The sequence below is a fragment of the Neltuma alba genome, unplaced genomic scaffold (assembly GCF_004799145.2).
Source record: "Neltuma alba isolate B1F8T4 unplaced genomic scaffold, ASM479914v2 tig00012343_pilon, whole genome shotgun sequence".
In the NCBI taxonomy this organism is placed as follows: Eukaryota; Viridiplantae; Streptophyta; class Magnoliopsida; order Fabales; family Fabaceae; genus Neltuma; species Neltuma alba.
Window position 1 is genome coordinate 602,911 of NW_021636852.1, and position 71,379 is coordinate 674,289.

At 35.3% G+C, this 71,379-nt stretch overlaps 8 protein-coding genes and 4 pseudogenes across 11 annotated transcripts; 2 read left to right on the plus strand and 10 right to left on the minus strand.

Annotated features, from left to right (window-relative positions):
* Positions 1-9,006: 9,006 nt before the first annotated feature.
* Positions 9,007-13,230, minus strand: LOC114726180 (zinc finger BED domain-containing protein RICESLEEPER 2-like). Of its 3 annotated transcripts, none has more exons than XM_028912746.1 (3): positions 12,885-13,230; positions 12,713-12,768; positions 9,007-11,166 (listed from the first exon to the last, which is right to left on the minus strand). In XM_028912746.1, the coding sequence occupies exon 3, from the start codon at positions 10,455-10,457 to the stop codon at positions 9,192-9,194; it is 1,266 nt and encodes a 421-aa protein (XP_028768579.1). In that variant the 5' UTR covers positions 10,458-11,166; positions 12,713-12,768; positions 12,885-13,230; the 3' UTR covers positions 9,007-9,191. The 3 variants fall into 3 exon arrangements, with proteins under 3 accessions (XP_028768579.1, XP_028768580.1, XP_028768578.1); XM_028912747.1 differs by having other exon boundaries at positions 9,007-9,219; positions 9,323-11,166; positions 12,713-13,230; XM_028912745.1 differs by having other exon boundaries at positions 12,713-13,230.
* A 5,537-nt stretch (positions 13,231-18,767) lies between these two features.
* LOC114726164 (carboxylesterase 1-like) lies at positions 18,768-19,751 on the minus strand. Its single transcript, XM_028912730.1, has one exon. The coding sequence runs from the start codon at positions 19,749-19,751 to the stop codon at positions 18,768-18,770; it is 984 nt and encodes a 327-aa protein (XP_028768563.1).
* An 11-nt stretch (positions 19,752-19,762) lies between these two features.
* On the plus strand, positions 19,763-23,807 carry LOC114726165 (probable carboxylesterase 120; annotated as a pseudogene).
* A 1,324-nt stretch (positions 23,808-25,131) lies between these two features.
* On the minus strand, positions 25,132-26,468 carry LOC114726182 (carboxylesterase 1-like). Its single transcript, XM_028912750.1, has 2 exons — positions 25,438-26,468; positions 25,132-25,207 (listed from the first exon to the last, which is right to left on the minus strand). The coding sequence occupies exons 1-2, from the start codon at positions 26,424-26,426 to the stop codon at positions 25,180-25,182; spliced, it is 1,017 nt and encodes a 338-aa protein (XP_028768583.1). The 5' UTR covers positions 26,427-26,468; the 3' UTR covers positions 25,132-25,179.
* A 515-nt stretch (positions 26,469-26,983) lies between these two features.
* LOC114726167 (carboxylesterase 1-like) lies at positions 26,984-27,808 on the plus strand (annotated as a pseudogene).
* Positions 27,809-31,521: 3,713 nt separating this feature from the next.
* LOC114726145 (carboxylesterase 1-like) lies at positions 31,522-32,763 on the minus strand (annotated as a pseudogene).
* Positions 32,764-45,885: 13,122 nt separating this feature from the next.
* On the minus strand, positions 45,886-47,429 carry LOC114726142 (carboxylesterase 1-like). Of its 2 annotated transcripts, none has more exons than XM_028912709.1 (2): positions 46,314-47,429; positions 45,886-46,050 (listed from the first exon to the last, which is right to left on the minus strand). In XM_028912709.1, the coding sequence occupies exon 1, from the start codon at positions 47,417-47,419 to the stop codon at positions 46,352-46,354; it is 1,068 nt and encodes a 355-aa protein (XP_028768542.1). In that variant the 5' UTR covers positions 47,420-47,429; the 3' UTR covers positions 45,886-46,050; positions 46,314-46,351. The 2 variants fall into 2 exon arrangements, with proteins under 2 accessions (XP_028768542.1, XP_028768543.1); XM_028912710.1 differs by having other exon boundaries at positions 45,886-46,046; positions 46,310-47,429.
* LOC114726143 (carboxylesterase 1-like) lies at positions 47,374-48,747 on the minus strand. Its single transcript, XM_028912711.1, has one exon. The coding sequence runs from the start codon at positions 48,518-48,520 to the stop codon at positions 47,468-47,470; it is 1,053 nt and encodes a 350-aa protein (XP_028768544.1). The 5' UTR covers positions 48,521-48,747; the 3' UTR covers positions 47,374-47,467.
* Positions 48,748-50,028: 1,281 nt separating this feature from the next.
* LOC114726144 (carboxylesterase 1-like) lies at positions 50,029-51,266 on the minus strand (annotated as a pseudogene).
* A 3,431-nt stretch (positions 51,267-54,697) lies between these two features.
* LOC114726168 (carboxylesterase 1-like) lies at positions 54,698-55,842 on the minus strand. Its single transcript, XM_028912731.1, has one exon. The coding sequence runs from the start codon at positions 55,840-55,842 to the stop codon at positions 54,817-54,819; it is 1,026 nt and encodes a 341-aa protein (XP_028768564.1). The 3' UTR covers positions 54,698-54,816.
* A 4,485-nt stretch (positions 55,843-60,327) lies between these two features.
* Positions 60,328-61,792, minus strand: LOC114726169 (carboxylesterase 1-like). The gene is made up of 2 exons (XM_028912732.1): positions 61,739-61,792; positions 60,328-61,374 (listed from the first exon to the last, which is right to left on the minus strand). Exons 1-2 carry the CDS (start codon positions 61,790-61,792, stop codon positions 60,328-60,330), a joined length of 1,101 nt encoding a protein of 366 aa, XP_028768565.1.
* Positions 61,793-66,313: 4,521 nt separating this feature from the next.
* LOC114726170 (probable carboxylesterase 120) lies at positions 66,314-67,345 on the minus strand. Its single transcript, XM_028912734.1, has one exon. It carries the CDS (start codon positions 67,298-67,300, stop codon positions 66,314-66,316), a length of 987 nt encoding a protein of 328 aa, XP_028768567.1. The 5' UTR covers positions 67,301-67,345.
* Positions 67,346-71,379: the final 4,034 nt, after the last annotated feature.

Genomic DNA, 71,379 nt, shown 5'->3' on the forward strand with positions numbered 1-71,379 from the left:
TATCCACCTATTCTTCGTAAGGTATCTATCCACCTGTTATAATCTGATAGAGTACTTCATTGTCTTTATGCTAATCGAATTGTAGGAACTCTTGACTTTATTTCCCAAATGGCCAAATTAACCTAACCAGCAGGAATCCATGTATAATCCCATCAGAAAAATCAATGTCAGGCAATATTTGCTTTGTTTAGGTGCAGATGGCTTATGGAGAGGGTGCAATATCTTACACCCACAGACAATATTTTATTTGAGTAGTACATTGAAAACATAATTCTTATCCAAGTATAAGTTCAAATATGATCGTAATGTCATTTTAGAAAGATAACTATTGCTTGGAAATTTTCCTATAGGTTCATTTATATTCTATTCTTCCAGGAGTACATCAACGACATTGTAATGATGGAAAAAACAACACGGGTCACATGTCCCTTTTCTAAGACTACAAATGAGTTCATATGCAGTTAATAAAACTCCAATAATGCAGAAATGAATATAAGGGTCTCATTTAACAAGCATAATATTCCTCCGATCCTTAATATAAAAGCTAATTACGAAGTTAATATTGGTCCTATATATAAAACATATTTCATTTGTTTATCAAATTTTTCTCATATTAACCCAATTGATGTTCTCCCAATAATAATTAAGTAGGAGAGGGAGGGAGAAAATTAAGGAGAATGCTTAAGGGGTTTTAGAAAAAATATATTATATTAACTAATTTAAGTTAACATTTTTAATTTATTCAGATTAATTAACTAAGTCTTATATTAAGCAAAATAACAGAGCTTGCCTTAATCTTCCGATGAAGAAATGAAGTGTTTGATAACTCCGATGAGTCGTCAAGCCACAGAAGCATCAGCGAACTCAACGCCATTAGAGCCATCTTCATCAAAATCGGTCACCACCTTCACTCCTTTCTCCTCCATTAATGTTGCCAACTCTCTTCCTCTGTCAACCAGTGGGTCCCCTCCATACCCACTCACCGTCACCTTCCACCCCACTTCCTTTATCTTCTCCATCTTCTCCGGCCCATCCCCGGCCGTCAGATTACCGTACTCATGATCGGAGTTCGCACCCACCGGCAATGACAGGGTTCCTCGCTAGACTCACTTCTGAGTCCGTCCTCTGGGTCCCACCCAAGAAGGGTTGACTCAATATCAGCTCTTTGATCTGCACCGGCTCAAGATCCTGACCTTTATCTGCTACACGTAGCTAGGCCTGCATGGTAAGCAATTAATTGGAGTAGTCAACGAATCCTCGTAACCAATCATCGGCGTTGACGACGATTTGAAGAAGCTGGTAAGCATCAAGGGGTTCTGATTCAGTTGTTATAATGGTAATAGAGCATGAGTTTGTGCTTATTTTGCGCTTTGGCTGAAGATGAACTGCTTTTATTGTAGCAACCTAATTCTTCTGCCCGTTTAAGAGAATTGTATCCTCTGAAACAAGGGAGAATTGCAACATAATTACTAAAATATTCTAATAATAACAAAACAGTTTGTAATAACAAGTTTTAAAGTAATAAATGACAACTACTCACTTATTATTGAAACTTATCGGTATTTTTTTTTGGAACCTCGTTATAATTCTCCTTTAAAACTATTCAAAGTAATGCCTTATGGTTATGGGGCAGCCTCAATATTGGCTTTGACTTATTATCAACATATACTAAAGGACGAATATGTGCGCGTGTGGGAAATTTAATTAACTTGCAAAGGAATAAAACTGTTTTTTCCTCTGTTTTTTTTTGGTCAGCGATGGTTTTGTTCTAATTATCATTTTGGCAGCTTTTGCTATCGCGGTGATGAAATGAATTGGTAGGGGAATTAATTAGTGATATTTTATTTTACTTTCAAAATTAAGAACTGGCACGTACCATCATGTACAAAATAATATCGACCAAACGAACATAACATTAAGCACAAATAAACAGCACCCCACCAAGAACATGGCAGGCACAAAATTATGAAACATATAACACTGCAAGTGCATGGGCTTTGTCTAATAATAAAGAATAAATATTGTTTTCTTAATAATTTGGGACCAACAACTCATTTGAGCATCAATTTTATACTTTCGCTTAATTTGAATAAGACACAATTTAAAATAAGAGTGATCGAGGTATGGTTTAAAGTCAGTCAAAATACTGAATCTGGTATTTCAACAATCACAATTGTCAGAAAAGCATGTAATTAAGTGTGCCCAAAATTAGCTTGTTAATCTGAAGTGTTATAGGATAAGTGTCTTCCAAATCACTTACACACACCTCTCTTAATTGAAAAATGTCATTCCTAACCTAACTATATATCTAAGAGGCAATAAAACTTTATGGGCCAATAGGTATATTCCTACTCTAATGTTAAATTAGAATAATTTATAATGTCATGCTACACAATTCAATGGATGAATCAAGGTTTCTTTTGGCTCCTTTTTCTTTACATGGTCAAATTGTAGCGCTAGCTCTTAAAACTGGTCTAAAATGACTATGTTCTAACCTTAAAGTCTCTCTGAAATTTGAAATTCTGAGTTTTACTAAAATTAACGTTTTACTGCAGTAAAGCTTCCGTTGTAATAAAGGTGCTCTGATCACTTTTTCCTTTCCAATTCTACTTTATAAACTAGGGCTTTTGTAGGGCCACCCTATACGTAAAAATAGGTTTTTTTAGTGAACACTTGAGTCCAGGAATACTTGCTTTCTTTGTCTAGCTTGTTGGCTTAAGATGCATCCAGCACCTTGAAGTGCTTTTTCGAGTGCAACCAGCACTATAAAGTATTTTGTGATTCATCCAGTATCTTAAAATATTTTTTTCAGGTATATTTAGCTCCGTGAAGTATTTTTTAGTACATCCAGCATCCTGAAAAATTTTCTCAGGTGTGCATTCAGCATCATGAAGTATTTTTTAATACATCCAGCACTTTACAGTATTTTTTTAGGTGCACCAAGCACCTACAAATATTTTTTGGTACATCCAGCACCAAGGTAAAAAAAAAATACTTCAAGACGCTGGTTGTATCTAAAAGATACCTTGGGTTATTGGGTGTACCACATAATACTTCAATGATGAGGACCTTTGTTGTTCGCCTTAGGGTTCTCAATCAAAAATAAATCCAACTTATGTAGTATAGTGCAAACTCGGATCGTTTCATTTTTGGGAGCCTTTATTAAATACCTAAACTAGACTAAATGCCATGCAATGCAATGAAAGGGGGTTTGGTTTTTTAAGATTTAAATGAATGGTGACTAAACTAAATGCAGTGAAAACAAATTTAAGCTACTATATTTTTGGTATTTTTGGATAATGATGATGGAATGGAAATGAATGATAGGAAATCTCTTGAGAATGGTTTTGATGGCAATTATAGTTTACTTAAGATATTGGGAGTTTCACAAATCCATTAGGTTTTCTTAATAACAACCTCAATAACTTATTGAGTCCAATGTTTAAATCAATGAACTTTATTAATGAAAATATTGTTAAGCTCCCCTAATGTGCAATTTGAGAATGATTAATGCAATTGGTTCAATATAACCCACAATTGTTAAGCTCCCCTAATGGGCAATTTAAGAATGATTAATACAATTGGTTCAATGTAACCCACAATCAACTCAGTATTAAAACACAACCATGCAAGATGAGAGAGAATCAAGAGAGTTACAAAGAAGCATATATATAACCACATATATTTAAGCATAGAATTCTATATTAATCAATCCAACTACAAATGTAATCATTAACCAATAATTATAATAACAATCCCAAGTTGCGAACTAAGAATTTACAACTCCTAGACCTAGAAAGTTATAAATCATAGCTAAAAATTAAAAACTGAAACTAAACTCCCCTTTGAAGTCTGGAAACTCATGCCGCTCCACCATTCTTCAAGAGTTGATAAACCCTAGCCCTCCATAGCTTCAAGAAAAGCTCCAACTGAAGTAAATCCATCAGCCATGGCAACTGGGAGTAGAAGGAAAATGAGATGGAGTGAAGGAAAGGTGAAGGAAATGGATGGGGAAGAAGATGAAGGTGGAGAGGCAAGAAGATAAGAGAATAGAGGTGTTGGAGATGATAGAATGGAGTGATTCTTTGAAAATAGGGTTTCTTAGGGTTAATATGGGTCGGATCATATGATTAGAGGCTCCATTTTCGTGTTCTGATCTGGATCTGGCATTGCTGATATGAGGCTTTTGCCAATTCACTGCGGCAAAGGCATAACTTCGCCGTGGCAAAGCATTCCCGAGAGGAGCTTCACCTAATCTTGTGATTTCGTCGCGGCGAAACTGTAAGTTGGCCATGGCAAACTCTGCCTAAGAGATCACTGGTTGTTAGTGTTGATACTCTGATCTTGTGTTGTGTCATCCTTTGGTCCTTGATCTTGGCTCCAATTCCTAAGTTTCCTGCAATGAAAAGCAATACTTTGAAGCATCAATTGTCCTAGAAATCAATTGAATACAATTAATAACCAATTATGATAATTTTATCCTAAAAAAGAAACTAACTCAAAGCAAGGACTCTTAATCTACATTAAGCACAATTATCATCAAAGGAGCCAAAATCTATGATAAAAACCCTTAAAATGATATGAAATAACATAGAACAATTAGATTCAATCATCAAGGTACTGGATGTATCTTAGAAAATACTTCAAGATGTTACACCTTAACCACCCTAACTTGTTTTATGTTTTGACAAGTCTTTTTGAAAAGGAATATATCTCTAATGGGATAGAGGCATTTATGTATAGGGGTGTTCATGAAGCCCAGTTGCTTGTTATGCCCGTCCAAGTCCGCAAAAAAATGCCCAACCCGCCCTAAATTAAAAAAAAATGGCCCAAAAGAATTATTGGGGATGTTCAAGTTGGGCAAATTGTTGGGCAGGGCTGGGCATCAGGCACGGTATGCTGCCCTGCCCATTTGGCCCTGCCCGTAAAAATGTATATAATTTTATTTGTATATATTTTATTTGCCTCATCTATTTCCTGAATCAAACGCATTGTTGCATCAATATTTAGTGTTCATTATACTTATTTATTTTTGAATGGTTTTCAGAGTTAGAAACTAAAAAAAACAATTAAGTTTAATAACATACAAACAACATTTTTTTGTCATAGTTCACTCCCTCTAGCTACTAAAAAAGGTAGTTTCATAGTATATTAATTAGTAATAACAAAATTAAGGCCAAGTTGTCATTTTAATATAAAATTACATTAGATTATTTAGCGTGACATAAATAATTAGTTAATTAGTATAGTATATTGACTTGTTGGACATGAAAGCCCGTCCTACCCAGCTCGCATTTGCCCAGCCCAAACTTAATAGGGCTTTTCATGGGCAGGACCGGGTAACGGGCTACATTTTCCAGCCCGTTCATTCTTTGGGCTAGGCATCAAGCAAAGGTCCTGCCCTACCCAATCCTACCCATGTGCAGTCCTGGTATGTATTCTATCCTCCTTGCATGGCCAAATCGAGGAGCACTCCTAGACAGTTAATTGTGTCTTCCCGCCAAGGCAATAATCTTGCTCATGAAAGAGTAACTTTCTCACACAAAGTTTTCTTTTTCTTTTCTTTTTTTTTTTTTGCTATGCCTCTCCTGAAGTTTGCTTCTATTACATATGTGATGGGTTTTTCACTTTGTTCTTCATCCTATATATTATTTGGCTCTTTTTCTTTATCATTTTCTTACTGCAAGTGTTAAAGGTATGTGTCCCAATTTGTGCTCACTCATTCCAATGACATGTTATTTATCTTGCTTCAACCATTTAAATCTCCTTCAAGGTGAAATATTGCGCTGCTCACTGTTAATTTCATTCCTATATATACTTGCTGCTTGCTATTTTGAATACCATCGTTGAGTCCTTTCTTTACTTGTGAGACATCTTGGATTTTCCACCGTAACCTCAACAAAATTCTTTTTTTATATAAATGAATGAACAAAAATGTTCTTTTTATGTTGTGTGAGGCTTTTAGAACCTTCACACAATTAAATGATTGTTATTCCATCTGAGTTTATGAGAGTTCTCAAAGGAAGTGTAATATGAGTTTCAAAATAAAATGTTTTTTTAAAGCAGTATGAGATTTTGCAGGCTCGAATGATTATTCTTTTATATGATATTATGGGAATCTCCATAGGAAGTTTAGTAAAAAAATTTCTTTCAAATAAGAATAAAGAAATTGTTTTCATAAACTAAAAAAGACAAACCCAGAAAAAAAAAATTTTCTTAAAAGATACCAACCAATTAACACACTTTTTTACTCTAAAACTATATGGGTTTTGATCCCTCTAAAAAGTAGGTAAGTTTTAGGTTTTATTCTAAGTCAAGTTCAATTTTGTAAACAATTTTTTTCTTTTTATATTTCTCTTTTTTTAAAATAAAAAAGTGTTTCTTTCTTTTATTTATTTTTTGGGTAATTAAAATATTTTTTTAAAAGGCCATATTATTTTTAAAGTCAATTTAGGGTAACATTTTCTTGGACGGGTGTTGTGAGGTGCCCAATACATTTTTCATACACAATTGACTCTGTTTTCATAGAATGTCTTTTATAAAAGGTTTTGAAAATTAACCTCTTAAAATTTTTGTGGTGGCTCTTTCTTTTATTTCTTTTTATCGAAAGACGGGGATTTAGGTGCCACAGCTATTATCATCTACAAAATAATACTCCTCCGGTCCTTAATATAAGACCCATTTAACTAATTTGATTAGATTAAGGAAGTTAGGTAAATTAGTTAATTATAAGAAAAGTGACACATTTTTTCTAAAACACCATAATCATCTTTCTTAATACCTCCTCTCTCTCTTTTACTTGATTATGGTTGGGGGAGTATCCATAGGGGCAATTTAGAGAATATTAAAAAATATGAGAAATAGGTCTTATATTTGGGACCAAAACCAACTCAAGAATTGGGTCCTATATTAAGGACCGGAGGAGTATAATTTTCTATAGCAAAACAAATAAAATAATTTTTGTCACTAATAGTCTATATCGTTGCTAAATTTCCTCTTTCTTCTCGAGCTAGACATACGTTTGGAATATACTCCAACGAATTTCAAATAATATTAAGCATGAAACTACATTAGATTAGCAAATTCATTTGGAATCAATTATCTATTGTACCGCAACTTCAACTGAGAACGAGTGGGGAAACTCAAGCTCTAGTTTTATCAGTTCATCTTATTTTCACACTACGGTTCCAGTTATGGTGGTCTCACCAACTAGCCTCTAAAAAATGATTCAGGAAATTTATTTCTTTTGGAAGCCTACTGCAGTAAACAAAATGCTCCGTACTGTTCTTGAAAAATGCTATCGTTTACTAGTCTATTTGAACAAATGCTACTTTCTTTCCATGAATTTGCTAAATCTTGATTCGTTATATTTGGTCTAATTCAACTTTGATATGGTGAGTGAAGTGTCCTTTAACATTAACATCATTCACTCCATCAATCAGACTCTGATCTTTGGTATGGATTTGGAATCGCTTTCAATATAAATTTAGGTTAGCTTAAAATATATATTGGCCAGCTTGATGCTACACCACAAATATATCTTCATTCTATAGGAAAAGAAAAGGGATCCATCCGTCATATTCCGTGTTGATCTTAATACCGTAGTAAAAAACAATCAGATCGAACCAACTAGTTCAACCAGAAAGTGAATCGGCCAACGATCTGATTTGATTTGAAAATTAATTGGTCATGAATTGAACTGGTATCAAACCAAGGCGAACCAGTAAAAACCGATATAACCGGTTTGAGTGATTATGTTACTATTAGTCTTATTTTTTCTTATTTAGTTCCTAATATCTCAATCAATATAAATTTAAATGACTTTTAATAATAATTTGGGAAAATTCCAGAAAAGGTCCCTCGAATATATGAAATCCCAGATTGGGTCCTGGAATTTCCAAAATGACAGAAAGGGTCAGTGACCCAATCTGTCATTTGGCAAATCAAGAGGAATTGACAATTTTGCCCTCATTTGTATTCATTCACTACAATGATTTAAGAAATCACTATAAGGGTTTAAGCATTACCTAGATTCATATAGCGAATAACTACTCGTTTTTTCATATTCAGGTGTCTTGTTATTAACTACAACTAATTTTGTAATCACTAGAACAATGTAAGTATTACCTAGATTCGTGTAGAGAATAACTATTCACTTTTTCATAGTCAGGGACCTTATTATTAACTACAACTAATCTTGTAATTATTAACTACAACTAATATTGTAATCACTAGAACAGTGTAAGCGTTACCTAGATTTGTGTAGAGAATAACTATTCACTTAGTCAGGGGCAAAATTGTCAATTGGTCTTAATTTCACAAATGACAGATTGGGTCATTGACCCTTTCTGTCATTTTGGAAATTCCAGGACCCAATCTGGGATTTCATATATTCGAGGGACCTTTTCTGGAATTTTCCCTAATAATTTTGGTATCAATAATTATTAATTTTAGCTATTAAGAAATTATAAAGATCAAAATTCTCAATATTGTTGTACTTTGTTATTGCTACAATCAAACTATTGTTATTTTTTTTATATTTTTTTATTAGTTATTATTAATGATGTTGTCTTTTGTTATTTTTAATTATATTATATTATTTTAATATGACCGGTTTGATCCTAAATTGATCCCAATTTGACCCATTAACTCTTGAATCACTACCTTAACCGGTCTATCTTTCATTCCTTGCTTAGTGCACATTAATGTGGCCTAAAGGTATCTGTCAAGACGTCCTTCCAAATTTCACATATTGCATGGGTAAAAGTTCAAAAGTTAGACACGGGAGAAGATTCACGACGGTTTGTCCTGCAACTTCACGTAATGGGATCGGAACAGCCTCGCCTGATAAATAATATGGGCTGACTTTTTGAGCCCATGTCTCATCCTCTCCCGAATAGAACAGGGACAGATTCGGGGATGGTTCGTCCGGCAACTTCAAATAAAACAACATAACCCGGTTCATGGGAGGACCATGATGATTTCTAAAACAACACAAGCCTGTATTGCAACCCAATTTCCCGATTAAGTTCACGAGTACATAATTATAAAACAATACCACCACAACAAAACCCAATTCATCCAGATATCAAGTCCAAATCAAAATAACCAAGACGCAATTCGTTCAATCAAAGTGACAAGCAACATTACTTAAAAATTCAACATCTACTAGTTCTTCGGTTCTTCATTCTTCATCTGACACATAAGCTTCTAATTCTTCTGCAGGAAACAAAGCGAAAAGAACAATTATTACTATTGAATAGATAAACTTGAACCGGAAAAAAAAAAAAAAGAATCAAATAAAACAAATAATAGGTATTACCATCTACCACATTCTCAGTGTCATTGAAGTTATTAATATCAAATCCTTTTAGTTTTGATGTCAATGGAGATAACCAATTTTTTACACAAATCAGTGCCTCAACCATTTTTGGGGATAGGGATCTTTTGAATTCATCAATGACACGACCTCCCATACTAAATGCAGATTCTGAAGACACAGTGGAGATAGGCATGGCCAAAACATCACGTGCAATCAATGAAAGAACTTTGTACCTAGCAGCATTCAGTTTCCACCATGCCAAAATATCAAAATTAGGGTCATGTGCTTCAGCTAACTCAATTTTAAGATACTTTTCCACCTCTGCATACTTATTTGTGTGATTCTTGGTCTCAATTTCAGCAAGAAACCTTTCCATTGGAGTCACATAACCAAACAAAGTTAAACGACTACTTTCACTTGTTACTTGCGTTTGACTGTGACTTTGAATCTGAGACGCATCAAGACAACTTGAATAATGATCATACAAACGGTACAAAACATCTAAGACTTTACTTGACAAGGCTCCACGTTGTGCAGCATCAAGACACATATCCTTGAAAGCAAACTCCAAATATTTCATTTTAAACCGAGGGTCAAGTACTACTGCTATCAGCAACAAAGGATTAAGGTCTTCCAACTTCCCCCAATACTCATTGAACTTGCTTTGCATCCTCTTGGCCATGTTACCCATCAAAGAATTGTGATCATTTGCACTTTCATTTAGATTATCAAGCACATCAACCATATGTTGGAAACACACATTTGAGGTCACGGAAAGTGATCCTGAAAATTGCAAAGTGGAGCTGTAGAATACCTCCAAAAAGCTAACAAAATCTTTTGCATCTTTCCAATCCACAGTACTAGGAGGACCAATTAATTTTTCCTCTAAGAAACTATTTATGTAATCCTCATCTTCTTGCTCCATCCTTTCAAAACCACTGCTAAATTTAATGGCATTCTCCAACATCATGTAAGTTGAATTCCACCTAGTTGAGCAATCCATGCTTAGCAGACTCTTTGAATCAATTTTCATTTGCTCCACAAGCTCTTTGAATTTACAAAACCTTATCGGCGAAGATCTAACACATTTAATGGCATTCCAAATGCTTTCAATGCACTTGTGCATATCCTTCATACCATCGCAAACAATCAAGTTCGAAAAATCTACAAAACACCGCAAGTGCAAAAAGTCCCCATCACATACCAGACCATTCCATTGTTTCAAAACCTTATTCAAAGATGTTATTGCAGCATTGTTCCAAGAAGCATTATCAATTGTGATAGTAAATACATTATCAATGCTCCAAGACGATAAGCATTTCTCAATTTCTTTTGCAATTGTATCACCTCTATGGTTCTCAACTACACAGAAATTCAAGATTCGCTTCTAATATGCCCAATCCTCCTCAATCCAGTGCGCAGTGAGGCACACATAGTTGGAATCTTGGTTGGATATCCAAGTCTCTATAGTAAGGGAAACACGAACCTTCAATTTTTTAAAATACCTATTCAAATTTCTTGCTTCTTCAAAATACAACTTCAAGCAATCCCTAATAACCATCGCTCTTGAGGGGATTTGAAAGTAAGGCTGTAACTCTCTCTTAGATTTCTAAAACCCTCACTTTCCACAATTTGAAAAGGAATTTCATCCAATATCAAAAATTTTGCAAGTGCTTTTCGGCACGGTTCTTGATTAAATGAATGGTAGGTTTCGCTGGACCCTTGTTGAGAACCTGACAACAGTGATTGTGTCAAGTCGTTAGCTCTGGCCAGATTCTCAGTTTCAGGATCTCCTTCAGTTGTCCGAATGTTTTCTTGAGGAGTATGCGTAGTAGTCATCTTTCCTGACAATGTGAACAGCACTTCGATACCAAATGATCAAAATCAGAATTAAAAACCATCATGAAAAAATATTTTTTGTGTGGAATAAAGGAATAAACAGATGAATAACAACAATCAACCCATCATGCACAAGTGATAGAATACAAAACCGATGTCTAATGTTACAATTGAAAACAGGGTGTGAAACCCTCCCATGTAATACTCCTCTTTCCTGCTAAATTATCTTCAGCAAAACTTTCACTCTTAAATTGGGAAAATTTTGTCTCTATTTGTCTTCTCAGTTGGTGTTTCTCCTCTTCTAGTAGGTTATGATTCTTTTTCCTCTTGAATTTTTTTCCACTACAACAATCCTTTTAAACGAGTGCATGATTGTAACGATACTCTACCATTGATTTGGTGTTGAATTTCATATTCTGATTGTACCCTGTTTCTTTTTTTCCTCATTACACCGTATCCTTTGCATTACTGTAATTTTTGTACCATCACAACTCAGCACTCCCTCCTTTTTTCTTGCATTCCCGTAGATCCATCTTATATTTTGTTAGGACCCCTTTTAGAGACCTAGGAAGATACATGAAACGGGAAAATTATTTTTTGGTTGGGCAGAAGTTTGACTTGCTATTTTGAAGAAAGAAGTAGAGAGTAAAGTAGCTATAGGACTGCTATAGTCAAAGTCTATGAGTTGGGGGCTGTGAAAGTCATTTTAGGTCTATAAATCTTCCTTTTTGGTTGAGCAAGGGGGCAGGGAAGAATTTTGAGAAGTGTGGCTAACGCCTTTGGTGGGAGAGAGCCAAGCCTCTCAAAAGATTGGTATCCTGTGTGTTGTATCTTGTGAGAGTTGTGTCTGAGTGTATTGTATCTTTTGTTTGCCATATATTGTGTTGTAATCATCTTTTATGCAGTAAAAGTATTATTAATATTAAGTATCCCCATTCTGTGTTGTATATTTTTTGTTTTTACTCTGTTTATAAGCTTCTTTAGGAGAGGGTTCTATCAAATTTATTAATTTCTTCGTCTTTATCGCAAAGTATTATGATCATGTTTATGATCTGAATTACGTGATGTGTTCATTTTTTATTGTCTTAAACTCCCAAAATTTTCATTAATTTTCTACGTTGTTAAATTAATAAAGCAATGGTATAATAAGGTTTGATCATAGGGTTTCAGTCTTTAATCCAAGGTTCTGACTTATCGCTATGTAGAAAGGAAACAAAATTTCTATAGTTTTATTCTGATAGACTGCATAATCTATCTACACTCCATTCATTTGCAAGAATGACAAAGGATCAACTAAGTTTATATCGTTATTTTGGACCTCATCTGTATCCTTGAGTTATTGATGCATTATTTATACAACGGGTTTTATGAGCTAGGCACTCTGACAGGTTGAATATTGTAATATCCAAGTTCAACGTCGAGAAGGCATAACGTGATGCATATTAATTAAATGAAGTATATCAGATCACTAAATACCAGTTTCGCACCAGAACTTGAAAAATATCAACAACGGGGATGAGAAGAAAGAGCAAATTAAAGATAGTGACTTACCCAAATGCCCCAAATGAATAAAGACGAGAGCTTTAGAGAAAATCAAAGCATGATGGCTTCATAGCTGCAATGGGGTAAGTTGATACAAAGTTGCAGGTGGAAAGAATAATCGATTAAAAACAAATTGCATATGTAAATAGGATAAAAAAGAATGGTACTTCACCAAAATTACAAGTGGGAAGGAATTTCAGGCCGTTCAGCACTACTCTGCTCACTACCAGTCTCCCAGAGCACTAAAGCAGAGACGGTATGGGTTCGGGCGGCGGCGGGGTGAGATAAATGGCTTGGCCAGTCGGTGAGAGAGCAACGCCGGTGACTGTGAAAGGGCAGAGGCGAGAGACAGAGCACGATGAGCAAGAACCAGTAAGAGAGGAACACCGGTGAATGTGAAAGGCGAGAGGCGAGGCAGAGCGCGATGAGCTAGCGGCGAGATTAATCTGCTAAAGCTTAGAAGTCTAAAACCTAAAAGGTAACTAAGGAAGTAAGCATACCGGGACGGGACAGCGCAGTGACATCGTCGTCCCGTCCCGGCCGTCATCTACCATGGTTGCCTTGCGCGGGAGGATACGGTGGTGGCGCCTCGCTGGTGAGTGCTGATGACCATTCCAATTTAATTTAATTAATTTTGTCAATATTTATAAATTAATTATCTAATTATCGTCGTGAGAATAGTTTTTGTCAACGGTTCACTTCCAGGTGTTAGTTTTAGATATTGTTGCAATGCTATTAAACCCTGATTTAGACTTTTAATCTTTCTTATTCAAGTTTTGGAGTTTCATGAAACTTGGTGTTGGGCTTTTGTGTGCTATTCTTTTTTGTTAAGGATAAATAATTATTTATCACTCATAAATAGTACAATATAAATTTATTGTATATCAATATTGATATTGATTTTTTTTTTGGCCAAGTGTATGAATATTGATGTTGATATTGGAAACAAACCAACAAAAGGTGGCCTGGTATATTGGTAAATATAGACTAAGGGAAAACAATTAAGGGTTGGACAAGAAATCAATACATTTTTAAAAAATAAAATAGAGAAAAAAACTGAATATATGAAATGATTCAATATATTGATGTGCTTTAATTTTGAATTCAAATATTTTTTGGTGGTAAAACGCAAATCAGCACAAGCAAGCAAGAAATCATGATCACTGGTGAAAGAACATTTTTTTAATTTTATTCTATTGCATTTTTTGTTTGAAATTCAAACTTCTCTAAATTACTCACAACATTCCCTTCACCGTCAAAACTAACGATTTGTTCATTTCTCATTCCCAAAACTCTTACAAGTTAAGTTGTGAAACTCATTTTAATTTTACTCTTCCGATGTCTAATATAAGACCCATTTAACTAATTTGATTAGATTAAAAAAGTTAGGTAAGTTAGTTAATTATAAGAAAAGTGACATAGGAAAAATACCATAATCATCTTTTTTAATACCTCATCTCCTTTTTCTACTTAATTATGGTTGAGGGAGTATCCATAGGGGTAATTTAGAGAAAATTGATAAATATAATAAATGGATCTTATATTTAGGACTAAAACCAACTTAAGAATTTGATCTTATATTAAGGATCGGAGGCATATTATTCAAAAGTTATAGATGTGAGGAGATTGGTCCAAATAGGCCTTTTACGTTGGCACCAACCAGCTGGCTCATTTAAAATTAATCCAACACATAAATATAATAACATTAATAACAATTGGGATTTAAATTATTTTTCAATTCATGGTACCACCATTGAAGTACTGAAACTGTTTTTTGCACGTTGAGTTATTGGTTTGCGTCCCCAAGAACACAGACGCTAGCTATCATCTTCAACGTGATGTTGGGGACTCTCGTTTAACTCTCAATGAAACTCTTACACCAATTCCTCTTCACAGTTTATATGGTGTTAAAGAGTTAGTTTTTTTTTTTTTTTTTAACTCTTTCCCTAAACTCAATACGTGTTGATTATTCATTTTTCATTTTGTTGGTTTTTTTTTTTTTGCTAGGTAGAGCTAGATATTTTTTTTATGGAAAGTAATCCTATTTAAAACACTATTAGGTATTAAAGTCCCATTTGATATGAAATATTAAAAATTAAAAATTGAGATTGAGAAAATATCTTAAAATAGTGTTTAGCATGAAAGATCACTTATTACATGGATTTGATTAATTCCATATAACAAACAATTTCTCATACTAAATACTATTTTAATAATTTTTCTCAACTGCAATCTTAATCTTTATCCCTAATTTTTAATACCTTGTACCATACGGGACTTAAATATAAGTACACTGAGAATTCCAACCTTCACTGTTGGACACTTGCCGAAACTTGGATTTAATAAGAAGTTTCAATGCGTTTCGTTAGTTATTATGTCCCCTTTATTTTTTTCTTAGTTACACTACTTTGATTGATTTGAACAAGAAAAAATAGTGAAAAAAAAATTAAGAATTGAAAAGTTGTGTACAGAACTCGTTTACAAAAATTATTGTTATTTGCTTATCAATTAGAAAAAGTTGTAAATAAAGACCCCCTAATATATAAAATAGCAATCAGGGACCCTGAATTTAGAAATTGTTCACAAGGACCCGGTCCCAATTTGTAATTATGAAATCATGATCAAATTACCAAAATACCCCTCTTTAATTTTTTTTATTTTATAAAAAAACACCACTGCCTCTCCGGAATCCGACCGTCGGCGCCAGAGCTTCGACAGCCGGAATCTAGCCGTCGGTCGGTTCCGGTCATTGCCGGCGGCCTTTTTGTTTTTTTTTTGCAACTGTTTTTTTTTTTAAATAAGGGGGAAGTGAGGTTGGGGGGATTTGATCCCCCAACCTAATGCTTCCCAAAATTAGGAATGACCATCGAGCCAACAAATTTTTGCTAACATTATAATACAAAAAAAAATAAGTTAACTCATTTACTCTTGTTCCAGGTGATAACAACAATACATTTAGAAATAACAAGTTCTGATTGTAAAATAACACGTCTGGAATGAAAATTTAACAATATGTTTTTTTTATAACAACAAATTTTGTTGTAGGTGATAACAACAATACATTTGAAAATAACAAGTTCTGATTATAAAATAATAAGTCTGAGATTAAAATTTAACAACACGTTTTTTTTTATAACAACACACTTTATTTTAGGTGATAACAACAATACATTTGGAAATAACAAGTTCTGATTATAAAATAATAAGTCTAGAATTAAAATTTAACAACACGTTGTTTTAGAAAATTATTTATATTATGATTTTGGAAAATAAATTATTTATAACTTATAAAAATATTTTTAATATATTTATTTTTTCTAAAAAATACTTTTTAATCTATATATCTATACAACTCATTATAAGTTAAACTACTTCTTAGAAATTATGAAGCATTTATAATTAAGTATTTTTAATCTATAAATCATAGTATAAATTTTTATATTATTTCATTCTTTAAATATTAAAATTTATTATTAAGTATTTAAATATTATAGTATAATTTATTATTTCATTCTTTAAATATTAAAAATAGTTTTTATATTTAAAGAATAAAATAGTATTTTTAATTATAAATTAGAGATAAATTTCATTTATAAATTTAAGCAATCAAAAAGTATTTTTAATCTACAATAAATTGTACTATTTATAATTTATAAGAAGTAGTTTGATTTATAATGAGTTGTATAGATATATAGATTAAAAAAATTTTAAAAAAATTAAAAAAGTGTGTTGTCATTTGCCCTAAATTTTATTTATAAATTTGAACAATAAAAAGTATTTTTAATCTATAATAAATTACACTTCAAGTTCTTATTATAAATTGGAGATAAAAATTATTTTTTTGCAAATTAAATAGATTAAAAATGCTTTTTATAAGTTATAAATAATTTATTTTTCAAAAGTATAAAATAATTAATTGTTATAAAAAAAACGTGTTGTTAAATTTTAATTCTAGATTTCTTATTTTATAATCAGAACTTGTTATTTTCAAATGTATTGTTGTTATCACTTGGAATAAAATGTGTTGTTATATAAAAAAAAGGTGCTGTTAAATTTTAATTCCAAACTAGTTATTTTATAATCAGAACTTGTTATTTCCAAATGTATTGTTATCACCTGAAACAAAGTGTGTTGTTATTAAAAAAACGTGTCGTTAAATTTTAATCCCAGACTTGTTATTTTATAATCAGAACTTGTTGTTTTCAAATGTATTGTTGTTATCACCTGCAACAAAATTTGTTGTTATAAAAAAAACATATTGTTAAATTTTCATTCCAGACGTATTATTTTACAATCAGAACTTGTTATTTTAAATGTATTGTTATTATCACCTGAACAAGAGTAAATAAGTTAACTTATTTCTTTTTGTATTATAATGTTAGAAAAAATTTGTTTGTTCGATGGTCATTCTTAATTTTGGGAAGCATTAGGTTGGGGGATCAAATCCCCCCAACCTCACTTCCCCCCTATTTAAAAAAAAAACAGTTGCAAAAAAAAAAAAACAAAGGAAGGCCGTCGGCAATGGCCGGAACTGGCCGCCAGCATCGGAGCTCCAGCGGCTGGCAGTCGGGGTGCCGGAGCTCCGGCCGCCGAAGCTCCGGCGCCGACGGTCGGATTTCAGAGAGGCAGTGGTGTTCTTTTTAAAAAAAAAAAAAATTAAAGAGAGGTATTTTGGTAATTTGACTATGATTTCATAATTACAAATTGGGACCGGGTCCTTGTGAGTAATTTCTCAAATTCAGGGGCCTGATTGCCATTTTATATATTGGGGTCTTTATTTGCAATTTTTCCTATCAATTATGGTTAAAACCAATATTAATATTGTAATGGGTCTTTATTGATAATTTTTCTTTTTTTAATGCCTTTTTTTGTTATTTTTCCCTTGGACAATGCTAAAATTTACCTATTGTAACGAGAACAAAAGATTTGAAACTTAATGAAATGAATTTACCTTTGGATTTGTACCTCCTGCTTTAAAAATACACTTCTTTCCTCCCTATTTACTATTTTCATACAAGAACAAATATAGATAAAGGAGAAAGCAAAATATACCTACTCTGTCAGATTTTTTGCTTTTTGTAGCGTGGTCGCCTTGAATTAATGCCGTCCTATTTTAAACCTAACCACCTCCATTTAATACTCTCACCTGAAAGAAATATTATTATAAACAAAAAATAATTATATCTTCAAATTCGAAATATGACATGTAATTAGGGAGAAAATAGAAACTCAGATTAATTAAGACAAGTAAATAATAATAATAAACGCTGACACTTTTTTTTTTGTTTAGCCGAATATTATGATATTTTAGTCAAGCTAAAAGTCAGAAACTATTTTGAAGTATTTGATGGAAACCAAATTATAGTTTCAAAAATATTTTTACAGTTTATAAAAAAATATATAAAAATTTGTCTCGTTTTACGAAAAAGTACTTTTTAAAAGTGATTTTAAAGGTTATCAAATATCTTTTTACAAATAAGAAACCAAAAAACCAACAAAGAGTGTAACCAAACATACAGAGAAACAAACATTTACACGGCAGTACTATTACCTATTAGAAATCTCACCATTACAAATGTAAAGTGACTCGATCAGTCGATCAGCTGATTCCTTTCCTGATAATAGTTAAGAAAATATATATTCGCATTTTTTTTTGCCAACAATATATATTCACATACCTTCTTACAAAAAAAATATCTTCAAATTACCAGCGACAAAAGAAGTCTATCATGTGATTAAGTTATATAGAGCTCGCACAAAAAAAAGAAGAGGAGGAAGAAGAAAGAATAAGCTATGTATAATTTGGAACTCCCATCCACATTAATTAACAGCTTACAAAGTAGATTGTAAGGAATTATTATTTATCGTCTCAATTTTAAACATCAATTACATGACCAGATTTTTTTTTTCTTCTTAAAATATAAAAATATTGAGAAAGATGTTATTTTTATTTATATCGGCATATCATAGCGCGTCTTAAAAGTTAAAACATAAACTTGACTCCAATTTCAAAGATGAACAGATTAAAATCCCAAAAAAATTGCAAAATGGTCAGTAACTGTGATCAACCATGCTTCTTTGATGAAGAAATAAAGTGTTTGAGAGCTTCAATGAATCGCAGAGCCACTGAAGGATCCTCGAACTCTATCCCATGACAGCCTTCCTTCTCAAAATCAGTCACCACCTTCACTCCCTTCTTCTCCATTAATGTCGCCAAATCTCTTCCTCCGTCAACCAGTGGGTCCCCTCCATTCCCACTCACCATCACCATCCATCCCTCTTCTCTTATCTTCTCCATCTTCCCCGGCCAATCCCCGCCCATCGGATTACTGTACTCATGATCACGGTTTGCTCCCACAGGCAAAGCTAACTCCCACAACATGTCAATCACACACAATGGAATCACAGGATTCTTCTCCAGCCTCATTTCTGATTCTGTCCTTTGGATCCCACCGAAGAAGGGTTGGCGCAATATCAGTCCTCTGATCTTCATCGGCTCCAGATCGCCGCTCACTTCCTCAACTACACGCAGGCCTGCGTGGTAGGCGATTGCACCCCCTGCACTGTTCCCCATCACGTAACAATTGGAATAGTCAACGAACTCTCGTAACCAATCATCTGGGCTGGTTGTGATCCAGTGAAGCGCCTCCACGGCATCGTCATAAGCAGCCGGAAGCCGGTGCTCCGGAGCAAGGCGGTACTCCGCAGAGGCAACCACGGCTTCGACGTCGTTTGCCATTCTCGAACAGAAGTCGTGGAAAACAGTGGAAGCAGCGCTGTAAAGGATGAATCCACTTCCATGGAAGAAAATGATGAGAGGGAACTTGTTGGAGGGTTGATTATTCAGTGCTTTGCGAGGTAGGAATAATCGGAGCCAGGTGTTTGATTGGTTTATGGTGAGATCTTTGGTGAGAACAGAGATGGGAAGGTTGGGATCCGAAGTGGGAGATGTTCGTGGATCATGAAGAGGGCGAGTGAGAGTTCCATCAGGATTAAGGCTGATTTGGAGGAACTGATATGGATCAAGGCATTGATCAGATTCTGACATGGGAGCGAGAGATGGTGTACGATTGGGATTTCTCTTTTTCTGTTAATTTGGATGAAGATGAAGATAAGCTGGTTCCGTTTAATATATAGAGGTAGCCTAGTGCTTTTCAACATGATTACTTTTACACCAAGTTAACGATAAGGACTTGATTCCATTGCTTTTTTGTTTTTAAAGCAATTCTAGATTCTAGATATTGACTTTATAGGACTGCGACCGCTCTTAGAAGTGTTCAATTTGTTCTGTCCTGTTTAAGGTGAATTTGGGACAGGATGGGACCAAAAAAATTTTGAGACAGGATAAATACAGAATAGGACGGGATCATCCCGTCCCGGAATATTTTTTTAAAAAAATTATTTATTAATAATTATTATTAAATTATTTATTTTACTTATTAATAATACTCCTCCGGTCCTTAATATAAGACTAATTTAACTAATTTGATTATATTAAGGAAGTTAGGTAAGTTAGTTAATTATAAGAAATATGACACATTTTTCCCAAAACACCACAATCATCTTTCTTAATACCTCATCTCCCTCTTTTACTTGATTATGGCTGAAAGAGTATCTATAGGGGTAATTTAGAGAAAACTGATAAATATAATAAATGGGTCTTATATTTAGGACCAAAACCAAATCAAGAATTGGGTCCTATATTAAGGACCGGAGGAATAATGATTATTTTTATAGTGATTTTTAGTTCTTAAGCTGTTTTATTATCTCAACAAAATTTCATTCCTTCATAAAATAATTCATAAAGCCATTTATATATTTTTTTTATGGTATTTCTTTTTACAGTATTATTTTTATATTTTTTTATATTATATAATTGATCTTTCTATATAATATTTTTTTATAATGTTTTCTTCTTTAGAAGCCCAATAAAAAATAAGCATTATAACACAAAAACATTCATACAAAAAATTATAATGTTTTTTTTTTAAAAAAAAGAGAAAACGGGATGTCCCGGTCCCCTCGAACACAGGACAAAAATCCCGTGCCATCCCTATTTACCGGAATGGGCCTGTCCTTGTCTCATTCACATCTTGTGAACAGTCCTAGCCTCCACTACCACAGTTATTATTGATTACGCAATAAATCAACTCATTAATATAAAAAAATGCTATCTCATATTTTAAATATAAAAGCTAAACATCTCAATTCAATTTATTGTCTCTCAAATTTATAGTTTTTTCTTCAATGTCTTTTTATTGATAGCACGTATAAATATAGTAAAGGGATTTCTATCAAAAAGCAGCTACAATGTACATGATTCGAAACAATGTTATGAAAAAATCAAGATACATTTGTTACATATAACTAAATTTTCTTAATATATATCTAAAAAATTAATTTAACTAATGGAATGCGTCACAAATTAACTTGCACAACCTATAAGCTGACGCAAAATTATATACGCCTTTGAATTTGTGGGTTCTTGTTGACGGTAGAACCTGATTATAAGATAGCAAATTTTGACATGAATTTGAATTATGAATATTGGTTTGTTATATTTAAAGCTGTACCAACAAATCTGTTTCCATTACCCTTACCTTTGAAAAATTTCTTCCAGCGCGTCACATTCATGCTCTTGTGGTATCAAGTATATGAGCAGAATATTTATTATGAAAATCTCAACCTGAGATAGAATAGAGCTTAATATAAACAGGTATAGTAAGTTGAAAGACATATAAACCTATAGCTTTCAAGTTTCAGGTTAATATATATAACCAATTATATGTTTCTAGCACATGCCGCTTTAATTTCTTCCCGTTAAGCGAACACAAAACAATTAAGGACATGTTTGGACCTCAAAAATTATATGGGCATGTGTGAACCTCAATTTGGGGGCTTTCGCGGCTTTTTTGGTATTTGGGTGGGGCTAAAAGCCCAACTACTTCTGGCTAAAATAAGAATGCATTTCAACGCTAAGGAGAGTTGCTTATGGAGCATTTAGCGAGGCAATTTACTGTTAGGCTTGCACTAATGCTCATTCAAAACACACCTACCCACATCTACCCTTCACTTTTTCCCCTACTCTTCTCCCTTCACTTATTATAATTAGTTATGTGATTTTATTTATCTTAATTACAGACCAAATGAAATTTAATTTATATTTATGTTTGTCCATTTATATATTTAATTATCTACAATGTGTTTTCAAATTTTTTTTGGTAACAAGTATTTTTATTTTATAATTTCACAAAAAAACTATGTTTATTTTATTATAATAATTTTAGGTTTTTTTTAACTATTTTCACATTAAAAACACATAATATCAAACATTAGTATTCAATAAAGTCCATGTTTTTTTTAGTCATTTTGTAACTAAACTTACTTTTTTATTCATCATCCAAACAAGCTTTAGTTTTTCCAACTAAGTTTTTATAAGTACTAATCTAAACATAAATCACATTATATTAACTGACTTTTATTCTAACTTTAGTTTATAAAAGTTAGTTTTGCTGCCACTATTTCAAATACACCATAAATAAACCGCTGGGATATCATCAATTTGATATGAATATCTATGAAATTAAATCATATTTTTTGAATCCTAGAAGAGTTAAATCATTCTCTAGTACTAGCTCTGGTTCTTAATATAAAAACTAGTTAGAAAATATATTTTATCTTAAATATAAGTCCTCAATCAACTGTCTCTTAAATTTATAATGTTTTCTCTAAAATACCCTCATTGATATTTGTTAAGGGTTTCATCAAGTGATGGTTTTAATGCACATAATTAAAGAAGATAGTTTAGAAAAATGAATACACATTTGTTACAATTAACAACTTAACTAATTTATTTAATTTTCTCAAATTTATTATCTAATTCTTATATTAAGAATTAGAAGTAATAGTATCTATATAACGGCCAAAGCCACCGCAATATACAATTCGTCTTAATGACTCGTGATGTTGACAATAATACCCATATAAACACGAGATTGAAGGCAATCCTATTAGAAAATAGAAGCAAGTAGGTAGATGGATTTGGGTAATAAGTGTCTTCATTTCATGCAAAGAAATTATAGCAATCCCAGACTCGAACTCTATACATCTCCATATCAGAATCTGCAGAATCCATTGATCCTTACCAGTTTCTCCACATCGTCCTCAATCCTAATGGCACTCTATCTCGGTTGTCCGCGGAGCCCCGTACATCTCCCACATCTGATGCCAACCTTCTTATATGTCTTGTTCTTTCCAAGGATATCACCATTAACCAATCAAACAACACCTGGGTTCGAATATTCCTGCCTCGCAAAGCACTGGATAATCATCTCCCCAACAAGAACAAGTTTCGTCTTATTGTTTACTTCCATGCTGGTGGTTTCATCTCTTACAATGCAGCTTCTACTGTTGTCCACAACTTCTGTTCGAGGATGGCAAACGACATCCAAGCTGTGGTTGCCTCCGTGGAGTACCGCCTTGCTCCGGAGCACCGGCTTCCAGCGGCTTATGACGATGCCGTGGAGGCGCTTCACTGGATCAAAACCAGACCTAACGATTGGTTAAGAGAGTTCGTTGACTATTCTAGTTGTTACATAATGGGGCATATAGCGCAGGGGCTACAATTGCCTACCACGCAGGATTGCGTGTAGCCGAAAAAGGTCGGGATCTTGAGCCGATGGAGATCAAAGGTCTGATATTGCGTCACCCATTTTTTAGTGGAACTCAGAGGACGGGGTCAGAAGTGAGGCTAGAGAAGAACCCAGTTTATCCAGTATGTGTGATGGACCCGATGTGGGAGCTGGCGTTGCCTGTGGGAGCGAACCGCGATCACGAGGACTGCAATCCGACTGCCGGAGATGGGCCGGAGGAGATGGAGAAGATAAGGAAGGTGGGGTGGAAGGTGGTGGTGAGTGGGAATGAGGGGGACCCACTGGTTGACAGAGGAAGAGAATTGGCGACATTAATGGAGAGGAAGGGAGTGAAAGTGGTGACTGATTTTGATGATGAAGGTGGTCATGGGGTTGATTTCTTTGGGGATGGTTCGAAGGCTACGCGACTCACTGGGCTTCTAAAAGATTTCATTTCATCGTACGAGGTTTAAAGGCATTCTGTAACTACGTTATTCGCAATATATATGGTACTACTTCCGGTTCTTAATATAACACCATGTTTGACTTTTATTTTGATCCTAAATATAAGACTCCAATTCACTTTGTCTCTCATATTTATATTTTTTTTTTCAAAGTAGTCCTTCTAATAATAATAGTTCTAGTTAATACACTTGATTAGTAAGAATATTTTAGGAAAGACAACACCTATTTAGGACAAATAACTAACTCAACTTACTTCCTTAATCTCCTCAAATTAGTTAACTGACTCTTATAACTAATACCGGAGGTAGTATCATGATGTAATGAATGTGATATACCTGAAGAGAGAGAAATTTGATATGGCGTATCCAACGGAATCAGTATGGAGAAGCACCCGGATTTAATTTCTTTTTATCTTTATTTATTCCAAAAAAATTATTTTAACATATATAGAATATAAAATAGAAATAATCTCTTAACTATCGTTCTTTCAAAAAATATTTTTCTATTTAAAAATAATTAATTAAATATTTTAAATTTAGACCGTTTAAATTAGATATAAATGATCCAGATCTAATAAGTTTAAAATGCTCATCAAGATCTATCTAACTACTTTCTTATTGACCTTCTAATAGTAGTTTGTTTAATAGCTGAAGAATCGTGGCTTCACAAGGAAGATAGTTTGATTTTTCTAAATTTGCTTCAAATTTTGGAAAGTTTAAACTCCAGCTGAGCATCGTTGGGGCAAAAAAAAAAAAAAAACACTCTAGTTCAGTATAGTAAAATTTCACATAGTTTAAACTTATGACATGATTCTCATCAAATTTTAACCATTTAAATTTATTATAAGCAGCCAAGATCCAATATTTAATATTTTTATTTAAAAAATATTTTTTAATAGGTACATAATTCAAAATAAATGTAATATCTTAACTTAAAGTTTTTTTTAAAAAATAATTTTTTATTTAAAAATTACTAGTTAAAAATTTTAAATCTAGACCATGCATTGAGCTTGGGATCAGGTGGGCCTGGAAACAATATAAAGAGGTACGCAGGAGCGCATCTACAAGCTAGAAATATGCTTTAAAATGGTGCGGCAATCTAGTTGAGATTAGTACATTCACTAGTTGTGTGTTATAGTCAAATCGCCTTGTTGAATAGATTGCAATTAGAATTAATTATTCTTAACTGTCTTCTAAATGTTTTGAATAAAGAAAAAGGGAAAAATGATGGGATAGTATAAACTCGTTGAATATATATATATAAAGATCAGGTTACAAATAATTTGGCACTAAAATATTCTTTAGTCGCCTCATTGCTTACAACACACATAAATAGAATATAGGACGTTTCAACAACCCACCACATTATTTTGTCATGTAATCATCTCAAGACTTGCCTTCCTCCTTCCCTGCAATATAATAATGGGGTTTTATTAATTTATATTCATAACACGACATCATCATACGCAGCGTCAAAAAACATAAACTTGATTCCAATCCCGAAAAAGGAGGAGATTGAAATCAAAACAACTTAACAAGGAGAACCATGAAGCTTAGCTTCAGCCTAGCTTCAACCCACAACACCACACACACAGATATAACTCTACACACAGGAACATATACAGAGATTGGTGATCACCCCCACTTATTGGATGAAGAAATGAAGCGTTTGAGGACTCGATTGAGTCGCGAAGCCACTGAGGGATCCACGAACTCTACGCCATGAGTTCCTTGTTCAACAAAATCAGTCACCACCTTCACTCCCTTCTTCTTCATCATCTTCACCACTTCTCTGCCTCTGTCAACCAGTGGGTCCTCCCCATTCCCACTCACCATCACTCTCCACCCCGCCACCCTTATCTTCTCCATCTTCTCCGGTCCACGCGGCGCCGTCGGATTACAGTACTCGTGATCACGGTTTGCTCCTACTGGCAGAGCTAGCTCCCACAACAGGTCACACGCACACATCGGAAGTACTGGATTCTTCTCTAGTCTCATTTCCGACTCCGTCCTTTGGGTCCCGCCGAAGCCGGGTTGATGCAATATCAGCCCTTTGATCTTCATCGGCTCCAAATCATCCTGACCTTTCTCAGCCACACGTAGGCCTGCATGGTAAGCGATTGTAGCCCCTGCGCTATTCCCCATCAAGTAGCAATTGGAATAGTCAACGAACTGTCTCAACCAGCCGTCAGGGCAGGTTTTGATCCAGTGAAGCGCCTCCACGGCATCTTCGTAAGCGGCCGGCAACCGGTGCTCCGGAGCAAGGCGGTAATTTACGGAGGCTACCACCGCTTCGATGTCAGTTGCCATCTTTGAACAAAAGTCATGGACAACGGTGGAAGCTGCGCTGTAGCAGATGAAACCACCTCCATGGAAGTAAACGATAAGAGGAAGCTTCTTGTTGTTGGAGGGATGATGATTGAATAATTTGCGAGGCACAAATAATCGAACCCAGGTGTTGTTCGATTGGTTAATGATGAAATCCTTGGTCAGAACTGCGATGGGAAGGTTGGGATCAGATGTGGCTGGTGTGTGTGGATCTTCAAGGGAGAGAGTGACAGTACCTTCAGGATTGAGTACAATTTGGAGAAGCTGGTAAGGATCAGGCGGTTCAGAAGATTTTGACATGATGAGAGAGTAAAGTCGAGGCTTTTTGAATTATTGATTTGTTACAAAATGATTTTCCACATTGCAGAAAATGAATCCGGACATATCGATTCCGTGAGAGCAAATTAAATTACAAACATAGTCAAGATCGTACGTATTAAACAAATTATATACCTAGTCATCATGTTATATAATACTACCTGTACTAATTATAATAAATAGGTATTACCTTTCTTAAAATATCCTTGCTAATCAAGTGTATTGGCTACAACTACCATTATGAGAAAGACTAACTTTAAAAAAATATATACAAATATGAGAGACAAAGTAGATTGGGATCTTGTATTTAAGATCAAAATAAAAGTCAAACGAGGTCTTATATTAAGGACAGGAGGTAGTATGCATTCAAGCAATTTAAAAAGAGATTGAATTTAGTTAATGACGTAATTTAATTCCATTTAACTGCAGAATTACGTAGACACATATGGTATGAATTATTTTAGTCAATAGTTTTGATTAACCACATACAACTTGCTTATTAAGCCCTCGATGAAGAAATCAAATGTCTGATCAGTCCAATGAGTCGTGAAGCTTTAGATGGATCGCCTATCAACTCTAAGGATATCACCATTAACCAATCAAACAACACCTGGGTTCGAATATTCCTGCCTCGCTAAGCTCTGGATAATCATCTCCCCAAAAAGAACAAGTTGCCACTTATCGTTTACTTCCATGCTGGTGGTTTCATCTCTTACAGTGCAGCTTCTCTTGTTGTCCACAACTTCTGTTCGAGGATGGCAAACGACATTGAAGCCGTGGTCGCCTCCGTGGAGTACCGCCTTGCTCCAGAGCACTGGCTTCCAGTGGCTTATGACGATGCGGTGGAGGCCCTTCACTGGATCAAAACCAGCCAAAAATAATGGGGCATAGCGCAGGGGCTACAATCGCCTATCACGGAGGACTGCGTGTAGCCGAAAAAGGTCGGGATCTTGAGCCGATGGAGATCAAAGGTCTGATATTGCGTCAACCATTTTTTAGTGAAACTCAGAGGACGGAGTCAGAAGTGAGGCTAGAGAAGAACCCTGTTTATCTAGTATGTGTGATGGACTTGATGTGGGAGCTGGCTTTGCCGGCAACCGCGATCACGAGTACTGTAATCCAACTGCCGGGGATGGGCCGGAGGAGATGGAGAAGATAAGGAAGGTGGTGGTGAGTGGGAATGAGGGGGACCCACTGGTTGACAGGGGAAGAGAGTTGACGACATTAATGGAGGAGAAGGGGGTGAAGGTGGTGACTGATTTGAGAAGGAAGTCTCTCATGGGGTTGATTTCTTTGGTGATGGTTCGAAAGCTACGCGACTCATTGGGCTTCTTAAACATTTCATTTCATCGTACGAGGTTTAAAAGCATTGTGTAACTACGCTATTCGCAATATGGTATCATCATGAAATGAATGTGACATACTTGAAGAGAGATGAATGTGACATGGTTTACGAAGCTGTTTTGTCATTGACCTTCTAATAGTAGTTTCTTTAATGGGTGAAGAACAGGAACCGGTTTCGATGCTTATCATTTTGATGAATATTATAAACTTGTTAGATTTGGATTATTTATATCTCATTTAGATAGTTTGAATTTTATTTCATTTTTATTTTTATTTGTTTAAAATAATTATTTTAATATGGATAGAATCTAAAATAGAGATAATCTTTCAACTACAATTCTTTTAAAAAATATTTTTATTTAAAAACAATTAATTAAAGATTTTAAATCTATACTGTTTAAATTAGATATAGACCGTTTAAATTTGATGAGCTTAAAGTGCTCATCAAGGTAATGAGCTCTGAAACTGAGTTGGAAGAATTGAGGTTTCACAAGGAATAGAATTCAATTTTCTAAATTTGCTTCAAATTTTGGAAAGTTTAAATTCTAGTCGAGTATAGGAAAATTGGAAAACAGTTTCAGTGCTTCTTGTGATTATGAGTACCACGATACTAATCAAGTTTTAACCATTCAAATTTAATATAGACAGATGAGATTTTATATTTAATATTTTTTTAAAGAATGTTTTTCTTTAATAGGTACATAATCCAAAATAAATGTAATCTCTTAACTGTAAGTTTTTTAAAAAATAATTTGTTATTTAAAAATCACTAGTTAAAACTTTTAATTCTAAACCATTAAAACTATATTGGATAGTTTAGATTTCAACACAGCAATGAGCATCATGATGTTCATCATTAGGATTAGCAATGTAACTGATTTCATTTCAGTAAAATTAAGGCTTCCTTCTTAGTGGAAAAAAAGTAAGAGAGAACCATTTTGCAGGTACCTAAACTTTCTTTCAATTTTTAATATGGCACTTATAACTTTTTGGTTTTTGTAAAAATCCTTTAAGTGTCTTTTGTTATCTCTGTTAACCCCTATACTTCACAAAACACAATCAAGGGCCAACAGAGGAATTAACGTTGTTCAAATGAAATTTCTTCATCAACTTCAGTGACAAAGGAGGGCTTCCGTGGTAGAAGGGTTCAATTTACAATGTGATTTGGAGAGGTGTTGACGGAATTAAAACCTTATACAAACGGATTTTCTTCAACAGATTTGATCTCCGTAGTAGAGAGAGGTTAAAATCCAATTTCTTCATCAAAACTGAACTTCAGCAAGAGATGAGTGTTGAACAATCGAGGGGTTTGATTTGCAAAGCAACTTGGAGGAGAGGGCTTTGACAGAATCATAACCTTTTGGAAAGGGATTTTCTTCGACGGATTTTATCTCTACCATAAAGGGAGGATGGGTTCTCTGTTTTCACCTTCTACTATCCCGATTGATCGTGTGATTTGCTTCTCCCTTTGATGAGAAAGTGATTTAGATTGGATAGGTGAGATTTGTAATTTGTATGCAATTTGATTCTACAGTTAGTTGATTTTGCTTGAAGTTTTTGTCTTTTAAACTTTAGTTTGTCAGCTTCATAATTCCAGTTGTATGTGTATATTTATATGTGAAAAGGTGATTGAAATACGTACAAAGTAGCTACCCTTGATTTTAAGAATCATATTATTCAACATGTCCTCTTTAAAGTGCTACTCCAAATTAGTTCTGGCCGTTGCAAGTTTCATTGCTTAATGCAACTTTTATTTTTTCTTAACTGAAAGCAAATTGTAGATATTGAAAAATAGATTAATAGCTTCTAATTAGATTACAATGCGTTGCCCTCACAAATTACTAGTGGCGCTATCTTGGTTGCGTAGGAACAAAAGAGACGATGCTCTTTCTTCGTTCGTGCTTCTAGGTTTGCGTCTTTTAATTTTTTCCTTCATTATTTTCTTCTTTAACGCCGTTTATCTATCTGTTGAGTGTGTTTTGTAAAGTATAGGGGTTAACGGAGATAATAGAAAATACTTAAAGGATTTTTAAAAAAAGACAAAAAAAAGGGAATAGGTATTAAAGTAAAAAAGGAGAATTACAATCAAATCCCAATAAAAAGAAATAATTACTAAAAAATTCTAATAACAACCTATAATAACAATAATAACAAGTTCTATAATAAAAAATGATAACTTTTGTGATTTTTTTTTTGTTCTTTTAGAACTCATTGTAATTCGCTCAATTAAAGATTGAAGAAAAGTTTAGGTAGTTGTAAAATGATTTTCCCAAAAAAAAAAAACAATGCTAGCATTGGGCTTGGGACCTCGTGGGCCTGGAAGCAATATAAAGAAGTACTCAGGGGCCCATCTATAAGCTAGAATTATGCTTCAAAATGGTGCGGCAATCTCGTTGAGACTAGTTACACTCCCTAGTCCTTTTGACCAGAGGACATTCACTAGTTGTGCTATAGTCAAATCCCCTTGTTGAATAGATTGCAATTAAAATTAATTATTCTTAATTACCTTCTAAATATTTAAATAAAGACAGAGGGGAAAATGATGGGATAGAAAAAGGGGGAAAATTTGTTGCATATATAAAGAGCAGGATGGAAATAATTTGGCATTAAAATATTCTTTTAGTCGCCTCATTGCTTACAACACACACATAAATAGAATATAGGACGTTTCAACCACCTACCATATTATTTTGTCGTGTAATCATCAAGACTTGCCTTCCTCCTTCCTTCGATGCAATAATGGGAATTTTTTAATTTATATTCATGACACGACATCACCATGCGTAGCGTCAAAAAACATAAACTTGATTCCAATCCCCGAGAACGTGGAGATTGAAATCAAAACAAGTTAACAAGGAGAACCATGAAGCTTAGCTTCAGCTAGGGGTGTGCATGAGGCCCGCATGCCCAATAAGCCCGCCCGAGCCCGCAAGAAAAATGCCCAGCCCAACCCAGTAAAAAGCTGCCCAAGCAAAAATGGGCATCTTCGGGCCGGGCTGATTCACGGGCAGGGCAGGGCCGCGAGCAGGGTATGCTGCCCTGCCCATTTGGCCCTGCCCGAAAAAATATATAATTATATATATAAGATAATATTATTTCAAGCAATTATCTCTTTTATTTTAGCTAAAAAAAAGGTAAAATTAGAAAAAATGAAAGGAACATAAAAATTATAATTATATAAAAGAGCTAAATATCAAAATATAAGATTCAATATGCTAAATTACTCCAAGTCAAATGTTCTTCTTTTTCTCTTACATCCAATTTTTTAAAACAAAAAAAAATAAAACCACCTTTCAAATTTTGTGCTTTCACATGATTATAAGAATCCACCAACTATATGGATAAACTAAGAAATTGAAATACTGATTTAGCTTAATTATTAAATATTCTAATTATTAAATATATTTTTTTTACCTTCCATAAGAAATCAAAAGCTAAAGAATAAGACTACATAGGCCTTATATATATATATGAGTGATAGACTCATTCGTGATAATTTTTTTCCTCTCATTTGTCTCAAAACATGATAATTGATTTGTTTTTTTACATATGACATAGGGCATTGTGTCATTACGCTGGGCAGAAAAGCCCACCCTTGCCCTGCCCAAAATGGTTAGGGCTTCTACTGGGCAGGGCCGGGCAACGGGCTACAAAACGCAGCCCGCTCATCTTTCGGGCTGGGCATCGGGCAAGGGGCTTGCCCTGCCCAGCCCTGCCCATGTGCAGCCCTAGCTTCAGCCTAGCTTCAACACACAACGCCACGCACACACACAAATATAACTCTACCTATACAAGAAATGAAGATGGTGATCGATCAACCCCCCTTCTTGGATGAAGAAATGAAGCGTTTGAGGACTCCAATGAGTCGCGAAGCCACGGAGGGATCCACGAACTCTACGCCATGAGTTCCTTCTTCAACAAAATCAGTCACCACATTCACTCCCTTCTTCTTCATCATCTTCACCACTTCTCTGCCTCTGTCAACCAGTGGGTCCTCCCCATTCCCACTCACCATCACTCTCCACCCCGCCACCCTATCTTCTCCATCTTCTCCGGTCCACGCGCGCCGTCGGATTACAGTACTCGTGATCACGGTTTGCTCCTACTGGCAGAGCTAGCTCCCACAACAGGTCACTCGCACACATCGGAAATACTGGGTTCTTCTCTAGTCTCATTTCCGACTCCGTCCTTTGGGTCCCGCCGAAGCCGGGTTGATGCAATATCAGCCCTTTGATCTTTATCGGCTTCAGATCGTCCTGACCTTTCTCAGCTACACGTAGGCCTGCATGGTACGCGATTGTAGCCCCTGCGCAATTCCCCATCAAGTGGCAATTGGAATAGTCAACGAACTGCCTCAACCAGCCGTCAGGGCAGGTTTTGATCCAGTGAAGCGCCTCCACGGCATCTTCGTAAGCGGCCGGCAACCGGTGCTCCGGAGCAAGGCGGTAATTTACGGAGGCGACCACAGCTTCGATGTCAGTTGCCATCTTTGAACAAAAGTCATGGACAACGGTGGAAGCTGCGCTGTAATAGATGAAACCACCTCCATGGAAGTAAACGATAAGAGGAAGCTTCTTGTTGTTGGAGGGATGATGATTGAATAATTTGCGAGGCACAAATAATCGAACCCAGGTGTTGTTCGATTGGTTAATGATGAAATCCTTGGTCAGAACTGCGATGGGAAGGTTGGGATCAGAAGTGGCTGGTGTGTGTGGATCTTCAAGGGATAGAGTGACAATACCTTCAGGATTGAGTACAATTTGGAGAAGCTGGTGAGGATCAGGCGGTTCAGAAGATTTTGACATGATGAGAGAGTAAAGTCGAGGCTTTTTGAGTTACTGATTTGTTACAAAATGACTTTCCACATTGCAGAAAATGAATCAGGAAATATCGATTCCGTGAGAGCAAATTAAATGATAAACGTAGTCAAGGTCATACGTATTAAACATATTATATACCTAGTCATGTTATATAACACGCATACAAGCAATTTAAAAAGAGATTGTGTTTACTTGACCTAATTTAATTCCATTTAGCTGCAGAATTACATAGACATAAATGGTATGAATTATTTTAATCAGTAGTTTTGATTAACCACATACAACTTGCTTATTAAGCCGTCGATGAAGAAATAAAATGTCTGATCAGCCCAATAAGTCGTGAGGCTTTAGAGGGATCACCCATCAACACAACCCCATGAGTACCCTCTTCATCAAAATCAGTTACCACCTTCATGCCTTTCTCTTCCATTATAATAATGTGGCCAACTCTCTTCCTCTATCAACCAGTGGGTCTCCTCCATTCCCACTCACCATCACCCTCCATCCCACCTCCCTTGTGTTCTCCATCTTCTCCTACCAAACCCGGCGGTCGGATCACAATACTCGTGATCACAGTTTGCTCCCACCAGCAACGCACACTAGAAAAGTAGTACGGTAATTTAATTTTCTTAATTTCTTTAAATTAATTAACCAAATCATATATTAAGAACAAAAAGAAAGTAATATGCTGATAAATGCCAAGATTAACATTGGAGCCTCCTTGCATATTGTCATTAATTAGGTCAAATTATATATGTTAGTATACATGGCTGCCACAGCTCAAAAAAAGTTGTCGCGCTGGCCCAATGTTGTGAGCAAAGGAGAACAATAAAATAGGGAATATTGCTCTTCCAAGTTACTCAACTATCAGCTTCGCTAGTCAAATGATTTAATTAATAAGTGACTTGTGGCATCAGCAAGTTGTTGGTTAAGATGATAAGCAGTCTTATTTTCACAAGGAGAATAATAAAAATTCAAATTTTAGAAAGCACACTTATTAAGAGGCCTTTGACCTTAATGCTCTTGGCCAAACAGAGATTAATCTCAAGTCCAAAGTGACTTAGAAATATGCTAACTTATACAAAAATAATAATAATAATAATAATAAGTAACTTGTGACTCTACCTTATTCATAACAGTCACCCAAAAACTTTAGACCCCGACCTACGACGGCCCACTAATATTTTATAACATAGTCATACAATTAGGTTCAAATACCCACTAGAAGGAGTGCTCATATTTAGTATCTGAGTGTCTTGAATAAGATTGCCTCTAATAGAAAGATACCTATACTTGGAGGAAAAAATATTGCTAGTCATTTTATATTAGAATTCAAAGTTTTATAGTACAATATAATAGAAAGCCTCTGATATATAAACAGATCCGGATTACTGCCCATCTCTAGCTGAGAGACATTAGCTTATAAATAAAATGAGAGATATTTTGGTATTTTAATTCGAGCTATGAAAGGGGGTAGTTTTGTGTTTTTTATGATTTTTTAAAAAAATAATATTAAAACTGTACCTGAAATATCAAAATCGTACCTCCATGAGATTTAGGGCAAATTTTTATAAAGTTAAAATAATGATTTTAACTGGGGAAGTAAGAGGTGATTAGGAAAATTTTTTGGGAAAATAATATATTTTTATTTATTTTAATAAGCTAATTAGATAAAATTAACTTACCAAAATAAATATTTTCAACATATGAACATATTTACCTCAAATTTTTCTCCCAATTATAATTTCTTTTTTTAAGAAAAATATTTTAAACAATCTTGCCCTTAGATTGTCATATTAAAAATCTAATAGTCCTCAGTCCTATCATTAGATATAGGGAGAATTGTAATGAAGTCCCAAGGAAGGAAAAGAATTACAAAACAAGTTTCAAAAGTTGTCATTTTTCACTATAAAACTTGTCATTACAAGCTGCTCAGGTTGTTATTAGGACTTTTTAGTAATTATTTCTCTTGCTTGGTACTTAATTGTAATCCTCCCTTAGATATACACCCAGCCCATCTTGAAATAGATCGGAGTTCCCTCATAAACAAACAAAATGATCTCATGAAATGCATTTTTCCCATTGCAATTCCTAGAAACTTGTTTAAAATTAATTTTATTTATCAAATGACAATATTACCCTTACAATTTTTTTTTTTAAAAAAAAAACCTCTCTCCACCACCAGTCCTAACTTTCCTACCCACTAGCGATCAAAGCTTCAGCTATTGGAGAATTATTATTGATAGGAACGATCTTGGAGTTAATGACTACTTCCAAAACTAACAGCTTTAATTATATAAAGATGATAACAAAATCTTGGGCGATGACAACTAGTATTTTGAGTAGTTTGGTTTGAATTTTAAGTATTAGCTAAATGGCAAGGCCTCTTGTTCCTTTTCAAGTGGGGAGTACCTTGTCATGGCACTTGAAAAACTATAGTCCTTGTGGCAGAACCTTTAGGGGATGTTTGGATTTCTATTTAGACCTGTAAAAGTTCATGGCAATGTGTAACACTGAGGTTTGGGGCTTATTTGGGTTTTGTTGGTACCAGCTTCTAGGACAAAATGGTAGTGTGTTTTTTTTTTTTGGATGGAAAGGAATTGTATTAACAAAATGTATAGAACCAAAGTAGTCAGCTAGGCATTTGCATCAATTAGTTTACGTACATCACTAGCTTGAGTAATATGGTTAACCAGAGTACAAACGGTGTCCCTGAATCATTCATGAAAATATTTTTATTTATGTTGTCCCAAAGCTTCTAGATGAGAGTTCCAAAAATCAATCTCTAGTGTATGCCCATGCATCTTGGATTTAGGTTCCAGAGGAACCATTTCTTAAGTGGCCTTGTGTAGAAGGTTTGAGTCTGGGATGGTGTTAACAATTTTGACCAGTAGGAGGTCGTAAAAAAGGAAATTACTTTGGATGTGGCCTAAGTCTTCTGTACCAGTAAGGCAGAGTTCACAAGTTCCTTCAGTTGTTGTCATGCCTCTCTGTATATGCTTGTCATTGGTTAGGAGTTTATTCGTAATAGCTAGCCAAAGAAAAGCCCTTACTCTTTGTAATCCAAGCCATTTCCAGTGACTGCTTTGCTCAATCAAGTTAAGGGGAAGTGAGTCGTGATAGGCAAAAGCTACTATGAAATGTCCTGAAGGTGTTAAGTCCCAATAGCAAAAATTGGGCCCCTCATTAGCAGTTTGGGGTACTGTCACTGCAATTTGGATATTTACATTTGGAGGAAGGAGGTGTTGAAATCTCTCCCAGTGCCAATATCCTGAAACATCAACATAGTCATAAAGCTTTTGTTGACATTCCTCTTTAGATATCTTGGTGTAAGAGAGGAGTCTTAATGGTCACATATCACCTATCCAAGTATCAGACCAAAAAATCAGATTATTTGACCATCCCAAGGCTTCCATCTTAGGTGTAATTCAGCTTCATCCCAGACCTTGGCTATGCTTCTCCATGTATGGGATGTTGTTCTCATGTTGAACTTGTAATTAGTTTTGCTAGACCAATTGTATTTGGCTTTAACAACCTGGACCCGGAGTTGGTTCAGAGCGTTAACAAGATGGAAGGCCAACTTGGTGAGGAAGGCCATTTTGTCCCTGCAATCTTTTGATTCCTCCTCCACCATACGATAGCGGTTGACATATATTTGCCTATTTAACTAGGCTTGGTCTATGGTGATTAGCCTCGGATCCCTAAATAAAATTTCCAGTCAATTTCTCCATGGCTCGGTGGTAAGCGGCTAGAAGCATGGAGGTTTGCATCGGGTAAAAGGTCATATAACTAAGGACAAATTTGGCCAAGGTGATCTATCTAGCAAGTGAAAACGATTTGGCCTTCCAATTTGATAATTTCCCCTGGACTCTCTCAATGATATAGTTATAAGTATCCCTTAAAAAATAACAGAACACCAAGGTATTTGCCTAGCTGGTTAGTCTTTTAGAAGTTTAGGATTGGACAAATATGGTCTGCTTCACATCTAGTAACATTTTTAGAGAAATGAATTCTAGTCTTTCTTTGGCTTACCACCAGTCCAAAAGCCTCACAAAATTCACCTAGTGTTTTTTGGATTAATTGTAGTTGCGAGGGATTCATAGTGCCAAAAAGGATGAGATCATCTGCAAAGAAGAGGTGTGATAGCTTCGGTCCCCTTTTCCTAATTGGATTGTTTCCCATTTATTACTTTATACCTCATTGGTAATGGCTTTACATAAGACAAAAAGATATGGGGAGATAGGGTCACCTTGGCGAATATCCACTTTAATTGCCAACCATCCTTTCTTCCCATATTTTTGCTTCATTAAGTGGATAGCCTCTTGAACAATAATGATATTATCAATGATTTTACGCCCCTTGATAAAGCTGGACTGATAGGGTGGGATAAGGTGAGACATAAGGGGCTTCAGTCGTATTGCAAGGATTTTAGTGATTAGCTTGTAAGCTACAAAGCATAAATTGATTGGCTTGAATTCTTTAACAGCAGTGGAAGGTCAATTTTGGGGATAAGGGTAATAAGAGTGTTATTCAAGTTACCCCAAGGTTTCCACCATTGAAAAAATCATGGATCATTTTGTGAAGAGATTGCCCCACTATTTTCCATTGGCTTTGGTAGAAAAGGGCATGTAAGCCATCATGTCCTGAGGACTTGAAATTGCCCTGTACATGATTTCTGCAGCCAAAGGAGCTCCTCCTGAAGGCAAACTTCCTCATATTCAGTCTAAAGCTTCCGATTAAGAGTAAGTAGAGAAGAAGAGGAAGGACTATCTTTAAGGGCTTGCTACACACCAATTAGGTGTGCTACTAGCTTTCGCTTTCTAGTGCCGATATGCCCAAACTAATCTTTGTTCCATATTTTTGCTCCATCAGTGAAGTTTAAGATGTTCTTAGAGAGGGATTTTTTTGGTTTCCAGACTTCTTGCACAAGGCTCTGGAATTAAGGGTGAGTAAGCCAAGCTACAAGGAATCAAAATGGGGGTGGTGTATGTGGAGTAGTGTTGACTTCCACAGAGATCTTCAAAGGTTGATGATCTGACTGGATCTTCGGGAGCTGCCGGACTAAAGTATTGGACAAATTTTGGGGCCATAAAGGATTGATTAGGGCTCTGTCCAATCAGGTGAAACGAGGCCTTGTAAAGCCTAAATCAATGAAGCAGCAAGCTTAGATGAATTGTTGGAAAAGCGAGCAACCACCTCTACTTGTCCCATTATTGGACTGTCTCTCTTGGGCTTTCAACATAGCATTAAATTTAGCCACTAGCATCCACAATTCTTGGATAAAGGCATTATGATTTTTAAGGTCAGACCATAACTTGGCGTGGATAGTGGAAGAAGGACTGCCATAGATGGTAGTGAGGAGAAAGAAGGTGTTACCATTCATAAGCCTCACTCGAGTATGAATAAACTACCAATGATTTTGGATGATTTCAACTTTAAGATTATCAGACCAAAGCAACCAAATGCCTCCTGAGAATCCACAAGCTTTGACTCAATGAGATTTACACATACAAATCCTCTTGATGACTTTATCTGCTGGAAATCTCAAAATTCGTGGTTCGAAAAGAATCACTAGGTTGGGCTTATGCTCCTTTATATGAGATTTTAAAATAGAGTGGAACCTACTCTTGGCTGTACCCTGACAATTCCATACGAGAGTAATCATAAAGGAAAAGGCTAGTGCCTCTCAAGTCAAGGGGCTTGGGAAGGAGGTTTTCTTTATTATTTTTTGGGCCTTTATTGGCTTTAGGGTTAGGCTTGGACGAACGGTGGTTTTGGGGCTAGTTATGGGCTTTAAAGCAAGTTTAGGATTTAGAAGGGTTACTGTGGAATGCCTATGGGGTCAAGTGTGGAGTTCGAGGATGTAGAGGTGCGATATGCTTTTAACGTAAAGATTGTGTCTTTGGGTCAGTCAAGTTTAGGGGCTAGCTTTTTCTGAGGTTTGGTCTATTAGTTAGGCTTCTTCTTGGTGTGTTTTAGTGTCTTGGCCACAGGGTTATCACATAGTAGGGTGTGGGTTAGTACAAAACTAAGAGGAGTAAAGGGGCTGTCAACTTTCATTTTGGCGTCGCTAGTTCTACTCTGAATGTCATCAACCACAATCTCTTCCTTCCTGAGCAAGTTGAACCTCGAACCACTTCTATCGTGTGCAAGGTAGCTGTTGTCTGACACCTTTTTCTGCTTCTTAGTAAGCCTCCTGCCTAAGGGTAGCACTATCATCCAAGCCCTATAAGGGTTTATCTTGTTGACTATGTTTGTTGTGGGTGCACACACCGTCGACTCTTGGGGGTCCCACTCTTGGAGGATGACAGCTCCCCTGAGCCTTGGTTCATCTGCCTCAAGGGACAGGATTTAGTAAGATGTCTGTATCTTCTACAATGATAACATATGACTGGCAAGCCCTCAAATTCAATCAATAATGCTTTGCCATCTATCGTGATTTTGGATGTAAGGGGACTAGAGAGATCAAGGATGATGGCCATATGAGCAAACTTCCCCCTTTCTCCCATTTCTGTGTTGTAGTCGACCTTAGTAACTTATCCAAGGACTCTTTCAATAGCTCTGATAACATTTTTCTTGTAGTATTTGGTTGGGGCCAGGGATGCGGATCCATGCAACAACTTAGGATACACTATGGTTGAGTAGAGAGAACTTAGGATTCCAAGGGTATACTGTAAGGTAGTGCTCTACAATCATCTATGACCCTTCTGAAAGTATTCTGCAGTAATTTTGCTCATTGGAAAAGTTGGAAATGAAGCGTCCTCCTTCTAGGTCAGATAACCTGAATGGACTCGTGAACCGCCATAGGTATAACAAGTGAGTTCTCAGCTTGCGGTATCCAATAGGGCGGCCAAGGAGTTTGAGTACCACTACACACTTAATGCTTTCATCCAGTAACCTATGTGCACGGGCAAGAAATTTATGGTAGGGAAGATCCTATTTTTGTTGACCATAACATCTCCTTCTTGCAAGAGGATTTCTTCTTCCTCTAGAGCATCCTTATCCTTATTCAAGAGCTTGTCGCGAAAGGAGACAGCCATAGTGGGAGGAGCAGAGGCGGCAACATCTGGCTCCTTAGCTCTGGGGTTTGTCTGGGTATGAGTCTCCTTGTAAGCATCATCTTCCATAGCTTCAGTATCTCCTTCAAGGGGAGATTCTCTATGTAGTAGCATATCTTCATCCCCTTCTTTTGAGTGAGAGGGTCGCAGCTTCACTTTCTTGGTAGAATGATTGTTGTAGAGGTACAGAGGAGTTTCCTTGTTCTTAGAGAGCGAGAGGTCCAAAGAGCGTTCTATAAATGGCAGTGTGTTTTAATGCTAAGGAAAGTGAATTTTGAGCATTTAATAAAGTAATTCACTATTAAGGAGAGCATTCACAATGGTCATTCAAAATACCACTTACCAAATTTGTCCTTCACTTTTTCTCCTCACTCTTCTCCCTCTTCTCCCCCGCTTTTCTCCCTCACATTTGACACAAACTCTTCGCCCTTTCTCTTCTTTTGTTAGTTGGGTGGTCTACCAATTGTCCAACCTACTCGTATTGTTGTTCACTGTTGAATGCGCTAGAAATTAGCCAGAGGTGAGGTTTGGTGTGCTAGAGATCAATATGGTTTTCTCTCTTTCTCTTTTTCATCATTAGTGGCCTAGTTTTGCCAGTTATCCAACCCAGCTCGCACCATCATTCTTGGCTGTTGCATGCACTGGATGCTAGTCAGAGGTGTTGTGCTTCATCATTGTTCATCTATCTGGTTTGTTGTGTTGAACCATAGGTGTTGTACTTTGCGTAGATCTGGGCATTCTCTACTCAATTTCATTTATGCCTCACTTGATTTCACTATTGTAGCAAACACTCACAGTAAAGTCTTCTGATCTGGTTGGCAAACACACGATTTATATAGATATTTGTTTTTCAAAAATTCTGCATCCATGCTGTTTCCCTTATCCTTCTCAATTTTTCTTTTTCTCTATTCCTTTGAAATCTAGATCACCTAAGGTCTTAAGAACTGTATGTTACTAATAAAAGTTTTAAATCATTCAGCATCATATGTGAATGAAATTGGAAGTCATATTCATTTTTCTTTTTATACGATATGTAAGTGAGCAAGAAAAATCTACAAGTAGGATAGAAACTTGTCTGAGAGGGCAATTTTCCTCTGTTCATTATTGTAATTCTATTGTCTTGCATCATTATTTAGTCGGCATAAAACTTAAGTTGCACTCAATCAAGCTATGTGGGCTAACATTTTCAAAATCGTAAGTCTTTATTTTCTGATCTGTCTTGGCTTTTACAAATTTACATCTCATTACGTTATGTGTGCTTCAGACTGCTTCTCACATGTAGCGGAAGCATGATAACTCAGGGCTTCGAATCTAGTTCCTCTTCCCAAAATTTCTTTTTCCTCTCATAAAGCTTTAGGGTATGTTTGGATCTCCGTTTTGAGATCCAAACGTGCCTTGGAAAATGGAATAAGTCAGTTGGGGTTTTTTGAAAATAAATTGATTGTTTGGATAGATAGCTTTTACATCTGACTTCTAAAAAAAAGCGGCTTATTCTTCAACGCTATGGGAAGTAGCTTTTCACCGTTGCAAAATATAACATACCGTCAAATAAGCATTTAATGAGTATTCTCTCACCTATCTGCACCGAGCTCAAGCCTCTCTTCAAACCAAAACAGAGAACCCGTGCGTAGCATTCGGCCGTGTTCACCTCCGTCGCTCTCGCGCACTCTCCATTTGTAGCTCTCGCCGGCGTCTCCTCTGTCCATCGGTCTCGGTCTCGGCTGCGTCTCCATCCGTCGATCTCTCTGGCGTCTCTGTTCGTGCTTCAGACCAGAAATAATGACAGGTAGATGAACCTTGAAACTGCCTCTTTGATTCACTTGGAAGCTAACGTTGTTCAGGTACGAGCTTTGGCAATCTGAGCCTCATGCTTATTTCCTCTTATACTGTGATGGTTTCTCCTAAATCCTCGTGGCTGCTTTAGCCGTCGAGAATGCTAGTCTAGCTAATGCTCTTCTAGCCAAAGAGAAATCCATTGGAGACCTGCTAAATCGTAAACGTCAGATTGATGAAGAATACAGTACCCTAGTTGATAGATTAGATTCCACAATGAAGGAAAATGCTTTCCTCAAATATGAATTTCACATGCTTGAGAAGGAACTTGAGATCGAAAAGAAGAGATGGAATATAGTCGTCAGTATGCAGAAGCTTCTCATAAACAATATCAAGAAACCATTCAGAAAGTCTCCAAGCAGTGTTTCTAATTATCCTCTTCACTGGGACTAGGCCCATGATTTGTGTTTAAAATAATACTTGCCTCCCATGACAATCAATTATTCTGTTTGAATGTGATGATTGATTGATTTTAGTATGACGTGCTTTTCGCTTTATAGACTAGCATCTTTGACGATTGGGTTTGGAGATTATTATTCTCCCGAGTGAGAGTCATTTGACTTTGTAAATATCGCTGGTGTACATACAAGTTGTATTAAAGATAATTGAGACTAAACTTGGGAACAGGTTACGCATTTCTCTATAGCATTTTCAGGACTGATGAGTTACACACACAATAATTTGCTGTAAATATGCACAGAAGTTCCTTCTGCAGAAAGCACACAAGTAGTTACTGAATTGCTTTACTTGGTAGCACACACATATTTCTTCATCATCTCACCTTTTCCACAAATATCTGGTCTACGGAAACAATTAACATGAACTTGAGAGAACTCTCAACAAAGAAACGCAGCCCTTGAATATTAATTGCTTTAGACTGGAACTAGACGATTGAAGCAATTATTGGACAATCCAAAAAATTGTCATCCCATCACTTTTTTCTGATAACAAGATAAACGGTGGATTTTTCCTTTAATAAGACAAACAGTTGAATTTTTTGTTAGTTAATTATGTAATTTTATTTACTCTAATTAGAGACGAAATGAATTTTAATTTATGTTCATGTTTGTTCATTATATATATTTAATTAATTATCTAAAATGTGTTTTTAAATTTTTCTCGGTAACAAATATTTTTATTTTATAATCTCACAAATAAACTATTTTTATTTTATCATAATAATTTTAGATTTTTTTTAATAATTATCACATTAAAAATATCAAACACTATTATTCAATAAAGTATATGTCCTTTTCAGTCATTTTACAACTGAACTAACTTTTTTATTCATCCAAACAACTTTTAACTTTTCCAACTGACTTTTAAAAGTACCTATCCAAACATACCATAACTGATTTTTACTCTAACTTTAGTTACAAAAGTCAGTTGGATTAGAAGTCAGTTTTGCCCAACGTCAATCCAAACATACCCTTAATCCGAGAAAGGTAGGCTCTCTTTTCAGCTAATATTTTAGAGTTTCATGTCTGCTGGAGTGTGTAATAATTGTTCTATAATGGAACTAAACATATCTGGGAAGTCATTTGTGTCTTCAAAGAGTGCGTACATGAACATTTAATGGCTTATGTAACGTTTTATGCATTGGACTGCATTTATCAGTATTACATTGGATGCTGTACATTTCTTATTTGTCCTTTTGCTCTATATTAAGAATCCTTATCTTGTTTTCATAAACACTCCTTTGTTTAGTTCATACTTTGTGGGTAACCTTTCTTTTCATTTACAAAAAGAAGCAATATAACAATTATTACTGGGAAAAAAATAAGAGGGTTTTAGTGGGATTTTGCTTCAGTGATATTTTGCCCCTTATACTGCTTGATTCTGAACTAAACAGGGCTCTAGTACATTATAATTTGCTGTTCATTCCTGAAGTGTCGTATTGCGTTCACGATACTCTTTTTTCATTGACTCAATGACTTGGTTCATAGACTCTCAAAAGAATAGTTTGTTTCTGACCCGTCTCCTTTGTCTTTCAATAATACAAGCCTTGTTAAAAACTTAAAATTGCATCAGTGATGTGCTTCTTTGTTATTTCCCTCTCATCATTGCGAAGGCAGCTTTCTATGGTTGACAATGGCACGTGACTAGTTTAAGTTTCTTAACTACAAACCGAAATAATTATTATTTAATTTTCTGCTTATGAGATATACAAGCTGAATATAATATTTGTTTCATATTATAAAATTTATGAATACTTGAACTTCTGTTAAACCTTTCGTCCCGTTCAATCTGTAGAGTAAAGCTTCTTTAATACTACCTCCGATCTCAATTATAGGACCCTATTTATAGTCAACAAATAAGGTCCTATAATTAGAATGGAAGGTAGTATTTATTTAAGTCCATTGAAATGACATTGATATGTAATTTGCAATATTATGCAAAACTTGAAATGTTAGTTATATTTTCGCCATTAATACTTTAAAAATTCATATACTATGTTCAATGATTATATGCGGACACACACATACGTGTGTATATGTGAGCATGCATGTTTAGAGAAACTTAAATTTTTAGATCAAATAATAGCTTTTTATTGAAAAAAAAATGAAACTAAGATCTAAGAGAGAGAGAGAGGCTGTTGAAATTACGGCTATTTATAAACTTCATTATGTGATTTTGTCTGTGTGTGAATATAGATATTTGTTAATTTTTGAACTATAAATACTAAACTGTTGGGAATATAGTTCTGTGTGTCTCATAAACTTTGCTTTTGAGTTTGATATATATGTAATTTCACGTAGAATTGTAAGTAACAATAAAGACAAAGCACATTGGGATGTGAGTATCATAGGAGTTTTTCTAATGGGTTTACCAATCATCCATGAACTTCCCCCATCCACCTCAATGTATATTTCTTTAAATTTCAAATCAATTATTTTTAAATCACTTTTCAACTGTGTTATTTTCACATCAACGTAATAAATTATAATGTCTTAGGTAAATATTATTTGGTTGATGCTGGTTATTCAACACCAATAGGATACTTTGGCTTGTACAAACGTGAACACTATCACCTTCCAGACTTTAGTCATCAACTAAGATTTGGAAATGAGAATGAGGCGTTTATAATTGTTATCATTCAAGTTTGAGATGCTCTATTAAAAGAACTTATGGAGTTTGGAAGAATAGGTTAGTAATGTTAAGATACTCCTCCGGTCCTAATTATAAGACCCAATTGACTTATTTGAGGAGATTAAGGAAGTAAGTTAAGTTGGTTATTTATAATAAATAAGTGTTGTCATTCCTAAAATATCCTTGCTAATTAAGTATATTGGCTAAAACTATCATTATTAGAAGGATTATCTTGGAAAAAAATGCATAAATATAAGAGATAAAATGGATTGGGGTCCTATAATTAGGACCAAATAAAAAGTCAAATGGGGTCTTATAATAAGGACCGGAGGAGTATGTCCAAATTCAAGTTTTAAACATAAGTTTGCATAATTTGTAAATAATGGTTGTGCATAGTTTTACCAGGCAAAATTCTCCAACTAATGATCACTTTATATAAGTTGAACATGGAAGTGTAATACATGAAAATAATAATTATGTAGCTGGTAAGGTGTCCTCGTCAAGTTTAATATCTATCACATAAATGAATTGTGTTCATGACTCAATCGGAAACTAAACTATACAAAACTTACGATCTAATTAGTTATGTAATTTCATTTACTTCAAAAATAAACATATTAATGAATTTTAATTTATATTCGTGTTTATCCATTATGTATATTTAATTATCTAGAATGTATTTTCATAAATTTTTCACTAATAAATATTTTTATTTTATAATTTCACCCAAAACACTATTTTTATCTTATTATAATAATTTTAGGTGTTTTTTTAAACTATTATCACATTAAAAATATATAATATCAAATACTACTATTCAATAAAATTTATATATTTTTTTAGTTATTTTATAACTAAACTTATTTGTCTATCAATCATTTAAACAAATTTTAACTTTTTAAACTGATTTTTTTATAAATACCAATCTATATATAAATCACATTATACTAACAGAGTTTTACTCCACTCGTATCTATAAAAATCAAATAAAATAAAAAAGTAGTTTTGTTATCACTAATCTAAACACACCTTTAAGGGTTTGACATCGTGCAAGGAGGACAAAAAAGTATCCTCGTTGCTGTCAGTTTCAACAAATGGGAAGCTCCGCTTGCCTTGCCAAAACCTTCAACTAAAAAAAATAATCGGAACAAAGAAAGCATAAATCTTTAGCTCAATTAATGAAAAAGTTAGCTATTTGTACGGGTGATTGGGTATTACTATTAAAAATATCCTTAATATTTATTACATTATATAACAAATATGTGAATTACAATAAATATAATTACGCCTCACCTGTGGTCAAAAATCAATTAAAAATATGACTTAAATTATCTCTAGATAATAATAAGAAATCCCACTTTCGATATCTCTAGTGGGTGGAAAACACAAAGAAAGGTCTTCCCATATAATAAGAAGAACACATACAAATAAGTCACTGAATTGAACCCATTCATTCAAGTACTACCTCCGGTCCTTAATATAAGACCCTGTTTGACTTTTATTTTGATTCTAAATATAAGACCTCAATCCACTTTGTCTCTCATATTTATACATTTTTTTTTAAAGTAACCCTTCTAACAATGATAGTTCTAATCAATATACTTAATTAACAAGGATATTTTAGGAAAGACAACACCTATTTAAGACAAATAACTAACTCAACTTACTTCCTTAATCTCTTCAAATTAGTCAACTGGTTCTTATAATTAGAACCGGAAGTAGTATTATTTAAATCCCATTAATCAGTCTAAGCAGCAGATAGCTAAGAGCCAACAAAAGTCTTGGTCTTTGAGAAGAGCTCCTTTTGTTTAAGAGCATTACGAAGTTCAGCCCCGTGATTATATCCATCTTCGAAACTGACCTCCACTTTTACACCATTTTCCTCCATCCATGTCACCATTTCTTTCTGACGGTCCACCAGTGGGTCCCCCTCACACCCAATCACCATCACCCTCCATCCCAACACCCTCATCTTCTGCATCTTCTTCTTCTTCTCCTCATCATCTCTTCCAGCCATCGGATTGCAATACTCATGATCACGGTTCGATCCAACGGGCAGCGACAACTCCCACATCAGGTCAGTCACACACAGCGGCAGCACCGGATCATTCACCAGCCTCAATTCAGATCCACGCCTTTCCATCCCACCGACAAATGGCTGCACCAATATCAACCCTCTGATCTTCAACGGTTCATCGTAACCTTCCGATTCCGCAACTACACGTAGACCCGCGTGGTACGCTATATTTGCTCCCGAGCTACTGCCCATAAGGTAAGAAGAAGATAAATCAGCATACTTCCCGAGCCAGTCGTCGTGGTTGGTTTGGATCCAGTGCAACGCTTGCATGGCGTCGTCGTACGCCGCCGGCAACCGATGATCAGGCGCAAGACGATAATCTAACGACAATACGATGGCTTGGACGTCGTTGGCCATGTTTATGCAGAAATCATGAAACATGGACGAGGCTGCACTGAATAAGATGAAGCCGCCACCATGGAAGTACAAAATAAGAGGTAGCTTTGGGGAGGAATTATCCAGTGCTTTCCGAGGCACGAAGATTCGAGCAGAGACGTTAAATTCAGGGATGATGATGATATCTTTGGTCAGAACAGAAATCGGAAGGTTAGGATCTGACGCCGGTGAAGTGGGTGGGTCCACGCGCAGGCGCGTGATGGTGCCATCATGATTGGGAGCTATCTTAAGGTGCTTATAAGGATCAAGACCTTGGTCTTCTTCCATTATAAAACCTCTCTGCTTCCACTCAAACAAATACCATTGACATCTTAAGAAACGAAAATGACCAAAAGGGATTGTTAGAATTATTAGCATACGGAATCTAAATAATCAAAATTAAAAAAAATTAAAAAAATTAAAATCCTAAGCCACTAATTTCTTAATTGTGTCGTATAGCTCAAGGGCTCTGCCTTTTGTAGGCTGGCCAACAAACACTCCGTGCTTATCTTCACCCTGAAAGTGACCCTCCACTTGAGCGCCATTTTCTTGTAATGATTTCACCAGATTGATCTGCCGGTCGATGAGTGGGTCCCCATAACAACCAAAAACGATAACTTTCCATCCACGCCGTTTGATATCATCAAAACCCTTAGAACCCTTCTCAGTCGTCGGATTGGAATACTCGTGGTCACGGTCGGCCCCCTGCGGCAGCGAAAGCTCCCACATGAGATCGGTGGCGGGCAGAGGCAAATTCGTGTCATTTTCGAGCCTCTGTTCTGAAGAAGTTCTTTTGACTCCACCGAAGAATGGTTGAACCAATATAAGCCCTTTGATCTTCAATGGTTCAAGTCGATCCACTTCCTCGGCTGCACGTAGGCCCGCATTGTAGGCGATATTACCCCCCGCGCTCTCTCCCATCAGATAGCAGTTGGAATGATCAGCGAAACGTGTCAACCACTGGTCGTCGGAGGTTCGGATCCAGTGCAACGCCTCCAAAGCATCGTCATAAGCCGCCGGCAGCCTGTGCTCCGGAGCAAGGCGATAGTTCACCGAAACGACGACGGTTTGTGTGCTTTGAACCAAATAAACACAGAAGTCGTGGAAATAAGTGGAGTTAGCGCTGTAGAACAGGAAGCCGCCGCCATGATAGAACACGATGAGGGGTAGCTTGGTGATGGAAGAATCGTGAGGATGGTTCAGAGCTTGACGGGGAAGGTAGATGCGAGCCCAGGTGTCAAGTGAAGGATTAATGGTGAGATCTTTGGAGAGAACAGGCAGGTGAGAGTTGGGATCAGGTGAGGCAGGAGATTCAGGGTGTTTTTCCAAGCGAGTGAGGGTGCCGTCTGGATTGAGGATGATGTGAAGGAATTTGTAGGGATCCATGGCGGTGGAATATGCGACGGAGAGAAACAAGAAAAAGAAGAAGATGGTAGCCGGAGAGAAGAACTTGTGGGGTGGGAAAGAGAAGAGTGACATGAGAGAAAACACAGTGATCCTGAACGGAGTGTTTTAGTGTTTTCATCGAAGGTCAACATATGAAGAGCAATTATATATTGATCCTGCACATGATTAGATGCAGGAAACATGGAAGGAGTTTTTTTTTTTTTTTTTAAATATATCCAATTTGTTTCTTAGTATTCTGTCTCATGTATGTGCACATGACTGGATGCAGAAAACAGTATTAAATGAGACAGTCTTGGGTGAAAAGCTACAATCGACAGCCTGGCTTTGCCATTGCATAATAACCCTCTAATGTTATTTGTCCGAGAAAAACCTGTTCTTTTAGGATAATTCATTATGTTTTTCCAATTTAATCCCATTGAATATAATTAAAAGATAAGTGAGAGAAAATATACATCATAATTTTGTTCAATACCTCTTTTTAATAAGACCAAATATGAAAAATTATATTAATTTAATGTATTCTTTTATATGCGAAAATATGTTACAGCGGACAATAATACTTTTCTCTCTCCTCTTACTCCTTTGCATAGCATATTTTTCATACGCTAAACATGCGCTAAATAATTATAGGAGATATTGCTATGAAGTCCTATGTAAGAAACACAATTATTAAAAAATCTCAATGACAACAAAGTAATATGCATTGACAAGTTACAGAAAAGCAAATGATAGCTGCTTACTTGTCATTAGGACTTACTGATAATTATTTACTTTTATATATACATATAGGCAGCGAGGTGGTTAAGTATAGAGTGATAGATCGATTGTAAGTGAAAATCGCAAGCTTTCATGAACACTCTATCATAATTTGATTTTGAGTTGGTAAATCCATTCCAAAGATAACATCCATATTTCTCAAGGATGAACAGACAAAATGAGCAATGTAAGGGTGATTATTGACTTCTATAGGACACTTACGTTAAACAAAAATTGCGACAATGTCCTCCTTTATGGTTGTGGAAACTTGCAGGTGATATGTTAATTCTGACATCAGAACTTCTTCACACAATTAACAACTACGACCAGAATGAGTGGATTTAGAGTCATAAAGTGCAAGTAATTAACTGAATATTTTGGATTAAACACACACACACACATCTTGAACCACGTTTATGGATTACTCTTCCTATATGCGTAACAAACTCTTTGTTCAAAATAACAAAGGCTGGTTCCCATGGAAAGTTGCCACATTTGTTACAGAGGATGGTATTGAAACTATTTCCTTCTCCCTGAGAAGAGATTTGAAGTTTTTCTTCTATAGATTTTCATTTTTATTTTCGTATTAGAACTTCTTCTTCTTCTTTTGCCTTTCCTTCTCAATTCTCATTATTAGATACCTGTCACCACTGACTACTACCTATTTCGCTCACGTATAAAAGAGAAGGCTTTATCAATTTCCTAAATGAAGAAAATTATAATTTGAAATATTTGGCTCCAACAAGCCCTTCGTCAAACTGGTAACAGGTTTGTCTAACTTAACTAATGGTCTCGTATTCCAGTCGTAGGCATACAACTGCATTAAAACTTGTTGAAAGAGCTTGTCACCCAAAGTGGTCCTGCAAAACCACTAATTTCTTAATTGTGTTGTATAGTTCAAGGGCTTTGCCCTTCGTGGGCTGTCCCATGCTTATCTTCACCCTGAAAACGACCCTCCACTTGGGCACCATTTTCCAGTAATGATTTCACCAGATTGACCTGACGGTCGATGAGTGGATCCCCATAACATCCAAACACAATAACTTTCCATCCAAGCCATTGTGATGTTATCATAACCCTTGCAATTGCAACTCCTCTCAGCTGTCGGATTGGAATACTCGTGATCACGGTCAGCCCCCACTGGTAGCGAAAGCTCCCACACGAGATCGGTGACGGGCAGAGGCAACATCGTATCATCGGCTAGTCCCTCCTCTGAAGAAGTTCTTTTCACTCCACCGAAGGCTGGTTGAATTAATATCAGCCCTTTGATCTTCACTGGTTCAAGTTGATCCACTTCCGCGGCCACAGGAAGACCCGCATTGTAAGCGATATTACCCCCTGCACTCTCTCCTGTCAGATAGCAGTTGGAATGATCAGCGAAACGTGTTAACCACTGTTCCGCAGAGGTTCGGATCCAGTGCAACGGTTCCAAAGCGTCATCGTAAGCCGCCGGCAGCCTATGCTCCGGAGCGAGGCGGTAGGTCACTGAAATGACAATGGATTGGGTGCTTTGAATCAAGTGAACACAGAAGTCCTGAAAATAAGCGTTGTTCGAGCTGTACAAGATGAAGCCGCCGCCATGGAAGAAAACAATGAGAGGAAACTTGGTGGGGGAAGATGGGGGATGGTTCAGTACTTGACGGGGAAGGTAGATGCGAGCCCATGTGTTAAGTGAAGGATTGATGGTCAGATCTTTGGAGAGAACAGGAAGGTGAGGGTGGGGATCAGGTGAGGCAGGAGATTGAAGATATTTTTCCAAGCCAGTGAGGGTACCATCTGGATTGAGGATGATTTGAAGAAATTTGTAAGGATCCATGGCGGCCGAATATGCTACGGAGAGAAACCAGAGAGTAATTTTTGGGACTGAACTGAGTGTTTTACTGGTTTCAGTCTTCTCAGAGGGCAACATGTATATGAAGAAGAATTACATATTGATCTTCTGTACTCAAAAGACATCATGGGAGGAATTTTCTTTTTTGATACCAAAAAAAAAAAAGCTATAGTATGTAACAAGTGAAAACATTAAATGAGACAGTTTCATTTTTGAATGAAACTATACTGTTCGACAGCCTGGCTCTGCCATTATATAACTAGTGAATTAGAGAATTTTTGTTCAAGAGATGGCTTGCACGTAATGATGTTTTGATGGATTACATTGTAATCGTGTATAGCATATGAGAAGTTAGGAATGCGGTGTTACATGGTGGAGGTAATATTGCTGATGAGGAAGCTTTGTGGTCATTGTCGTCTCTTATCTTTCTTTTTGGGAAAAATTTGGCAATTAAAGTTGGCATGAAATTGGTTGCCCAATTTCTTATTAGATGCTTGTGACTTCATCTACATCTGGCATAAACTGTTTTTTTTTTTGGGGGGGACCTATACTTGTTTGAAGGTCTGTTTAGCTTAACAGGTCAGGTTTAGACTCTTTAAGAAGCCTGTTAAAACTGTTAGGCCGACATAAGCCTATTGTAAATTTATAGGAAGAATTACAATGAGATTCTAAAGAAGAAGAAAAAATTACAAAATAAGTCATAGAGGTTGTATTCTCTACTCTAGAACTTGTCATTACTGACTGCTCAAATTGTTATTAGGAATTTTTAGTAATTATTTCTCTTTCTTCGAACTTAATTGTAATTCTCCCAAATTAATTATTATAATAATATTTAAAAAATTAATTAATACTATTATAGTTAATTTGCTCTTTTATTTTTTTAATACATAGTTAATACTTTTTTGGATTTTAAAGTTTAGTTGATAAGTGAAGATAAAAACATAATTTAAAATAATACTGTCAATAAATAACATGATCTTTAAATTTTAAAAATATAGATTAAGTAGGAAGAAAAAATTTTGTTCTAAGAGTGATAAATTAATTAATATTTGTGTTATGCTAATCAAATTATGATACCCTCTTTATTTATTGTAAAATTAATAATTTTTCTCCCTATTTATTTTTTTTAATTTTGATTTTCATCTTATACTTAAATGTAGTCTTGTTCCAAATTTTAAACATACAATTACAATTAGTTTTGATAATATTCTTATTAACTATATTAAGATTTAAAATGGTACCTATGACATTAAAATTTAAATCAAAGATAAGGCTAAAAAAATAATTATTATGTAGTAGGCATCTTTGCTTTTTCATTATTAGTATGTGTATTTTTAATATGTAATTTAAAATTTTTAAAAATGCAAGTCTTTAACAAGCTTTGAGCTAAGCCAAGCTTTTATATAGACCAGATTTAGGGTGAAGGATAAGCTTATAACAGGCCACAAGCCGACCAGACTTGCTACAAAATAGGCTTGGCCTAGCCTATTTTCAACCCTAAATGGACCGCAACCTTGGAGATCAGGTTGGATTATGATACTTTTCCAGTCTTTAATATAAAACTTAATTGGAAAGCTAATGTTAATCCTATATGTAAAACTTATTTCATATGTTTACCAATTTTTTTCGAATTAACCCTATTAATATTCTCCAATAATAATCAAGTAGGAGAGAGAGTGAGAAAATTAAGAATGATGCTTAGAATCATATTAACTAATGTAATTAATATTCTTAATATACTCAAATTAGTTAATTATGCCTTAAAATCCGAAGAATATAATGGAACTAGCAATCCTTGACGCAAAATGGTGAACATTTTATCGATATAGATAAGGTGCATTTAATAGAGGTTTTCAATACACCCCGCTTTAGCCATTGGGAATAGGAGTACTAAATGACCACCATTCAAGTAGGAAAAAGGTTTAAACATTAATAATAGGGCATTTTATTAAAAACAATATAATACTCCCTCTACTACATAATATAAGAAATCTCGTAGAAGAAAATTTTAATTCAAAATATAAAAAGTTGACAAGATAATTAATCATAGTTTTTCATTTTTACCCTTTGTTACAAAAAGAGTAGAGAGAGTTTTTAAATAATGCAGTAGAGAAATGAGAAAATGTTTCAATCACACTCTTTAATAGGGGTAAAATAGGTAACTTATATCAATTTGAAACACATTTAATGACTTAACCAAAACTTTGTTAGGAAACTTAACCAACATTTTATATTATAGACTAAGAGAATACTAGACATGATGAAGAGAATTAATGAAACCATAATAGTCTTAATTGAGGTTGATTGCCTTTCTATGAGTGCACTCCATGTCCTCTTTTATGGTAATAAGTGCACTCCAAGTTGCTTTCTCCACGCCCCCCGCCTCTGCCTCATCCATGTCCTCTTGCGACCATGGCTATCCCTTCAGCTGGTGAGTTCCTTTGTAGCCCAAAAATGGATTTGTGCCTCATTTTGAACAATCATTGAATGCACTTCATTTACGATCAGCAGAGGATTCATTAAGAGAATCTGACTTCTGGCTTGAGAATATGATTTGTTTAATCCCAACAGAAATTGGAAGAGTTTTTGTTCTTACATCATCTTAGCATAAGACTGAGAAGTCACACAAGTACAGGAGGGAAGAGTGATGACTGCTGACTATTCCTCCCAAAGCTTCTTGAGTTTGGAGTAGTACATAGATACAAAAGGGGATCCTTGCCTGAGAGAGTTTATTTTGCAATGCAGGGCAAAGATTTGAGCCCCATTCTTCTTGTTGAACCTCTCCTTTAGGTCGACCCACATTGCATGCGCATTTTGAAAGAAGAAGACTCCATTAGCAAGATCCTTTGATATGGAGTTTAAGAATCCACGAGAGAACAATCACAATTGTTCCCACTGGTCACGCAAAGATTGGTCTTGATCCTACTTTTTGCAGGTCCCATCAACGAACCCTACTTTGTTCTACCCCAACAGTACGATCTTCATACCTCTACTTCAGACTGTATAATTCTCAATCCCTGTGAGCACATGATGCACAATCAAGGTCCTTTGTGTGTTCGATGGATGCAGAAACAGCAGGTGGGAGAATGGCAACGCCTCTGGGGTTGCCTTCTCTTCTCCCATTAAGGTTTCTTCATGCTACAAGTGGAATGGGCTTTGATCCTGGATTGTTTCAAAGAAAGAGATGAACCTGGCTCTGTGATACCATGTTGACTGAACACCCCAATATCCAACCCCTAAACGCACCGTATGAGATAAAGGGAATCTTTCATGAACAGGAGAAAAATGATACAAGGCAATGTACATCCACTGAATGCAAACCCACACGCAATGGCCCTACAATTATTTATAGGTTACAGGCCCAAGTTGTACAGAGCCATACGACAAGAAACACAACAAGAAACACAGCAAAACATAAACTACAAAAGGACACTTGAGTTTAACACAACTATTCACAAGACCCCTTACTTTTTACAACAATATCATCTATTCATCTCCTACTTGATTATGATTAAAAGAATATTAACAGAAGTAATTTTAAAAAATTAATAAACATAAAAAATAACTCTTATATTTCAGATCTAACATCAACTCGACAATTGACTGGAAGAGTAATAAATAACCAACGATAGTTATCTTTTCAAAACAGCTCTTTTACTCTGCTTAATTAAGAATTTAAGATTATCAAAATCTCATTCTGTCTTGTGATTATTCCATGCTTCAAAAACAAACAACGAACTCCCACCATTGACTTAAAATAATATGAATGCTAATTAAGCCACTAATATGGAGTAATGAATTTCTTAATCCTCTCATATAGCTGCTTAGCTAAGGCCTTTGTAGGCTCCTTGGAGAAATCGGCATGCTTATATTCCCCTTCAAAATAACGCTTCGCTTCTACTCCCTTTTCTTCCAACGCTTTCACCAGCTCCATCTCACGGTCCACCAGTGGGTCCCCGTAACTCCCAAACATAATCACTTTCCATCCAAGCCGGTCGATTTCATCAATTCCTTTACACCCACTCTCAGCCATCGGATTGCAATACTCATGATCACGATCAACGCCCACGGGCAGCGATAGCTCCCAGAACAGATCGGTGACGGGCACAGGCAACATCGTATCATTGGCTAGCCTCAGCTCTGAAGGAGTTCTCTTCACTCCACCGAAGAATGGTTGGACCAATATCAGCCCTTTGATCTTCAACGGTTCAAGTTGATCCACCTCCTCAGCTGCACGTAGACCCGAATTGTAGGCGATGTTACCCCCTGCGCTCTCTCCCATCAGATAGCAGTTGGAATGATCGGCAAAACGTGTCAACCACTGATCCTCGGAAGTTCGGATCCAGTGCAACGCTTCCAAAGCATCGTCATAAGCCGCCGGCAGCCTGTGCTCCGGAGCACGGCGGTAGTTCACTGAAACAACGACCGATTGGGTGTTTTCCACCATGTTAACACAGAAGTCGTGGAAGTAAGTGGAGTTTGCTCTGTAGAACAGGAAGCCGCCGCCATGGAAGTAAACAATGAGGGGTAGCTTTGTGAGGGAAGAGGAAGACTGATGAGGATGGTTCAGAGCTTGACGAGGAAGGTAGATGCGAGCCCAGGTGTTAAGAGAAGGACTAATGGTGAGATCTTTGGAAAGAACAGGAAGGTGAGAGTTGGGATCAGGTGAGGCGGGAGATTCAGGGTGTTTTTCCAGGCGAGTGAGGGTGCCGTCTGGATTGAGGATGATGTGAAGGAACTTGTAGGGATCCATGGCGGTGGAATATGCGGGGGAGAGAAACAGGAGAGAGAAGACGATGAGTGACATGAGCGAAAACACAGTGGGTCAAAGGGCAACATACGAAGAGCAATTATATATTGATGTTGCACATGATTTAATGCAGGAAACATGGAAGGAGTTTTCTTTTTTGATGCGAAAATTAAGGAATATAATTATATCAATTTGTTTTTCTTAGTATTCTGTCTCACGTATGTGCACATGACCGGATGCTTTGGACGCATCACATGAGACTGATCTTGTCTGAAAAGTTCAGTAGTTGTATTCACATAAAAGCTAGCACTACCTCCCGTACTAATTATAAGATATTATTTACAATCTATAAATAAATAGTATTCCTCCAGTTCTTAATATAGGACCCAATTGTTGAGTTGGTTTTGGTCCTAAATATAAGATCCATTTCTCATATTTATCAATGTTATCTAAATTACCCCTATGAATACTCCTTCAACCATAATCAAGTAGAAGGGGGAGATAGGGTATTAAGAAAGATGATTATGGTGTTTTAGGAAAAACGTGTCACATTTCTTATAATTAACTAATTTACCTAACTTCCTTAATTTAATCAAATTAGTTAAATGGGTTTTATATTAAAGACCGGAGGAATATATTATAATTAAGACCGGCTGTAATAATTAGTTTGGGAATACTAAAAAATTTAATTAGTTCAATTAGTTATTTAAAATGAATGTGTGTTATTTTTTTAAACTATTCTTTTTAATCATACACTTTGAAACTATTTTCTAGCGGGAACCTTATGTAGAATTAATAAGAATATTTGGCAAAAGATTATAAATTTGGGAGATAAAATAGGTTAAGATTTTATATCTAGGATTAAATTCAACTCTCAACTAGTTCTTATGTTAAGGATATAAAGGAGTATATGGTGATGAATTAGAGAATTTTGATTGAGTTCCCAAAAACATAGACAATTTTAAATCAATATTTCAACCAAATGACCAATCACACAATGGGTTGATCGTTGATGCTGGGATCTGTCTTTAAGCCAGGTGTTACATATAAATATATATATATATATATATATATCTGTGTGGGTGTGTGTGTGTGTCTCCCATTGTTTTCCACATGAATCATCCTCGTTAAAAAATGTGAAAATATGTTTCATAGACTATATATGAGCTAAATAATTATTAATTTGGTCAATTCTCCCTTACCAATCCGAATCCAATTATCACATGTACGCGCATACAACAGTTTTCTTTTCAAGTAGTTCACTGCTCTATGTAATTAACTTGTTTCTGATAACTTGTAATATACCCTTTTTAATCCTTAACGTAACATAAATTTGATATATCAAGGACGGTAAATAAAGTCTTATATTTACAACTAACTATTTAACTCACTCTTATATTTAGGAGCGGAGAAATATATTATTATTACTTTGCCTAAGATTTTTTTTTTTTTTGGCACGATGCCCCAACAAGCGCTGGGTAAAAGAAATTCAATTACCTCCAAACGTTTACTCAAATATCTCTACATCTTGAGGGAGACTTTTAATAAATATTCTTCTGGTTATAAGATAGAGAGAAGGTTTTATTTGATCTTATATCTATGTCACTTCATTAAATTTTTAGTGTGAATATATTGTTTTATCCTTTATTTATTATTATGTAGATTGTTATTATTTTAAAATATATATATTACATAGGGATAAAATTAAAAAATTGTTAAAAATAACTTATAAATAGGATCAAAAGAAAATATTGAGGAGAATGAGAAAGTTAAGCTTGGTATATTAGTTGGTCAACACATTTGTTTCTTTAATGACTCTTGCCATATGATGATATGTAATTTGTGGGCAGTAAGAAAAAGATGAAGCGCCTTCAGAAAATTAGTAAAAAGATTGACTTTCTTGTATTTCACATCCCAATATAGGGTTTCAGGCCTTTTAAAGAGATTGTGGAGTTCCATGTTGCTTATTGTATTATATACATAATATTTGAAAATATTTTGATTAAAATGAATAAAATTACGCTGCACCGTCTGATTCTAAATACAATAAAAATTATAAGTCCAATTTATGAATTTATGATAGCAAGAAATTAAAATAAGTAACTAGTAGTCTTTTTCCCCAAATTGATGAAGAGGAAGTAGTGTTGATTTCAAGTCCAAAAGTTTACAAACTTATCAATACAACAAAGCATTAAAGATGCACTCTCTGAAGCAGCTTAATAGTTGGTGTGAGATGCACCTCATACTTTATTTGGTTTGAGTCTCTCTTATTGATATCCCATCATGAGGTTGATATTGTAGGATATGTTACTACAGTTGTTCTTTATGTGCCTATTTGGGTCAGCGATTACTGGCTGAAACGTGGTTTAAAATTAAAAATAAGCTTGGCTGACACATTGGGTCTGTTTGGCAGAGCTTGCAGTGTATTGGACTTATTAATTTTTAAGTCATTTGAATGCCCGGTTGAAATAAGCTACAAGAGGGAGCTTATGATCATATCAGAAGAGCTTATTTTGTTTTGCTTTATATTTGCAATATTTGCTTTCATTTCTATGATGTTTTCAAACTTAATTCACTCAATTAATTTCACTTTTTCGTCTTAAATTAATTTAAGTTTATTGTATTATCTCAATTCATTTTTTTTGCATGTTTTACTTTATATTTAAACTATCTTTTATGATTTCTCTAAAGTTTTAAAATTTAATTCACTCATTAAATTTGACTTCTTCACATTAAATTATTTTAATTTCATTGTATTATGTGAAATCTTTTTTTTAATCATGTTTGATTATTTATTAAAACTCATACTCATTTTGGTCATTTTACAACCAAACTTACTTTTACTCAACCATAATCCCAAAACTTTACCAATCTCACTTTTACAAACTAGCTTTTCTGATCCAACCCAAACACAATTTAACTTATTCAATTTAGCTTTTACCCAACTTCATTTTTCTAATCGCGGATCCAAACAGACTTTATATTTTTCTGCCGTTTGCTTTTATTTTATTGGTTGTTGCTTTGTCTGTTATTTTTATGTTTTAGATGTTCTGGGCCCGCCCTTCTAATTCATTTGCGCTTCGCCCAAATTGACCTAATATGACCGATTGATCTTTTTATGTAACCGTTTTACTTGTATGTTGAATAAATTTGACTTTTTACCAAAAAAGAAAAACAAAACATGAAATAAAAACTGCCCGAAGGACGAGCAAATAAAAGCAAAAACTAGAACGCCGATGGTAGAACGCATAAACAAAAGCAAAAACAAGGAGTAAAATAAAAAGCATGCTATGAATATTATCAAATGTGGATGTCAATTTCCTCTTCCTCTTCAACTTCATCAACTCCCACTACTTCCACTAAGTATTAATCTTTCACTACTCTATTACTTCTCCACTATGCCTTTAATCTTGTACCTCACCCCTACTTCACATTCATGTGATTTATTATCCATTATCTATCGTTTAAGTAATAGTGTAACTTATATGTAAAACTATGTTATGCCATTGTATTGTGATGTGAAGGAAGCAAGTGAAGGAGTACAATATCATTTTCTCATTTTCTTGTTTACATCTCTTCTCTAATCTATTTTCTTTGTTAGTTAATTTCATAACGAGGCACAGTATGACCCAAGCAACATCAAGCCAGTATAATGTAAGCGAGAATGACGGTTTTGACACCAATAAAACGAACAAATCCGTACAAAAGCCGTGAAGGATCGGAGACATATCTCATAGCTAGATTAGATAATCTTGAATTCCACCTGCATTGTAACTATGAAGTCATAGAGCTTTGCCGAGATCAAAATCATCCACCAAAGCGAAGTGGATAGTCTAATAAAAAGGAACGAACACACATAAAGCTAAGGCAGAATAAAAATTTGACTGAAAAGGAACAAATAAAATAAAAAGCCATTGAATTGGAACAGTAGGTAATTTATATTTGGATCCATTAATTCTTCTATGCTCTTGGTCCCATCTAGGCATATTAAAAAAATTAGTTAAGTTAATTATTTATAATAAATATATTTTGATTTTCCTAAAATACTCTTTTTATAATCACTTACATTCATTAAGTGAAAGTCCTCTTAACATATACAATTAAGAGAGAGAGAGAGAGTTTAGAAAAATAATTAATTATATAAATTTATGGGATAAAGGAAGCTGAGGTGTTATATTTAAACCTATAGATCAAATAACTATACTAGTTGCTATATTATATTAAGGAAAATTATAAATAACCAATGATAAATAGTCTTGATCTTTTGCAAAAAAATCTCGTTTATTATGCTTAGGATCAATGATCAGCTTCATGATCCATGCATCTTCTCATGATTAAGACTATCTTCCGCTCTCAGCTCCCTCTGACATGGGGCGATCCATGGACTATAAAAAAAAAAAAAAAGCAAACTACAAACTCCACATTAACTTAAAACTCAACAAAATTAAGATACTATATTCACTCCTAATTATAAGATCTTGTTTGTAACTTATAAATGAGATCGTATAGTTAGGGCCAGATGTAGTAATAAGAATGCTATAATTAAGCCACTAATTGAGTAATGACTTTCTTGATCCTCTTATATAGCTGTTTGGCTAAGGCCTTTGCGGGCTCCTTGGAGAAATCGCCATGCTTATATTCCCCTTCAAAATAACCCTTCGCTTCTACTCCTTTTTCTTCTAATGCTTTCACCAGCTCCATCTCACGGTCCACCAGTGGGTCGCCATAACTCCCAAACACAGTCACTTTCCATCTAAACCGCTCGATTTCATCAAGGCCCTTACGCCCACTCTCACCCGTCGGATTGCAGTACCCATGGTCACGGTCAACGCCCACGGGCAGCGACAGCTCCCAAAACAGATCGTTGACGGGCAGAGGCAACATCTTATCATCGGCTAACCTCAGCTCTGAAGAATTTCTCTCCACTCCACCGAAGAATGGTTGAACCAATATCAGCCCTTGGATCTTCAGCGGTTCAAGTTGGTCCACCTCCGTCGCTGCACGTAGAGACGTGTTGTACGCGATGTTACCCCCCGCGCTCCCTCCCATCAGATAACAGTTTGAGAAATCTGCGAAACATGTCAACCAAGGATCGTCGGAGGTTCGGATCCAATGCAGCGCCTCCATTGCATCTTCATAAGCCGCCGGCAACCTGTGCTCCGGGGCAAGGCGGTAGTTGACGGAAACAACGACAGATTGTGTGTTTTCTGCCAAGTTAACACAGACATCGTGGAAGTAAGTGGAGGCTGCGCTGTAGAATATGAAGCCGCCGCCGTGGAAGAAAACAATGAGAGGAAGCTTGGTGGGGGGAGAAGGAGGGTGGTTCAGAACTTGACGGGGAAGGTAGATGCGAGCCCAGGTGCTATGAGAAGGATTAATGGTGAGATCTTTGGAGAGAACAGGATGGGAAAGGTTGGGATCAGGTGAGGCTGGAGATTCGGGGTGTTTTTCCAAGCGAGTTATTGTGCCGTCTGGATTGAGGATGATGTGAAGGGATTGGTAGGGATCCATGGTGGTTGTTGGAGTTCCGGGGACGGTGGTTGACGGAGAAGGACATCGGAGTAACTTTGCGCAGCCAATCCCTTGCCTCTAAATACCATTCAAACTATAGCTAGCAGTATACTGTTCATGATGATCACCATGTGCCTCTAGATCTACACTGAGCATCTACAAGAAGATAAAATCATTGAAACGTGTGAGGTGAATTAGATAATAAATTAAATATAGGGGGACTTTGTTCTTGTACGAGAATCAATCATAGGACAATATCCAATTAGTTTCTTAGTGCCTACTACCTTCTGTTTTATTTATAAGACTTCGTTTATAGTTTATAAATGAAGTCTTATTATTAAGATCGGAGGTACTACATTAAAAAAAAATCTGACTCTTGCTAACATGGCATGTGACTTCGTGCAGAATAAAATTGAAGTGGATGGTTTAGTATGAACATTACAATATCGCCAGTGAAAGTCCAAAGGTCGTCGTTGAAAAGTTTCAACGGCGACATTTTATTGCTACTAGGTCATTGCCGTAGCAGTCATGATTGAAACTTATCAGCAGTGACATAACAAAGTCGCCGCTGAAAATGTCGACGTCAAAAGATGAAGAGTTTGTTATCATGGAGTGTCGCCACTAAAACGTAAGAATCAACGGCGACTAATGTTGCTACTGAAGCTTGTTTTAGCGGCGACAGCCATTGTCGCCACTGTAACCACAATCAACAGTGACAATGTGTTGCCACCTATTACCATTTGCAGCGACAACATAATTGTCACCGCCAATTACCCATCGCCGCTAAAAGTTTAATTATTTTAATATGTTAATTATACAAATTTTGTTTAGTTATATTCCTAATAAATGTGATCATAAGGTTTAATAAAACTAAAGTAATTAACAGACAAATATATTAAATAATAAGATTTATAACCATCAAAGTGTTTTTATGTCTTTAATAAAAATAAAAATTGTTCAATTAAAAGATACATTATATAATGTAAAAGAAAAATTACGTAAAGAGACCAAGACTAGGGACGCTAGAAGTAGGAATATCTGCAAGAGCATTTAATTGCATATTTTGCATTGAAGCAGTGAATTGGGCTTGTATTCTCTGCTCCATCAATTGCTCCATCCTTTGTTCAAGTTGTGTGTGCTCTGCTGCACGTTCTGCTTCCATCTTCTTCGCGGCAATATCTAATCAGTTTCACGAGGTATGAGTGTCTTAGTTGGCCCAGCAAAACAGCTTCTGTCTACAATTTGATTTTTGACAGATAATATTCATATCTTCATTTTTAAAGAAGCAACACAATATAGATATATTATTGTCTCATTTCTAAGCATGTTGAATACATCTACCTTTCATACATACTCTATCCTTCACTACTTTCCCCATCCGTAACATCCTTATTTTTATCTAGTATTTAATTAAATTTATAAATAAATATATTTTAGTATTAAGTTAATTAAAAAAGTTAGATATAGGCAAATAATTATTATTATTATTTTAATAATGTTTTTGTGTGTAAGTGTGTGTGTGGATGATATTCTAGAAAATTATACTATGGTATAGAAGTTCCACATCGAATAATCTTTAAAGTTAAGGAGTTTGAGGAGCTTATATTTAAGAGATAGTAAGTGGAGCTTAAAGTGAGTAAATAATTTTCGCATATATCTGATGTAGTCTTAGAAAAGTGCTAGTTTTGATTTTATTAACCGTTGGATCGGATTGAAATTTGGTCAGCCCATTTGGGACATCCAAATCATTAATTTCAACGGTTGGATCATCATTTTAATCTCCGAGTTACAAGTTATGAGGTACATTTTTAACTTATATCTTTTAGATTTAGTAGATAGAGTCCTGAATAGTAAATTAGCATTTTAAAGTTCATTCACCGTTAGATTGAGCTATAATTTGGAGGATAGTATCATGATAGATAGGAAATTAAATTCAACGGCTAGATTAAGTGTTTAACATCTGTAGTGAGAATAACTTAGTTCGTACTAAGTCCATTTGTCTAAGTCCTTCAAAGGTGGAATATAAGTTATAAATTTACAGTTTGTCTATTTACATTATGAATTTGATTATTCTAATAATATAATCTAATAATTAAAGGATATTTAAGTAAGGAAAATTTAGGAATCGAGTCTAAATCATATATATATGTTCTCATTCCAAACCTTATAGAAATGTCTTTTAGACTAGAATTCTGAGTAAAAATTAAAGCTCTTAGAGGAGGAGTTAGAGGCTAGAATTTTGTGAGTAGCCTACTCGAATACTATAGAGATAATATTTTAATTTTGTTTGTAGATATAAACTCTATTGTGGCATTTTTTAGGTTGGACTTTGGTTGTAGTTGACTGTTAACTAGGAGACTAAGTAACTAAATTTCTATCTGTTGCATGCTCTAATCTGAAGTTGGTGAGCGGCTTTATAACTAATTCTATAAAAGCATATTACGTTTTGTATGAACTTTCTTGTGGGATACTATTTTAAAAAGGATTAACATAGTGTGTATTGCAAGAAATTGGTAATCATGATTATGATGTATTATTATGAAATTCCGTTGATTATGTGTATAAATGTGTCATTTTGAACCATGTACATCTATTTTGGGTGGAAAAAGGAGATAATTGGAGTTATTGAGATTCATATACTTGCCACGTGGTATTAGCCTCCATACGGAGTTCTATAGTTGGCTGCTATTATTGTCCCACTAGTTCTTCGAGGGACTGTGACACCTCACTAGTTCTTCGAGCGGGGACCCATGGTCCACCGAGTGCTCTGTGGTCTTTGGCCGATCCACATCATTCGTGTGGTAAGCTTGTCAAAGTTACCAGTCAAATGGAAAGAACTTAGCCCATGGGTCCAGTCGGCGAAAATAAGGAGGATATAAGGATGGATTTGGGTTCAGGAATTACATATGACATGGAATATTCATTGATATTTATACCTTTTAAATAAATGACAAGTATGTTATCTCTTTTGAAATGTATCAATTGCATGAGATTGGTGGAAATATTTGTCTTATATGATTATTGTGAGTTTAAATGTTAAATAAATGTTTATCAACTATTATTAACTCTGTGTATTCCACCTGCACCTCGCTAGCCCATGCTAGGGTGTGTGATAGGTAAGGAGTTAGTTACTAAGACGTTGTCTCACTCCTGTTGCTTTACCATTTTCAGGAAACAATACGTTAGCGGGACCTTGAGGGAAGACTCCTGAAGCTCAATAGCTATAGCTGACAGTGTAGAGCTTTTAGACCTTATTTTATGCAATCTTTTCGTATATTGCCATGCATCAGGACTGCATTCATTTGGGACTTATTTTATCTTCTTATATTTTTATGTCATTTGACTTAGTGAACGTATTATACCTTCTATTTTTCGTTTATTTTGTCTGAACATTCGACTAGAGTGCTGGTAGTGGGCCCGAGGCCCTTAGATTGCATGTGATTGAATTATTGTGGATACACGATGTGATAATGACAATTTTTGCAAGTTTAGCTGTTGCTAGTATTGACTAATATAGTTAAATCTAAACTGCTATTATGATTTATCATTCAGAGGCGTATTGTTTTATAACCATGTTTGCCATGATTACAAATATAGGTTATTCTTTTTTTAACCATAATAGCCTTAATTAAGGTCAAATGCTTTTCTATCATGGTTAGCCCCTTAGTGATATGATTGCTCTTAAATAACCATGATAGGGTATGTTTACTAGTTTTAGTCCTTTTTATCATGGTTATTTCTAGTTAGTAAGTGGTGATGTTACACCATCATTCAAATTTATATACTTTCTCATGCATGCCTTCGCCTCATTTCTCTCCCATGCACAATGATTATTTATTCCATCTCTCAAACATTTAATTATAGTATATATTTGTTTTATACACACTTCAGACTTTCTTCCTCTCCCTTTCTCTCTCCGTTTCTCACTCAAACACTACATTATCTTTTTTTTAGTCTCTCTCTAATACAATAATACATAAAAAATAATAATTATCAAAGTTACTTAATTACACAAATAAAAGATTATAATATAAACTTTTTACAAAAAAATCAAAAATGATAAAGAAATGTAAAAAATCTTTCAGCGGCGACTAGGAAGTCCAGTTTTTTTGTAGTGATATAAGGGCCAAACTTTTTCGTAACTTTCAAATTCTGGAAATTTTTTTTCTCACAATCAATTGATGAAAATAATAGGAAAAATTACTCTACGTTCCAAAGAAAAAAATATATTATTACCAAAAAAGTCATATAACAAGTGAAGAACAAGTCACACAGTACGCATAAAATAACAACAGAAAAGATCTTTTTTTGGTAATTATACTCTATTTTTAGACCTCACAGTGATTTTTCTCAAAATATTATTGTATCAAGAGTTCTCTCACATTTATTTACATATCTCACAGGAGAAAAAGATGAGAGAAAGCTTCTCTCGGAAAAGGTCAATAGAAAATTTCTCTTAAATAATAAATTCCAAAGAAAATCTTAAATCTTCTTCTTTTGGTTTCTTCCACATATATTCTTTCTCTCAAAAGAAAAAGAAACAAAATGATCATTTCCCTCCAATTTTCCTGATAGAAACGCTCTCTGAAAAAATGAGGGAAATTAATTTAACTGAAAAGTTTGTTACCTGTAAATGAAGCTTCTGATATTACATTTCTCTCCCTTGTCTGGGGTTAGAAAATAGAAGAAAAAAACTCGCTTAGATAGAAACAACATTCAAATAAACCAAAAATTTAATATCAAATTCAGTCTAATGCACAATATTCCATTACTAACACAATTTTTACCTCTCTTTTTTTTTTCTTTATCACTTGACTAACACAACTCACTGTTGTTCCCAAAATAAAAATAATAACAACACAGTATATTAGGCTGGGCGTGCCATTATTGACTATATGCTGTTGATCTATTTTGGGCGCCAGAATGGAAGGAAGCTAAAAAGGAAAAATGACACAAAAATACTTTTCAAATATGCAAATCTCATAGTTAGAGATATTTTGGCTGATGGAAACAAATTTCAGGAGGGGTGTACGAAATCTTTAACGAGGTTGAAGAGTGGGCCAGCTTTGCTTAGCTCAAGTAGATCCATTCCATGATGGCCTGCCCCAACGTGGTCCACCACTTTCACTCCTCTACTTCGCATTATATTTACTAACTCCACCTGTCTGTCAATCACTGGATCACCATCACATGCCGGTAATATCACCTCCCATCCCAACCGTCCGATTTCATCCAAGCGCGTCCTCAAATCATGCATCTCCATTGGATTGCAATACTCGTGATCTCTGTCCGCACCTGGCGGCAGAGCGAGCTCCCACATCAGATCATTCGCACTAAGCGGCAGAGTCGGGTTATTGGCTAGCCTCACCTCTGACTCAGTCCTCTGGGACCCACCAAAATATGGATGGTGCAATATCAACCCTTTGATCTTCAAGGGTCCAAATTCATCAACGGCTGCTGCTACATTTAATCCTACGTGGTAAGCCATGTTGCCCCCGGCGCTAGTGCCCATGAGGTAGCAGCTAGAGACGTCGGAAAATTCACGTATCCATTTCTCATCGGTGGCTTTCAACCAATGTAAAGCCTCCACGGCATCGTCGTAGGCCGCCGGAAGCCGGGCTTCAGGAGCAAGACGGTACTCAACGGAGACGATAACGGCAGAGAGTTTGGTAGCCATTTCGGAACAGAAGTCATGGTTTATAGAGGAAGAAGCACTGAGTAATACAAATCCACCGCCGTGAAAGTACACAATTACAGGTAATTTGGAAGAAGAAGAAGAAGAGATTAGTTTGTGAGGGAGGTATAGTCGGAGGAAGGTGGCGTTGTTGGGGTTAAGAGGAAGGTCTTTGGAAAGAACGCGAGATGGAGTGTCGGCATCCGGCGTGGCTACGGTGGTCGGAAAAGAGGCGAGACGGGTGATGGAGCCGTCTGGGTTTCTGGTAATCTGAAGATACTGGTAAGGATCAATGGGACACAAAACTTGCTCTTGAAGCTGCTGAGACATACTTGTGGGTCTTCTAAGAATTCGGTGATGGAGAAGAACAGGGAAGTGGGAAAATTGAAAGATTGGAATCGATGTTTATGGTCAGGCACTTGTTAGAAACTTTGATCTATAAGGACCCATTTATGCTCCGAAGGAAAGGTCCCTGAAAGCGACTTATTTACGCGTGGAAGGAAAGGACTTCAGAAGAAAGCTAAGAGAGTGTTTGGTTTCCGCACTTTCACGTAAAGTGAGATGAAACCCAAAAATTACTTTTAAAATAAATTATGATTTAATTTTGATCAAAACATGATATTTACTTCTTTGAACACTTTTTGACCTGTACTTCTTTGAATGCTCCTGTTCGTCTTAAAAGTGGAGGAGAAAGAGGAGTTTATTTTGCCTTGCACAACCCAATCTATTCTTTCTTCTAAATTTTTTATAACTTGTTTTGCGCTTATTAAGGAGTCAGTAATAACAGCACACATTTTTTATAAATACTTTTTTTAATTAAGAAAAAATAACAAAAAGGGAAGGAAAAGTTTACTAAATTTTAAATCAAGTTTGTTTTCTACACTCTGATAGGTTTTAGCTAAACTTAACTTGAAAATAACAATATATTTTTATATATGAATTCCTTAGTTGAGATTATGTAATTTCTAGGTTTTTTTGGGTCATTTTTTCTTTAGTTAATTTTTTAAATATTTATAAATTAGTTATTTAAATTTTACATTTAGTACTAAAAAATATTAAATTATTTACAAATCAGCAACTTGCGGATCTCTCTCCATAGGTTATTTACAAATTACTACAAATTAATGTTTGCCTATCTCATGTAAATAGAGAAAAAGTGATATTTTGGTTTGATAATTGCGAGAGAAAAAATAATGAAATGTCTTAGTTGGATACCATTCGTAGAGCAAACCTGGGAAAAAGATAGCACGCCAGAGAGGAAGTTATTAAAAATTCAAAGTTCAGTCGGGGTATTAAATTAATATTTAATAATTAATTAGAATAAAATAGTCTAACATGCAATTTATGGGGTTTAATATTTAAATGCATAGATCTATAGAAACTACCAAAAAAAAAAGTCAACATTTACACATACATAAATAATCGTGTGCGTACGCATATAAATATATATATATATATATATATAGAGAGAGAGAGAGAGAGAGAGAGAGATGACTCAAAAGTCGGATACGAAGACTTTGTACAATATGGTTACAAAGACAAGTAAATAATGGAATTTTGGTAATAAGATATTATGGTTAGTTAAGTTAAATAATTTGTCGTTGAGTTTGAAATTTTCAGTGCTTACTACCTTGTATATGGTGAGCAGTGATTTTGTAATTCTAAAAGTGAAAAAAATTGCTCCTACGTATGGCCTTGGCCAAGCCAAACCAAATCCAACGGATTTTCCTAAGTTATTTATCACGAAATTAAGGTAAGTTTCTACATTATTAATACTTGAATTATGATTATTAAACTTTAAGTATATGACTCTTATATTATGAGCACTACTAAAAAAATCCATTTTCATCCGCTTTGAAAGCCCTTTTTTGTTTGTTTAAAAAGGGACATAGACAAAAGAAACGTAGATAGAAGTTATATATTTGTCTGTTTCTAATAAACGAATATGTAAGGCACATATTTGTCTGTTCTAGCAGACGAATATGCAAGCACATATTTGTCTGTTCTGGTCAAAACAAGCGAATATAGTATCTTCTTTTTTAAAAAAAGTGAAATTATTTATATTGTTAGTTTTTACTATAACCTATAATTTTAAAGCGTATGAAGCAAAACCAAAATAAAGTAACAATGACAACAATTCAGCAGAACCAAGTCATGTTATACTTTCCATACAAATCACAATTTTAAGGGTCAAAGTAAATGACAATAATAACATCTAAATTAGCTTAGTTAAGGAAAAAAAAATTAAACACCTTAACTCAGTCATATAACACAAGAAAGTTTAAAACTAGAAAATCTAATCACATCCTAACCTATTTAAATAGATACTTTAACTTTTAGGATCTCATACCTTTCTAAAATTTAACATGGAAATTAAATATTGAGGATACTTAATTAACTATCATATTCCAACAAAATTTCTCTCCTGGACGTTTTCACAAACACTTTATGTGCATTAATATTTAAACAAGTTTAATAAGCTTTTAATTTTAATATACTTTCTCAATCACTATCACTGCTTTCCAAAAGCTATTATTCACCAACAATCAATTTAAATAGAAAATTTTCACCACCAAAATACCGAAACAATCACTTTCAACACCTATATAATAGTCTCACACAACCAAAACATTCAACACCAAACCACATAACTTATCTTGCTTCTTACAAAGTAAAAGTCATGGAAAAAGAAGAAGATAGTGTTGTCAAGGACACGAGAAGAAAGGAGGAGCTATCCACCATCAAAAAGAGAAGCTAGCCATGGAGTTCATTGTGTTGTTGAGATGTTGCATCGCCAAGAAAGAGAAAAGAAGAGGAGCTATCGTTGACCAAGAAGGAGAAGATAAAAGAATGCTAGTTGTCGCATGAAAAGAGAGGAAGAGGGAGAAGAGGAAGCTTGTGGCAAAGGAGAAGAGGAGAAAAAGAGAACCTGCTGCTAGGGTTCGTTCTGATCTGATGAACAAATGGTGCTGTGTTCTAAAAATTCAAATTTAAAGTAAAAAAATTTTTGTCTGTTACCTAACAAACAAGTATATATCTGCATATTCATCTGTTACGCCTTAACAGACGAGTATGTATGTACATACCCGTCTGTTACATACTCGTCTGTTAAGGCATAACAGAAGAATATATGTTACATATTCGTCTGTTCTGTCATAACAGATGAGTATAGTGACTTTTTTTTTCTCTGTTTTAAAAAAACAGATGAAAATTGACATCTTTTATAGTAGTGGAGGTTTCACACAAAGAATAACTCAATATGTGACGTTATAAGACAAAAAGAAGAGGAAATGGAAAAAGGTAAGTAAGAATAATTAATGAGAGACATTGATCATGAGTTGTAATATACAAAATAAACATAGTTTTAAATAATATATTGTTAGCGCCGAACTCTAATGGGCTTTGGGCCCAAAACCCTAGACTTAACCCTAGGTTTAGACCTAGTTAACCTAGTTATCTAGTCTGTTGCAATTAGAGAGCTTATTTAGGGATTTAGTATATTTTGAATTTTGATTTCTGATTCTCCTACTATTTCGGCTAGGATCTCTCTAGATTCTTCTCTCTCTACCCTCTCATGTATTCAGGTTTTTCCTATTTATTCCACTGTACCATTCTGATGAGATCAATAAGAATTATTATTCACAAACCCACATGGTATCAGAGCCATGGTCATTTTCGGCTCAATACAAGAAGCTGATGAAATGCAGCAGTCAATGACTAATCCTCTAGGGTTAGCAGCAGCAACCTCGGCGCCCTCAGCAACTCAACCTGCGACAGAAGCAAGCCCTGTGTCTATTACTATTCATAGACTCAATGGACAAAACTACATCCAGTGGGCTGCAAGTGTACGCTTGTTTATAATGGGAAAGGGAAAATTTGGCTATCTCACGGGTTCCATGAAGAAACCAGAAGTAACAGACCAGAAATATGCAGCATGGGAAGCCGAAAACTCCATGGTTCAGGCATGGCTAATCAATTCAATGACTACATAAATTAGTTGTCATTTTTCCTTCTTCCAAACGGCTCAGGAGGTGTGGGAAGCAGCAAAAGATATGTTCACTTCCCTCAAAAACAAATCTGCAATTCTGGAACTTGAAAGTTTTCTTCACAATTTTAAGAAGGGTAATCTTTCTGTAACCCAATATTACACTAACTTGTTTGTTAAGTGGCAACAGCTTGACATGTATGACACCTATGAGTGGAAGTGTTCAGGGGATGCTGCCCTATATGAAAAAATAAAAGAAGAAAAGAGGATTTTTAAGTTCCTCTTAGGTCTGGATGTAGCATTCGAGGATGTAAGAGGCAGAATTATGAGTCTGGAAAATCTGCCCCCTTTGAGAGAAGTATTCTTCATGGTAAGGAGTGAAGAATCCAGAAAGAAACTCACCATAAATGAAGGCATAAACCTG

Coding starts and splice junctions, on each gene's coding strand:
- LOC114726180 (XM_028912746.1), bottom strand. CDS start 10,457: ATGAAGGATATGCACAAGTGCATTGAAAGCATTTGGAATGCCATTAAA.
- LOC114726170 (XM_028912734.1), bottom strand. CDS start 67,300: ATGTCTCAGCAGCTTCAAGAGCAAGTTTTGTGTCCCATTGATCCTTAC.
- LOC114726182 (XM_028912750.1), bottom strand. CDS start 26,426: ATGTCAAAATCTTCTGAACCGCCTGATCCTTACCAGCTTCTCCAAATT. Junction 25,208..25,437: donor TCTTCATCCAATAAGTGGGG/GTGATCACCAAT, acceptor ATTATATTGCAG/GGAAGGAGGAAGGCAAGTCT.
- LOC114726169 (XM_028912732.1), bottom strand. CDS start 61,792: ATGTCGCCGTTGAAACTTTTCAACGACGACCTTTGGACTTTCACTGGC. Junction 61,375..61,738: donor GGACTTTCACTGGCGATATT/GTAATGTTCATA, acceptor AATGGTATTTAG/AGGCAAGGGATTGGCTGCGC.
- LOC114726168 (XM_028912731.1), bottom strand. CDS start 55,842: ATGTCACTCATCGTCTTCTCTCTCCTGTTTCTCTCCCCCGCATATTCC.
- LOC114726143 (XM_028912711.1), bottom strand. CDS start 48,520: ATGTCACTCTTCTCTTTCCCACCCCACAAGTTCTTCTCTCCGGCTACC.
- LOC114726142 (XM_028912709.1), bottom strand. CDS start 47,419: ATGCTAATAATTCTAACAATCCCTTTTGGTCATTTTCGTTTCTTAAGA.
- LOC114726164 (XM_028912730.1), bottom strand. CDS start 19,751: ATGTCAGAATCTGATCAATGCCTTGATCCATATCAGTTCCTCCAAATC.